The sequence below is a fragment of the Arachis ipaensis genome, chromosome B08 (genome assembly GCF_000816755.2).
Source record: "Arachis ipaensis cultivar K30076 chromosome B08, Araip1.1, whole genome shotgun sequence".
In the NCBI taxonomy this organism is placed as follows: domain Eukaryota; kingdom Viridiplantae; phylum Streptophyta; class Magnoliopsida; order Fabales; family Fabaceae; genus Arachis; species Arachis ipaensis.
In genome coordinates, this window is record NC_029792.2 from 68,905,347 (window position 1) to 68,977,435 (window position 72,089).

Sequence of the window (72,089 nt, forward strand, 5' to 3'; positions counted from 1 at the left end):
TACTGAATCTAAACTGCTGAGAAATGTAAATTGCTCGAAGAGTAAAAGGGATTTGGGTGCTGAGATTTGGAATTCAACAGGAAAATGTAAAATACAATCAATCAGAGAAGTAGAAGATGAAATGAATTGCAGAAGATCGAAACAGAAATGGAAAATTTCTTGAAGGAGCAAACCAAAAAAGAAACCTAGCTTAATTGTGAAATCCTAAAGAGAAATTGAAGATCGAAGAAAAGAAATGAGATTAGAAAGCAGATCTAGATCTGAATTGCTCTCTTGATCAAACAGAGAAGTAATTACAAAAGAAAGTGAAAGTGAAAATAGCAAATGAAACTCAAATCCAATTCTTCAATTCTCAGAATTATGTAGAAGAAAAACAAAGATGAATTTCAGATCAAGAATTGAAACAGAATTCCTTTAATTTCAATCCAAAATTTAAAAACAGAAAGTAGAGGTTGCAAAAGAAAGAACAACCAGAAAGAAAACTCAGATCTCAATCCCAATTCCCAAATTCAAAATGAAAGCTAAAATCAAAACTAAAATTTAGCCAAAAGGTAAAATGTAAAAGTGAGCAAAAAAGGTTCAAAGGTAAAAAATGAAAGAAGGTCCTCTACAAATCTAACTAACTCCTATTTATACACTTTTTAATTTTTATCTTCAGACTTTAGAGTGGGCTTTTTAAATTGGTGAAGAATTGGATCCAAGGTGGCATTTAATTGAAATTGGACCAAGGGCTACCTCCCAGTGGAGCGCTCAGTTTGGTCAAATAACGTAGCGGTCCCTTGCCTTGTTCCTGGGCTCATGCCAAGCTTCATTCATAGCGCTAAGTTAACTAATGTAACGTAGCGCCCCTTTATGCTTGAGTTGGTCTCCATGTTCGAACCCTGGCCATTTCATTTTGGCCAATTTCCTTGCGCTAGTAGCGCTCAGTGAGGTGCACATAACATAGCGCTACATTGTGCCTTGTGTGGTCTCCATGTTCGAACCTCGCTGGCTTCATTTGTGCCAATTCCTTTGTAGTAGCGGTAAGTTAAGAGCTTCAACGCAGCGCTATATGCTTTAGAGTGAGGCTTCCCCTTCGAACCTTGGGTGCCCCAATTTGAGCTAATTTCTTTGTGCCAAGTCTTGTAGCGTTTCTCTTGGTCTCCATTTCGAACCTTGCTGCTCCCTTTAGTGTGTGTCGTGCCTTGATTTCCTTTTGGTTAGGCCACGAAAATGTTAACAAAGTTAACGTAGCGCTCCTTGTTTGAGTGCCTCCTTGTCGCGCTCCGTTGTGTAACTTAACGCAGCACCCTTGCGTCTTAGCTTTGCTCTGGTTAACCTTCCTCTAGCGCTCACTTTTTGAGCGCTGTGCTCATTATTCGAGTGCTATGGCCTTGGTCCTTGATTGAGTTAAGGCTACGCTTTTATAGCCATGGGTCACACTTTTCAAAGCGTGGCCTATGGTCCAAAGCGTGCTCTAGGATTCTTTTTTCTTTTTTTTCATCATTTCTTCACCTACAAGTAATCAAAACAACCAATCAAAGCATCACCAAATTCACAAGATTTCTAAATCATTCAAAAACCAACTAATTTTAGCTTAAACCTCATGATTTTGTGGCAAATAATTGATGATTGATTAAATTGACATAACCATGCAAACCCACTCCAAATCACTTATAATGCAAGAAAGTGCATAAAACCTAATGAAAGAAGTGAAAAAATCTTGAAAAGCTAGCATAAGATGACTTGTCATTAATATATACAAGAGTTCACCCTTGTTAGAGGACTCTTGCCCATTCGAACCTTTCATTGTATTTTTCTATCAACATGAGTCACTAACCTCCTAAGGTTAAGGTTAGGAGCTTTGTTGAGTTTCATGGATCAATAATATTACTATTTTCATTCAATATGTCTGATTATGTGAGCTTTGCCCATTCAATATTTGCATTGTGGATTCCAATAGAGCATCTGAGCAACTTTGGATATGTGACATATAATCCCGTTGACTATGGGTGCATAAAGTCTCTGTGGTGTTAAGGCTAGAGTCAGAGAAGCAGAACTTTCTGATCCGGAAGATCTACCTTGTCTGTGGCACCTTGAGTAGGATCGTGAAGGGGAGTGGACTGCTTAGAGATTCATCTTTTGCTACAGTGAGAAACCTAGAGATAGCTTGATGAGAGGACATGAGTTAATCACTTACAGCTGCCATTGAAAGAATCAGAAGGTTATTGAAGAAGACAATAAGAAAAGTTAATCCGAAAAGACAAAGCATCTCCGAAGCCTCAACCATTCTATCACCATTGAATTCTCGTCTCATTAGTAACCTTTTATTTAATTATTTCGTTTTATGTTTTTTTCCATGAAAACTTATAATTTTCTATCCGCCTAACTAAGATATGCAAGGTGTCCACTACTTGCTCAAACCAACAATCCTCATGGGATCGACCCTGACTCACCTCAGGTATTACTTGGATGACCCGGTATACTTGTCGGTATATTTGTGCAAATTCTGTGGAGCCAGTTTTGTGCACTAGTAACCCAATATTGAGCCTAGTTAACCCTTTTGTTCTTTATAATAGTACATCACTATCTCTAAGCGGAAGACAATAAGCACCCTTAATTCGAATCTTTGGTTAACTTAGACGAGTGAGAGTGTGCATAATTTATGTATATGAAAATTGGAATTGGGAACATTGGTTGGGTGAAGTGGTATTTCATTAGTTTTGTTGAGAATTTCTAGAATATTTGGGTACCTATTCATGCATTCATTACTTAAACCATATGCATTAATGTCTTTTGAATATAGAAAAAAAAAAGAAAAAGAAAAAGGGGACAAAATAAAAAAGAAGAGAGAAAAATAAAGTAATAAAAGGGTGGCAATGCATATGTGTGTACTTAAAAGTAAGATGCATGATTATGTTGAAAAGGATAAATAATGGGTAGTTAGGCTTTGCATTATAGTTATACGGATTGTCTTAGGTTAGGTGGGAAGTTTAAGGTAATCAAAGATTCAGATTCTAGTCCACTTAACCAAATATAATCCCACCTTGGCCCTAACCCCGTTACAACCCTTGGAAAGACCTCTTGATATGTGGTGCGTGAAACTGAACTCCGCAAGTTTTGCACAGATAGTCCGGCAAGTGCACCGGGTCATCCAAGTAATACCTCAGGTGAGTGAGGGTCGAATCTCACGGAGATTATCGGATTAAGCAAGCAATAGCTATCTTGTAGATCTTAGTTAGGCGACTAGCAAAGATAGTTGATGCCAGGGCATCTTAGGCTAGTTTCACTATCCTTTTTCATTATTTTTAATAGGTTTTATGCACTTTCTTGAGCTATAAGTAAGCAAATTGGGTAGAAATTCATGTATGCCTATATTCATTCAACCATGAGTAATTTGATGCAATTTTATGATGATTTATGCTATGATTACTTGTATGCTAAGAATGATAAGAATTCTCATGACTTTAGCAAGGCTTTGACGCATTCATTGGTTGATGATAGGTGAAGGAAATCATAGAGGAAGGTTGAAGAAGGAGCACGGAAAGGATCAAGAGGAAGCAACGTTGGTGGCCAAGTTGGACCACCAATGTTGCCTCAAACGTTGGAAGAGAAACAGAGCACTTCTCTGTAAATAATGCTGATGCTCACGTTTGTGGTAGTATTGGATATCCAACGTTACCCCCAACGTGGTGATAAAAAAATTCAATTCTGGAGCTAAGTGAACTTTGAGTGACGCGTATGCATCTATGATGCGTACGCGTGAAAAAGCAAATTTTGATATCCGCACGGAAGCGTGCGTCACGTGCACACGTGGAATGGCAAAAATTGACCATCCATGCGTACGCGTGTGTCACGTGTACGCGTCAAAATCGAACGTTGGAGGTCCAACGTTGCCTCAAACGCTGCCTCCAACGTCCGCGATGCCAAGCCTAGAAATTGGAGTTGAGAATTTTGAATCGACTCATACGCGTCAGTGATGCATACGCGCAGAAGCGTAAGCGTAAGTACGCGTAAGCGTGAAGTACGCGTACGCGTGAAAACGCCAACGTTGGAGGGAACGTTGGAGGACTAATGCTGAAGCCAACGTCCCCTACTTTGTTTTAAAACTTCAAAATGAAAGTCTTGTATCCACGCGCACGCGTGAAGCACGCGTACGTGACGTGGCGGAAATTGGCAGATTAAGAAATTAATGTAAGAGACACGTTGCAAGTACAGTTCTTAACCAACCAAAAATCCGTTTATCAATTTATAAGGTGTTCATACCCTGGGTCGAGCTATCTGACCCGGGATGTTTAGCGACAAGGCGACCGACCTCTTCAGGTCAGGACCCCCACCTCTTCTTTAAAAGAGTTCGGCCAATTCGACATGAAGAGCCCAAACAGGCCCAAATGAAGGGACACAGTCCAATCTAAAGGCAGTTAAAGCCTAGAAAGATAAGGGCGGTTCCCCAGAAGATAAGATGACCTCACTTAAAGATAAAGATAAGATAACTAACTTATCTTATCTAAAAAGGTCACTCCACACTACTATAAATACACTGGAGTACCCAGGTATAACTCATACTCTGATTCTACTAAAAACCTATTTAATACCCTTGCTAACTTAAGCATTGGAGTCCCTTGCAGGTACCCCCACCCTCCGGTGACTAAGGATCAGCAGCAGAACCAGCCCAACAAGTCGGACATAACAGCTCCGGCCGCCATTCACCAGCCGGACACATCAACTCCGACCAGTACAGAAGATCTCATCCGAGATTGACCTACAGTTTCAGGTAACCCTCGGAACATTGGCGCCGTTGCCAGGGAACCTGGAAGTCATCCCATCACCATGGCGGACGACCAGGATAACGACCATGATTCGGATCTAGAGGATAGAACACCGCGCAACAACGCGAACACTACACCAAAGGATACTCCTCAAATTAACAACGAAAAGATTTCTCCAAACGCAGGAGCCATGGAGGTGCTTCAAGACCATTTAAAACAACTTGAAAAAGAAGCCCTACACCAATGAGAGGCTGAGAAAAACCTACAAAGGGAAATAAGACGATGCCGGGAATTGGAGGACAAACTTCTAAAACTCGAAGCCGATCTCAAGGCCAAAGCTAATCGATCCTCTCATGAGGATAGCTCCCACAAGGACCAAGATCCATTTACCAAGGAGATCATGAAGACCAAAATCCCAAAAGACTTTAAACTCCTGGATATGACTTTGTACGATGGCACTAAAGATCTCGGCCATCATCTCAGCAATTTTTGAAGTAGAATGTACCTCACCGATGCCACTGATGTAGTTCGCTGCAAAGCCTTTCCAACTACTTTAACAAAGACATCAATTAGATGGTTCGACAATCTACCTACTAGGTCCATCTCAAGCTTCGACAACTTAGCCAATTGGTTTCTGGCCAGATTCTCCATCCAAAAAGATAAGGCTAAACACGCCCCAAGTCTATTAGGAATCAAGCAAGGAGATTGGGAAAGTCTTCGCAACTACATGGAAAGATTTAACAAAACATGCCTGGACATACAAAGCCTACCAATAGAGGCTGCCATTATGGGCCTCATCAATGGCCTGCAAGAGGGACCTTTTAGTCAATCTATATCGAAAAAACACCCTACATCTCTAAACGAAGTGCAAGAACGAGCCGAGAAGTACATCAACATGGAGGAAAACTCTCAACTAGGAGAGACCTCAAAATCCAGATTCACCTATCCCTCCCGGGATAAGGATAAAGAGTACAAAAAGAAGGAAGATCGACATGGGAAAAAAAATCAAAAAATACCACAATTACACCCCTCTTCGGGTGTCCCTTGTGGATGTCTACAGAAAAGTCTGCCACACTGAAAAAATACCCCCAGCTTGACCACTCAAAGGCAAAAAAGGAGGAGGAAATCAGACCAAATATTGTGAATACCATCGAATCTGCGGGCATTCCACCAACGAATGTTTTGACTTAAAGAATGTCATAGAAAAACTAGTAATAGAAGGGAAATTAGATCGGTATCTGGCCATCCGGGATGATGAGCAAAGAAAAAGAAGAAGGGACGAAGATGTCGGACGAACCGAGCGATCACCTCGTACACCAGAAAGACACGTCCATATGATACACGGAGGATTTGCAAAAGGAGGAATCTCCAAATCATCTCGCAAAAGATATCTTAAAGAAGTATATCATGTTGAGGGGAAGGAGGAAACACCCGATATCCCCGCAATTACTTTCACCAAAGAAAACGCATCTGGTATCATCTCAGGACACGACGATCCCATGGTCATCACTATTATACTGGAAAACACAAATCTCCACCGTACACTGATAGACCAAGGGAGCTCCGCCGATATCTTATTCAAAACTGCCTTCGACAAGCTCGGCGAGGAAGAAAAAAGAACTCAGAGCATATCCGAATAGCCTATTCGGACTGGGAGACACCCCAGTTCAACCACTTGGATACGTTTCACTATACACAACCTTCGGAAAAGGAAGCCAGTCAAGAACACTCAAGATAGACTACGTCGTGGTCGACGTGAATTTGGCCTACAACGCCTTAATAGGTTGGACAACGTTGAATCAACTTTGCGCAATAGTCTCGACTCCACATCTATGCATGAAATTCCCAACTACAGAAGGGATAGCTACAATAAAAGCAAACCAGAAGACGACGCGCCGCTGCTACAATGAGAGTCTAAACCTCAGAGGCAGAGGAGAAGAGTTCCACCCAATCAAACTCGTAGAAGCTCAGAGGCGAGAAGAACTCCGCCCACAACCCGAAGGTGAAGTAGAGAAAGTCCAGATCAGAGACATCCCGGATAAAACAACCAATATTGGTATGATCCTAAAAGGAGACATAAAAGAATCACTCGTACAGTTCTTACGAGATAATGTCGACCTTTTTGCATGGAAGGCTGCAGACATGCCAGGCATAGACCCCAAATTGATGTGCCACAAGTTGGCGGTCTACCCAGGATCTTGGCTAGTACAACAGAGACGAAGAAAGCTCGGACCAGAACAATCCCAAGTTGTGGAAGAACAGGTACAAGCTCTACTGGAGGCAGGATTCATAAGAGAAGTCAAGTACCCACTATGGCTAGCTAACGTCGTCTTGGTGAAAAAATCAAATGGGAAGTGGCGAATGTGCACCGACTACACTGATCTCAACAAGGCCTGCCCAAAAGATCCTTATCCACTCCCAAGTATTGACGCTCTGGTAGATGCCTCCTCCGGATATAAATACCTCTCGTTTATGGATGCATATTCGAGATACAATCAAATCCCAATGTATCCATCTGACCAAGAAAAAACTTCATTCTTAACCCCAAAAGCAAACTACTGCTACATCGTCATGCCCTTTGGTCTTAAAAACACAGAAGCTACTTATCAGAGATTAGTGAATAAGGTCTTTACAGACTATATTGGAAAAATCATGGAAGTCTATGTGGACGACATGTTAATAAAAACACAAAGTGTAGAGACGCTATTGTCCGACCTGACCCAAGTATTCGACACTATAAGAAGGCATGGCATGCGACTCAATCCTGCAAAATCCACCTTCGCAGTAGAAGCTGGCAAATTCTTGGGTTTTATGCTCACACAAAGAGAAATCGAGGCAAATCCGGATAAATATCGGGCCATACTCAACATGAAGCTCCCGACTTGTGTCAAAGAGGTACAACAACTCAACGGAAGGTTGGCAGCCTTGTCCAGATTTCTAGCCGGATCGACAATAAGGTCTCTCCCCTTCTACGCCACCCTAAGGAAGGGAAAGAAGTTCGAATGGACAAAGAAGTGCAAACAAGCCTTCCAAGATTTCAAAAGATTCCTAGGACCACCTATCCCATCTCGGCCACAAGAAGGAGAACCACTCATATTGTACCTCGCGGTAGGAAGCCGGGCAGTAGCCTCAGCATTAGTTCGAGAGGACGACAGTGGGCAACAACCCGTATACTTCATCAATAAAGCATTACAAGGATCTGAGCTGAACTACCAAAAAATAGAAAAATTCGCCTACGCTCTCATCTTAACATCTCGATGACTTCGCGCATATTTCCAAGCCCACACCATTACGGTTCAGACCAACCAACCCATAAAAGGGATATTGCAGAAAATAGACCTAGCGGGCAGAATCTTGCAATGGGCAGTCGAGTTGTCCGAATTCGACCTTCAATACAAAGCACGGACAGTAATCAAATCACAATACCTGGCCGACTTCATTACAGAATTTACAGACACCCCGGATACCCCACAGAATGGAATCTCTACGTGGACGGCTCCTCAAATAAGACTGGAAGCGGCGCTGATGTGATAATTGAAAGCAACCAAGGAACTTAAATCGAACTTTCCCTCAAATTCGGGTTCTCTGCCTCAAACAACCAAGCTGAATATGAGGCACTACTAGCTGGTTTGAAGCTGGCTAAAGAGGTTGGAGCTAAAAAACTCATCATCTTTAGTGACTCACAGGTGGTCACTTCACAAATAACAGGGAGCTACCAAGCCAAAGATCCCACCATGAAAAAGTATTTGGATAAAACCAGGGAATGGCTCCGACAAATCGGGGAATATGAGATCCGCCACATACCCTGCGAACAAAATGCCCGAGCTGACGCACAATCAAAGCTAGCCAGCACCAAACCAGGGGGCAACAATAGAAGTCTCATCCAGGAAATGCTGCAGAACCCGTCAATCTCGGAAGAGGAAAAAGTCCTAGCTGTAACAGGTCAGGATCAAGGATAGATGACTCCCATAATTAACTATAGATGAAAAGAAGGCAAAGAGGTTAAAACGGGAGGCACAATACTACACTATCATAAATAATACCCTATACAAAAGAGGGATATCAATACCATTGTTAAAATGTGTACCGACTTCCAACACAAAAGAAGTCCTAGAAGAGATACACAGTGGCATCTGTGGCAATCACCTCGGAGCACAAGCACTTACCAAAAAAGTACTCCGGGCAGGGTTCTAATGGCCAACTCTACAAAAAGAAGCCACAGAGTTCGTAAAGATATGTCCCCCATGTCAGAAACATGCCAACTTTCACATCACCCCGCCAGAAGAACTCATCAGCGTGACCTCACCATGGCCATTCGCAAAATGGAGTCGACCTTCTCGGACCTTTCCCTCAGGGATCGGGACAAGTTAAATTCCTCATAGTAGGGGTAGATTATTTCACAAAATGGATCGAGGCAGAACCTCTAGCTAACGCCACTGCTCAAAGAAGTCAAAAATTCCTATTAGAAACATTGTCACAAGGTTCGGAGTTCTATACTCCATCACTACAGACAATGGCAGCCAATTCACAGATACAGGCTTCAGAAAGTTAGTGGCCGATTTGAACATAAAACACCAGTTCACTTCCGTAGAACATCCCCAAGCCAATGGACAAGCCGAAGCTGCCAACAAAGTCATATTGGCTGGGCCAAAACGGAGATTACAGGACGCAAAGGGAGCCTGGGTGGAAGAGCTCCCACAAGTCCTATGGGCATATCGAACAACGCCACATTCCACCATAAAGGAACCACCCTTCCGATTAACGTATGGAACGGAGACAATGATCCCAATGGAGATTGAAGAAGGGTCGCCTAGAGTGATCCACTATAATGAAGAAGCCAACTCCCAACTTCAAAGGGAAGACCTCGACCTACTTCCAAAAGTCCAAGAAAGAGCTCGGATAGGGAAGAGGCATTAAAACGTCGAATGGCTTCAAGATATAATCAAAGGGTAGTGCCGCGAGGTTTTTCTGAGAATGACCTCGTCCTAAACTGAAATGATATCGGAACAACTCGACCTGGAGAAGGAAAGCTGGCAGCAAACTGGAAAGGACCCTACCGAGTTATAGAAGTACTTGGAAAGGGCTACTACAGACTGTCCGAACTCGATGGGCAAGAGCTTCCTAGGTCATGGCACGCCTGCAACCTAAGAAGGTACTATAGTTAGGGATGATAAAGGATCTTAGGATAAGGCGCACTCTTTTTCCTGAAAAGGTTTTTTAATGAGGCGCCAAGCCAAGACCTATAAATTGCCTAACTTAAAGGGATAAAGCTTCAACATGTATATATTTGCATTTTCTTTTGAATAAAATCTGTTTAGATCTTCTACAAATTCACAAGCCGCATTAATCTGAAATATTCATCGTTCGATTATAAAGCTACAGATCGGCAGAAAGTGAAAATCAAATTCACTGCACGATCACGATAAAGACCAACAGAGATGAAAACCAAATTCATTAAAAGGTCGACCAAACATGGATTAAACCCAATTTCTACAAATCGGCAAAGATGAAAATAGAATAATGCAAGAAGTTATCGAAAGTGATCCATAGAAAGGACCTGACGAGGTCTTAATAAAATGGATTGCTAAAAAATAACTTAAAGACTAGCCGACGTAAAGAAGTCAGACCAGTCACAATAACTAAAGTTATAAGTAAATCCCTGGAAAGAGGTCTGACCAGCCCTATAAAAGAGGATTACTATAGCTTAGAAGGGCCCGACATGATGAAGTCGGCCCAAAACATAAAAGTTATTGAAGTAATCCCTGAAAGAGACCTGAACGAGGTCCAAGAAAGAGGATTACAAAAATAACTTAGAAGGGCCCGACATGATAAAGTCGGCCCAAAATATAAAGTTATAAAAGTAATCCCTAAAAGAGACTTGAACAAGGTCCAAGAAAGAGGATTACAAAAATAACTTATAAGGGCTCGACATGATAAAGTCGGCCCAAAATATAAAGTTATAAAAGTAATCCCTGAAAGAGACCTAAACGAGGTCCAAGAAAGAGGATTACAAAAATAACTTAGAAGGGCCCGACATGATAAAGTCGGCCCAAAATATAAAGTTATAAAAGTAATCCCTGAAAGAGACCTGAACAAGGTCCTAGAAAGAGGATTACAAAAATAGCTTAGAAGGACCCGACATGACGAAGTCGGCCTCCTAAAAATCCTAACGTTATAAAAAGTAATTCCTAGCAGAGACCTCACAAATGGTCCAAACAAAACAGGATTACTAGAAATAACTTTAGAAGCCGACATAACATCCACAACCTCAAAGGAATCAAAGCCACAAGTATGAAACGCAAAGGCAATCCAAAGAGGTCGAGCAACAAGGCTCCAACACTACCAAAAAACCTAAAAAAGGTACCAAGATAGATAAAAACTGACATGATATGAAAAGTATAAAGTTATAATAATAACAAACTCAAGAGGCTACCCAAATCAGCCCCAAGAACTTAGAAGCTATTTTGTTTTTCAAAATGAAGTTGCTAAACAAGCAACTAAAAGAATGTCAACAGTCAGCAAATATTACAAAAAGAAAGTTTAAGAGCCCACAGGCCGGGCTATCTACACAAAACATTTACATAATCAGGGAAGATGTGAAGGCTTCTCGGCAACGTCAACACGAGGTGAAAGAGGGCGAGTCTGAATGGGCAAAGCATCCACTGTCCCATCATCCCGGTTTAAGATTTGACAATCAGGTTCCGACACGGAATGACCAACCTCAGCTAAAGAAGTCGGCACCACAGAGGCTTTGGCAGTAGGCACAGAGGGAGGTTCGACATCATCGTCATTAGGGTCGTCAGGGACAATCTTGCCATCCTTTACAATATTGTCTAGGCTGAAGAGAGTAAGGTCGACCTCGGGTGCAAGAACTCGAACCTGCTCCTTCAGGTTCTCGTAAGCAGCATTTACGCTGCCTACAAGGTAACTCTGGAGCTCGGCATAATCAACCCGGGCAGACTCCAACTCCTCCCTGAGACGCATCACTTTCCTATAAGCCGTGACATAGCTATCCTTGTGCCTCAATGCTGTATCTTCAGCCAACCTCACAAAAGCCGCCAAGGCAACAGAACTAGCCTTTTTGCCCTCTAACTCCTTCTCTAGCTTGGTCACTTTCACTTGGAGCTCCTCCTTCATACCCTTCATACAATCGAACTCTTGCTTAGCCTCTTCCAAAAAGGCTTTGGTAGCATGAAGAGGGAGGTCTTGGGCAGTTCGGTACAGGGTAGCTCCCATATGTTCCATCTTGATGCTACTCTGAGTAATAAAGTCCAAATGGCGAAGGAGAGAGACATCGTCAGTAAGAATGGTACCGTAAGGACCAATCTGCTGATCGACAAACTCAACTGCGTCAAAGTCAAGGGCATCAAGGTTGAAAGGCTCAGTTGTCTTTTGTTTTTTGCTTGGAGGAGCACCAGAGGCAGCAGCAGAAGACTGTGGAGGATCTACTAAACAGACTCGAGGAGTAGGGATCATTCTCCTCGGTCCAGGAGAGCTCGGCACAAACAGTTTCGATGTTGTCTAAGAAGACCCTTCCCCTTCCGTCGTGGACGAGCTGTTCTAAGCTGCAGTAGCCTTTCTTGCCTTTCTGAAAGCCTTCATCGCGTCGTTATTCTTGGCCATCTCTGAAAAATGAAAACCAGCAGTTTTACAAACCAGGAAAAAAGAGAAAAGCAAAGTAAAAACAAGAAGCAATATATATATCAAGTAATACCCAATGCAGTTCGAACAAGGGAGGGGTCCCCCAAAGATTTTAGTATCTAGATGAGGAGGTTCCCCAAAAGGTCCTCCAAAACAGTTACAAAAGCCTGCTCAATTTCGTCGAGCATCTCCCACGTATATTGGGATACTACTACGTTCTGCTGCCAATACAAGGGGAATGATGGCTCATCATTCGCTTCCAAAAAAAAGGGCCGAGCTCCCTCAACAGCTCGGACCTTGAAAAAATAATTCTTGAAGTCCCTAAAGGACTCGTCATACATGGTAAAAACCTTATCTCCTTGTGCAGATCTTAAAGAAACCCACGATGCTTTCTTTTTTGAAGAAATCCCGGGTTTAGTTAAAACAAACAAATAAAGAAAAAGAGTTTGAGAAGGAGTAACATCCAACTCTTGGCAAAGAAGCTGAAAAATCTTAATAAAGCCCCAAGAATTCGGATGAAGCTAGGACGGAGCTACATTACACGACCACAACAAATCGATCTCAAAGGAAGTAAAGAGAAAAGTGATGTCCAACTGGCTGAAAAAATAGTCGTAAGCATAAAAGAAAGGGCGCTCCCCCTGAGTCAGGGCAGGGAAGCAAACCCTCTCCTCGGAGTCAGGTGCTACCAATTCATAATTCCTATCTTGATCTCTACTCTTAGAGAGGCGGTGATGTTTCCTAAGCTCCACACAGAATTCAGCATTTACCACAGAAATACACATTAGAACAAGGGAGTCCAACCAATCGGACATTCCCTCAGGGACCTTAGAGGACGTCTCTACAATATTTTTGCGAGAAGACATGGCCAACTAGTCCTACAAACAAGAAAAAAGATTGTACTAAAAAACATCTCGTACGAAATCAAAACAACTCGGCCAACATAATCCAGCGCAGTACAAGCAACAAAAGGAAACCCCAGAACCCACACCAAAAAGATCCAAGGGCATCCTTTGGAGGCAGTTAACAGGACAAGGATTCAGGAAAACCTACAATCCTACATCTTGATATGTCCTAACAAGAAAACAATAAATCCTTTTTTGAACTAAAGCGACACTTTGACATGAAAGCTACGAGCCACAAACCAAGAAAAACCATCAAAATAACCACCTTCCAGACGCACCATCCCAGTTTAATTAGCGAACGAAGCAACCAAACAACAAAACAGCCCAAGAAGAAGTCATCAGAAACACAACCTTTTTTTAGAGAAATAAAAAATAATAATATAAGTTATCTCTTACAAAGTTCATCATCAAAGAAAACTATCAACATCACATCAAAAGAGCAACCTTCCGAGAAAGCAAGTAGATCGCAAAAGAAGAAAATAAATAGCACAAACCCTAGGGTGCAGAAGGTTCATATCAAAAGCAAGAAATACCCCCACAACAATAAACAAGCAGATGCGTGGCAAAAGATCAAACTATCTAAAACCAAAAAAGGCACAATGCAAGCGACGAAGAAAGTAAGAAAGAACCAACCTGGGAAAAGGGAGAAAAACTCTGGAGAAAGCTGAAGGCAGGAGCGACAAGGAGTAGAGTCACCTCTCGAATAGAAAGCCTCACAAAAGTGGAAAATAGAAGATGGAATCCAGAATCACCCTTTCACAGCAAGGAAAGCACAAAGGGTCACCAAGAATACGGCACAGGGAAGAAATACGAAAAACTGCAAACTTCAGAAAATAGAAAGAGAGAAAGAAAGGGGAAGTTACGGAGAAAAGAAACCATTTTTTTTTAGTGTGAAATTCAAAATAAAGAGGCGAAGAGAAACAGGGCAATTAAAAACCAATTAATTGGGGCATTAAACCCTCCCATATTCTCAAGGCTAAGAGCGCTAATGCAAAAGCGCGCGCTTTTAAGAAGAAGCAAAAGAAAATGTTCCATATTCAAAAAGAAGAACGCTACGAAGATGAAGTCGACAAGGTGCTCGAGTTCGGCTTCACCAGAGAAGGATCGAAGTCCTAAAACTAAGACTCGACCTCAAAAAAGAAAGACCGAGCTGGAGAAGGGGCACTGTTCATACCCTGGGTCGAGCTATCCGACCCGGGATGTTTAGCAACAAGGCGACCGACCTCTTCAGGTCAGGACCCCTGACCTCTTCTTTAAAAGAGTTCGGCCAATTCGACATGAAGGGCCCAAACAGGCCCAAATGAAGGGACACAGCCCAATCTAAGGGCGGTTCCCCAGAAGATAAGATGACCTCACGAAAAGATAAAGATAAGATAACTAACTTATCTTATCTAAAAAGGTCACTCCACACTACTATAAATACACTGGAGCACCCAGGTATAACTCATACTCTGATTCTACTAAAAAAATGTTTAATACCCATGCTAACTTAAGCATCAGAGTCCCTTGCAGGTACCCCCACCTTCCGGTGACTAAGGATCAGCAGCAGAGCCAGCCCAACAAGTCGGACACAACCGCTCCGGCCGCCAGAAGATCTCATCTGAGATCGACCTACAGTTTCAGGTAACCCTAGGAACAGAAGGGTTGTCACAAAATTAGAATAAAATTACTGGGAGTATGAATACCAGGTCGTCTGCCAATGAGTTGTAGGAAAGAATGCAGCTTATTGGTCAGAGGTTTTCTAGGAAATTTTGAGTTTGAGAAACAGAAAAATAAATAAGAGAATTTATATAATTCAAATAAAGGCCTTGACCGGGAGTAGATTAATTGGAAGTTCTATCCTTGTTAGGTTTCTCTCAAGATCAATTGATAATTGAAGGTTGCTTCTACTTAGTTATCCTTTACCAAGCAAAGGAAAATCATGTAAGTTGGAAGTCTACTTCTACTCACAAGTTCTAATCCTCTCCCTTGGGAAGGATTAGCGTTAATGACTAGAGAGACAACCAACAATAAACCCAATTACAATTTAACTCTTGAGTAATCCAACTCAAGGTTCTCCTTTCAATCAACTCCCAATCAAGTTAGGGAATTACTCCATTATCATAAATGTAAACTTCACGAAATTAAAAAGGAAAATAAAGAAAGACATGATAATCAATAATCAAAAAGATCAATTAAAAATAAAAATGGTTCTTGTATTAATAAATTATAAAAATAATCCAATTGTAACTCTGAATAAATTAAGGATGTGAAAGAGTAGGTAAAAAGTAAGGAAACAAATTAGAATGATGAAGTCTTGGCAGAGGTAATAACTCTTCTCAATATCCTAATCCAAAAAGGAATAAAGCAAAATTCTAAGAACTATAAATGTGTAGAGAGAAAACCTAGAGGAGGAGTAAAATCAGATCTAAAAACTCAAAACTATCCTAATGCGTTCTCCTCTTGAGTCTCTGCATGTTCCCTGGCTCTAGTCTGTGTTTCTGGGCCGAAAAATGGGTCAAAATACGGCCCAAAATCGCCCCCAGCGAATTCTGTTAACTCTGCAGATCGCGCATGTCACGCGTACGTGTCGTCCACGCGTGCGCGTCGTTCAGCATTTTTCCTTGCCACGCGTACGCGTCGTCCACGCGTTCGCGTCACTCGTGCAGTTTCCAATCCACGCATTCGCATCAGGCACGCGAGCGCGTCACTTCGATTTCTCCATTTCACGCGGTCGCGTGAGCCATGCGTCCGCGTTGCTTCTCACTGGTCATATCCTTAATTTCTTGTGTTCCTTCCATTTTTGCAAGCTTCCTCTCTATTCTCTAAGCCATTTCTGCCCTATGAAACCTGAGACACTTAACACGCAGATCACGGCATCGAATGGTATAGAGGAGAATTAAAATACATAATTAAAAGATCTCTAAGAAGCAAGTTTTCAACCATAGAACAAATTTGGTAAGGAATTGTAAATACATGCAAATCATATAAATAAGTGGGTGAAGACTTGATAAAACCACACAATAAAACACAATATAAATCATAAAATAACGGTTTATCAACCTCCCCACACTTAAACATTAGCATGTCCTCATGCTTAGTTGAAGGAGATAAAGTAAATGAGTGGGAACACGTAAAACTCATGCAATGCAATGCAATGCAATGCAACATATATATATATATATATATATATGAATGCAACTATATGATTCTTGTCCACTTGGTTAAAAGTAAGTAAGTTCTTCAAGACAATTATAAATCAAATTCCACTAATTCAATTCTTATACAATAAGAACTGATTAAAATGCAAAAAGGTAGCTCATAAAAGCAGGGAACATAGAATTTAAGCATTGAACCCTCATTGGTAGTGTATATCACTCTAATCTCTCAAGTGTCTAGGGTTAATCACTCTACTCTTCTCTATTCATGCTTTCTAAATTTTGTTCTATACCTAACCAATCAACAACATTTAATATACCAATGTAAACATCATAAGGTCTTTTTAAGGTTGTAATAGGGCTAAGGTAAGGGTAAGGGTACATATATGGCTAAGTAAGCTTATAAATTGAATCTTTAATTAACCTAAGCTTTCACCTAACACATATATATATTCTATACAGCTTCAAATTTCATACCTAGCTACCCAAAATTTTCCTTTCACATTCCATACTCATGCATCAACCTTTATTTTAATTTTATCACATATGCATTGATCTTTGAACTTCAACTTAGCATTGGGGTAATTTTGTCCCCTTATTTATTTATTTAATATTTTTGGATTTTTTTTTGAACATGAAAATAAACATAGCTTCTCAATGCACATAGATTTTTAATTTTTTTAGTTTCACATGAGTAGGTACCCAAATTCCCATTATTTTATCATGACACATTCCCTTATTAACCCTTGTTCCCACAATCTTCCCATACTCAGTTAACACATAATTTCTATCTTAAGCTAACCAAAGATTCAATTGGGATATATAATTATTTTTCCGCTTAAGGCTAGTAATGTGGTAAAATATAGAACAAATGGAATTTTAAAAGGCTCAAAGTGGTTAACAAAGGTAATTTAAAGGGTAGGCTTATTTCGAATAAGTGAGCTAAATAAATAATGGCCTCAATCATATGCAAGCATATAAATATATTAAGCATTGGACATATAGGATGAAACAAAATATAGATTACAATCATAGAGAAGTAAACACACAAGAATAAAATATTTATGGTTAGATAATGTAACCATGTACTTAGGCTCAAAATCTCACAGGTTGTGTGTTCTTGGCTTTTTAAACTATGTTCCAAATACAACTTCAAGCAAATTTAACATAAAAGTTTTGATTAAAATTAGTGAAATTTTTCAAAAAATAGGGTCTTAGAAGAAGCTTATTATCTTTTCAACCAAGTAGAACATGCATACAATTAACCTATTACTATGCAATCTATCCTATTCTACAAAAGAAAAACTAACTAAATATGATATTTTATTAGTGTTAAGGAAGAGAAATTACCTCCAGAAGCCAGGTACTGACCGACCTCCCCACACTTAAGGCTTTGAACTATCCTCGGTACCATCTGTCAGGAACAGAGGGGTCTGGTAGCAGTATCTCCACCATCGGGACCGTCATGGTTCCCTGTGCTGGTAAATGAAGTGGAGTCCGAGGTGTCTGGGTCTTTGTAGTTTCCCATAAGTAGCTCCTTGAGGTATGTGAATCGGCGCCTGTTTCGACGCTCTCTTAACTTTACTTTGTGTTCCTGCCGATCCAACCTTTCAAGTATCTGATGGAGCAATTGGTTTGTTGTAGGAGCTTGTGGTGCTAATGGAGGAATATCTTCAGCCGGTTCCGTAGGCTGGCTTGTAGTGGCTGCTGGTGGTCTGATATATTTCCCGTTAGGAACGTACTGATCATCCCATAGAAGCATGGCTTTGGTGTCCCCAGCCCTGTAGGAGACTCCGGCTGCTGAGACGAGATCTCAAACCAAGGCGGAAAAAGGTAGGTTGCCCGCAATTTGTATGTGTCCTATTGCATTCCGAATGTGTCTTGGTAAGTTTAGGTGCTGGTCTGTAAGGATACACCAGAGTAAAACAGCCATGTCTGTAGTGAAGGAGGACTCGTGAGTGCTCGGAAATACATAATGGGACATGATCTGTGCCCATACTCGAGCATCCAAGGTAAGTGCTAAAGCCGATATCCCTTTGGGTCGAGATCGATGGTATCCGTAGATCCATCTGTTGCCAGGTTGTGCGATAACTCTGAGAATGGCGTCCCAGTCAAATTGGTATGTCTGGCACTTGAGTGAGGCTTCTTGGAATGCGTCCAATCCTTCTGGAGTAGGGGAAAGATCTAAAGCTTGCTGAATGGCCTCTTCAGTTATGGAGACTTGTTTCTGACGGACATAGACAGAGTGCATGGTTGGCATTTAAAAGTTGGAGTAGAATTCTACGACCCATGAAAGATTAACCTGCCGTGACTGTCTCCGTAGAAATCCCCATTGTCTTCGTTCAATTTGCGGCTCAACAAAGGTAGCAATGTTGGTCGGGAGAATAAGAAGATACTCATTGTTGTAATTCCTCTCTGCCAGGATAGGGAACATCTGCTCACAGTAGCGGTTAGGAAACTGCGCAATGTCCTTTGCTGGGAAGGCCTTATCTTTTCTCATCGACCTTGATGATCCTCTTTATTCTTTTTGTTGAGGGCTTTACTGCTGTTGAAGATGGCTCTGCCACTAATGATCTTTTTTTTCCTCTCCTTGCTGGTGGTTTGGGAGTAGCTTTCTCCTTTTCTTTCTTGGTGGCCATCCTGAAAAAGAAAAAAGAAAGGAACTTTTGTAAAATTAAGGGTTAGAGCAAGAAAGAGAACAGGATATGTGATAATCAATGCACGGTAAATAATGATGACGTTAACACATGGTCATGACTACATGTGAAAGCTCATTCATGGTAATATAGCAAGTGCATGTGATGGCAATTGAATGCAAGATGTTTATTGGCATGCCGGCAAAGGCATGAGTAGCATAGATCAAGCATACAATGTCCAAGTTAGATTACCACATCATTCAAACTAACAATCTATTTGTATTAACAATAATATTTTAATCAATAAATTATAAAAAGAATTTTGTTAAAAACTGGCATTAAGGTAGTAGGATAACATAAAAGTATTGCATGATGCCATACGGGCTTTTTCACAAATACATAGCATGCATGGTAAATATGTTCTTGAAAATATAAAATAGAACATGCAAGTACCCCTTTAAAAATGTAATATTAATTGTCAAACAGATCCATGATAATCCACAAGCAAAATATAGAAACTAAAGACCGAAATAAATTTTTAACACCAATTAAAAGGAGTAAAAAGAAAGAAAGAAAAAGAAAAAGAAACTATAGATAAAGAAAGTAAAAAGAAAAAGAAGAAGAAAACATAATAAAAATAAGAATAATAATGTAAAAGTAAAGAGGGAGAGAAGAAAATAAAAACCTTGATAATGGTGGTGAAAAAGAAAGTAGGAGAAAGTAAGAAAGAAGTAAGGAGGAAGAAGGAAGAAGAAAGAAATAAGAAAGGATAAGAAAAATAAGGATTTGGAGAAGAAAAGATAAGATATTTTAGCTGATCTGGATATTCTGTGTGCCGCATGTGATGCGGACGTGTGGATCACGCTTTCGCGCGGTTGGCGCGATTGCTAAATGACACGGACGCATGGGGCACGCGGTCGCGAGAGTTGATTGGTGCGATTGGCGCGAGGGCAGCCTCACGTTCGCGTAACTCTCTGTTCGAAACTCTTTTTGCCAAATTTTAGGGTGCCACAGTCGCGTGGTTGACGCGATCGCGTGAATGGCTATACTTTGAAAAATGACGCGGACATGTGGGGCACGCGTTCGCATGAGTGGGCTTGTGCTTCCAGCATGGGTCCAGCCCCATTCCAGCCCAACTTACTGCCTTACATCCATTTACGTTGATTTCGCAGACGCGTGGGGAGGCTAGTTCGTAAATGACGTGAATGCGTGGTTGACGCTGTCGCGTGGGCATATTTGTGCCTAAGGCACGCCTCCAGCCACGCTTTCGCATGACTCTCTGTTCAATTATCTTTTCTTTCTTATGCACCTGTGACGCGGACGCGTCAGTGACGCTGTCGCGTTGCGTGCATTTTTTTTAAATGCAGAATGCTCATGCAAACTATAAGCAGCTATATGCAGGGATGATGAGAAGAGTTATAATGAAAAAATTAAAGTAGAAATAAAACTAAGAATGAGATGGAACGATCATACCATGGTGGGTTGTCTCCCACCTATCACTTTGCTTTAACGTCCTTAAGTTGGACGCTCCACTAGCTCAGTCTTCTGCTGTTGGTGGATCCTCCAAGAGGAAGATCTCTAGCTCCTTGTTTTTCTTCATCTTCTCACCATGATATAGCTTTAAGTGATGTCCATTGACTTTGATGAATTCAGAGCTTGAAGGATGACTCAGGTGGAAAACTCTGTATGGCTCAGCCTTTTCTACTCTATATGGACCTTCCTATATTGATCTCAACTTGCCTGGCATGAGCCTCAGTCTAGAGTTGTAAAGGAGGACTAAGTCCCCAGGTTGGAACTCTCTCCTCTTGATGTGCTTATCATGCACAACCTTCATCTTCTCCTTGTACAGCTTGGAGTTCTCATAAGCTTCTAGGCGAAGGCTTTCTAATTCCTTTCAGCTCCGGCTTTCTCAAATCCCATGTTGCATTCTTTCACTGCCCAAAAGGCTTTGTGCTCTACCTCAACTGGGAGGTGACAGGCCTTTCCGTAAACTAAGCGGAAGGGACTCATCCCAATGGGTGTCTTGTATGCTATTTTGTATGCCCAGAGTGCATCTTGTAGTCTGGTGCTCCAGTCTCTTCTATGAGGTTTGATGATGAGCGGATAATTTATACGCTTTTTGGCATTGTTTTTACATAGTTTTCAGTATGATTTAGTCAGTTTTTAGTATATTTTTATTAGTTTTTAATTAAAAATCACATTTTTGGACTTTACTATGATTCTGTGTATTTTTCTATGATTTCAGGTATTTTCTGGCTGAAATTGAGGGACTTGAGCAAAAATCAGATTCAGAGGTTGAAGAAGGACTGCAGATGCTGTTGGATTCTGACCTCCCTTCACTCAAAGTGGATTTTCTGGAGCTACAGAACTCCAAATGGCGTACTCTCAATTGCGTTGGAAAGTAGACATCTAGGGCTTTCCAGCAATATATAATAGTCCATACTTTGTCTGAGTTTAGACGACGAAAACTGGCGTTCAATGCCAGTTCCATGTTGCATTCTGGAGTTAAACGCCAGAAACAGGTTGCAAAGTGGAGTTAAACGCCAGAAACAGGTTACAAACTGGCGTTCAACTCCAAAAGAAGCCTCTACACATGTAAATCTCAATGCTCAGCCCAAGCACACACCAAGTGGGCCCCGAAAGTGGATTTCTGCATCATTTACTCATTTCTGTAAACCCTAGTAACTAGTTTAGCGTAAATAGGACTTTTTATTATTGTATTCAGAGACTTGGTTACTCCAGTTCCCATCTGGGGCCGAGACCAATGAACTCTATTATCACTTATGTATTTTCAACGGTAGAGTTTCTACACACCATAGATTTAGGTGTGAAGCTCCGCTGTTCCTCATGAATTAATGCAAAGTACTATTGTTTTTCTATTCAATTCAAGCTTATTCCTATTCTAAGATGTTCATTCGCACCCAAGAACATGATGAATGTGATGATTATGTGACGCTCATCATCATTCTCACTTATGAATGCGTGCCTGACAAACACTTCCGTTCTACATGCAAACAAGCTAGAATGAGTATCTCTTAGATATCTAATACAGAGGACCGAGTCCGAGATATTAGAGTCTTCGTGGTATAAGTTAGAACCCAGGGATGGCCATTCCTGAGATCCGGAAAGTCTAAACCTTGTTTGTGGTATTCCGAGTAGGATCTGGGAAGGGATGGCTGTGATGAGCTTCAAACTCGCGAGTGCTGGGCATAGTGATAGACGCAAAAGGATAGTAAATCCTATTCTAGTATGATCGAGAACCGACAGATGATTAGCCATGCAGTGACAGCGCATTGGACCATTTTGACAGAGAGGATGGGATGTAGCCATTGATAACGGTGATGCCCTACATAAAGCTTGCCATGGAAAGGAGTAAGAATGGTTGGATGAATAGAGCAGGAAAGCAGAGGTTCAGGAGGAACGAAAGCATCTCTATATGCTTATCTGAAATTCTCACGAATGAATTACATAAGTATCTCTATCCTTCTTTTACATTTTAATTATGTTTTAATTATCAAAACTCAATAACTATCTGAATCCGCCTGACTGAGATTTTCAAGGTGATCATAGCTTGCTTCAGGCCGACAATCTCCGTGGGATCGACCCTTACTCACGTAAGGTTTATTACTTGGATGACCCAGTGCACTTGCTGGTTAGTTGTGCGAAGTTGTGACAAAGGGTGATTCACGTTTGAGAGCGCCAAGTTGTTGGCGCCATTGTTGATGATCACAATTTCATGCACCATTTGACTATCTTCTGCAATATACGCTTTATTTCTCTGTTAGACACCTTGGCTTGCCCATTAGTTTGGGGATGGTAGGCTGTTGCAACTTTATGAATTATCCCATACTTTTTCAGTAATCCTGTTAGTCTCCTGTTACAAAAGTGGGTGCCTTGATCGCTCACGATTGCTCATGGTGATCCAAAGCGACAGATAATATGGTTTCTAACAAAGGAAACAACAGTGTTAGAATCATCAGTACGGATAGAAATTGCTTCCACCCATTTAGAGACGTAATCTACAGCTAACAGTATATAAAAATAACCATTAGAATTTGGAAATGGACCCATGAAGTCAATGCCCCAAACATCAAAAATTTCACAGAAAAGCATAATCTGTTGAGGCATCTCATCCTTCTTGGATATATTACCAAATCTTTGCCAAGGGGAACAAGATTTACAGAATTCAGCAGTGTCTTTAAAAAGAGTAGGCCACCAGAATCCATATTCTAGAATTTTTCTAGCTGTTCTTTGAAAGCCAAAATGTCCTCCACTCTCAGATGAGTGGCAGGCCTCTAAAATGGACTGGAATTCTGACTGAGGCACATACCGTCTAATTACCTGGTCAGCACCACATCTCCATAAATATGGATCATCCCATATATAATATTTGGACTCGCTTTTCAGCTTGTTTCTTTGATGCTTAGTAAAATTTGGAGGAAAAGTGTGGCTAACTAGATAATTAGCTACAGGTGCATACCAAGGGACTACTTCAGATACTTCTTGTAGGTTATCAAATGGGAAATTATCATCTATAGGAGTAAATTCATCCTTAATGTGCTCAAGGCGACTCAAGTCGTCTGCCACTAGATTCTGGTTACCACTCCTACCCTTAATTTCCAAATCAAATTCTTGTAGTAGCAGTATCCAACGTATAATCCTTGGTTTAGACTCCTTTTTAGCTAATAAATATTTTAGAGCTGCATGGTCTGAGTACACTACTACTTTGGTACCAAGTAAATAGGCTCGGAATTTATCCAGAGCAAAAACAATAGCAAGAAGCTCTTTTTTAGTAGTAGTGTAATTAGACTGAGCAGCGTCTAAAGTCTTAGACGCATAAGCAATTACAAAAGGATCCTTACCTTCGTACTGAGCCAGCGCCGCTCCTACTGCATGATTGGAAGCATCACACGTAATTTCAAATGGCTGGCTCCAGTCTGGTCCTCTCACAATTGGAGCTTGAGTCAAGGCGGTCTTCAGCTTATCAAATGCTTGCATGCAGCTTTCACTGAACTCGAACTCAATATCTTTCTGCAGCAATCTGGATAAAGGCAATGCTACCTTACTGAAGTCCTTAATAAATCTCCTGTAAAAACCTGCATGGCCAAGGAACGAACGGACTTCCCTCACGGAGGAGGGGTAAGGTAAACTGGAAATAACGTCCACCTTTAATGGATCTACAGAAATGACAGTATTAGACACAACATGCCCTAGTACAATCCCTTGTTTTACCATAAAGTGACATTTTTCATAATTCAATACAAGGTTCATACTAACACATCTATCTAACACTCTAGATAAACTATCCAAGCAAAGATTAAATGAATCACCATATACGCTAAAATCATCCATAAAAACCTCCATACAGTTCTCAATAAGGTCAAAGAAAAGACTCATCATGCACCTTTGGAAAGAAGCTGGTGCATTGCATAAGCCAAAGGGCATTCTCTTATAAGCATAAGTTCCAAAAGGACATGTGAAAGTAGTCTTTTCCTAATCTTCAGGAGCTATATGAATTTAAAATAGCCTGTATAACCATCTAAAAAGCAATAATGGGATTTACCTGATAGGCGATCAAGCATCTGATCAATGAATGGCAAGGGGTAATGATCCTTGCGAGTGGCTTGGTTGAGACACCTATAGTCAATGTAAACTCTCCATGAATTCTGCACTCTAGTTGTCAGAAGCTCTCCATGCTCATTTCTTATTATTGTGACTCTGGACTTCTTGGGCACTACTTGTACTGGACTGACCCATTCGCTATATGAGATGGGGTAAATGATATCTGCTTCAAGTAGCCTGGTCACTTCTTTCTTGACAACTTCTAAGATGGTGGGATTCAATCTTCTTTGAGGTTGATGGACAGGCTTTGCTCCCTCTTCTAAGAATATTCTGTGCTCAGAAACTTGACGATTGATGCCTACTATATCTGCTAGGCTCTATCTAATTACTTTCTTATGTTTTCTCAGCACACTGAGTAGCTGTTCTTCTTGTTGAGAAGTGAGTTCCCTTACAATGATAACTGGAAACTTCTGCTTGTCCTCAAGTTAAGTATACTTGAGGTGTGGAGGGAGGGGCTTTAATTTTAATTTCTGCTCAGGTTCATCAATGATGTCACACTGGGAGATAGAATGATCTTTCAGATGGTGCTTCATAGCTTCATTTAAGCTGAACTTCACTATTCTGCCATCTATCTCAAAGGAGTAAGTTCTTGAGAATGCATCCAGCTTGAACTTTGAAGTCCTCAGGAATGGTCTTCCAAGCAGGATCGATGATGGCCTTCCTGAGTCATTAGGGGGCATTTCCAGAATGTAGAAGTCAATGGAAAATGTGAGTCCCTTAATGCTCATTAATACATCTTCAGCAATCCAACCACTGTAATAATGCTTTTATCAGCTAACACAAAATGAGCTACCGACCTTTTTAAGGGAGGGAGCCTCAAGGTATCATATATAGACAAAGGCATTATACTAACACACGCTTCTAAATCACACATGCAGTGAGAAAATATCACACCTCCAATGGTACAGTTAACCATACACGGACCTGGATCACTACATTTTTCAGGTATACCTCCCATTAAAGCAGATATAGAACTACCTAAAGGAATAGTTTCTAATTTATTAATTTTATATTTATGTATACATAAATCCTTTAGAAACTTCGCATATTTAGGTACCTGTTGAATAACATCAAAAAGGGAAACAGTTACCTCAACCTTTTTGAATATTTCTACCATTTTGGGATCAAGTTCCATCTACTTTCTGAGCTTCCTTGCAATTTGTGGAAATGGAATAGGAAGGGCATTTTCTACAACGTCTGCATCCTTTGGTGCTTCTTTCTGTGGTTGAGCTTCTTCTTCTTCAATTATGTCTTGTACGTCCTCTTTCTCTTCAGCATCTTCTACCTCCATCACCTCTTCAGCTGGGGCGTGTTCGGGTGGGTTTTGCTCCTCCTAATTCCTCTCTTGCAATGTGGTTCTGGACCTTAGGGTGATGGCATTGATGCCACCCTTTGGATTGGGTAAGGGTTGAGAAGGAATTCTACTGGAGCTTGCATGTTGAGTGTTAGAAGTATTGGATGATCCCATCTGAGAGATGAGAGCTTGTATAGCGGGTAAGCCATGAAACTTGGGCAACAAGTTGATTAGTGCAGTCTTTAGTTCAAAGTCTTCAGCCACAGTTGGGTGATGCACTTGATACGGCTGCAATGTAAAATCTGGTGCTCCAGCTTCCTAGAGAGTAACCCTCCTTGGTGCTACCATGTCACCTGCACGTGAATCAACTGAGTCAGTATTAAATGAGCTTATTTCGCTCTCAGATGGCGGTTCAAATTCACCCTCAGATGAGATTGGTGAATCGATAATAATCACTTCACCACCCTCAGAGGCAAACCGACGTCGAGTCCGTCTAATATGTGAAAGAGTTCTTTCAATTTCAGGATCAAATGGGACTAAACTCGGATCAGGCAATGAACGTATCATTCAACGAGAGAAACATGCAGCTCATGGTAATAAAACAAAATAAAATAAAATGCAAATAAATAAATTCCAACCAATAAGTTAGCACACTATTGCAACTCCCCCGCAACGGCGCCAAAAATTGACGTGGCGGAAATTGGTAGATTAAGAAATTAATGTTAGAGATACGTTGCAAGTACAGTTCTTAACCAACCAAAAATCCATTTATCAATTTAGAAGGGTTGTCACAAAATTAGAATAAAATTACTGGGAGTATGAATCCCACGTCGTCTCCCAACGAGTTGCAGGAAAGAATGCAGCTTATTGGTCAGAGGTTTTCCAGGAAATTTTGAGTTTGAGAAACAGAAAAATAAATAAGAGAATTTATATAATTCAAATAAAGGCCTTGACCGGGAGTAGATTAATTAGAAGTTCTATCCTTGTTGGATTTCTATCAAGATCAATTGATAATTGAAGGTTGCTTCTACTTAGTTATCCTTTACCAAGCAAAGGAAAGTCAAGTAAGTTGGAAGTCTACTTCTATTCACAAGTTCTAATCCTCTCCCTTAGGAAAGATTAGCGTTAATGACTAGAGAGACAACCAACAATAAACCCAATTACAATTTAACTCTTCTTTAGATCAAATGCCAGGTCAGTGGTCATCCAATCTGAACGGGGGTGACACTCCTGCGGTCCTTTCCCTTGGTGATCCTACTCAAAACGTCACAGACAAGGTCGGATCTTCTAGATCAGAGAATGTTGCTTCATGATTCTAGCTTATACCACAAAGGCCCTAATCGCCCCGTACTTCAGCTAAACTGATGTTTCCAAGTCCCCAACAAAGTCATGGATTAGCCGTCTAAGATATGTATAATGAAGCTTGTGGTTCAATACTATCCCGTCAAGGACTTGCAAGAACCGATGTAGAATACGGATGACGGTCATGTTACACTCCCAATTCATTAGGATGAAGAACGAAGATACATCTTAGAATGGAATCAAGCATAGACTGAAATAGAAAAGTGATATTATTAATCCATAAGAATCAGCAGAGCTCCTAACCTTAACCTAGGAGGTTCAGTTGCTCATACTATACAGAAAGTAGTAATGTAAATTTGAATGGGCAAAGATCTCTAACAAGGGTGATATTTGTTCTATATATAATAACCTAGTAACTAAGAAGTACAAAATTATGATAGAATAGACTAGAGGCGCGAAATCCATCCTTGGGCCAACTTTGGTTGAGTACTTGGGCTGAGCTTGGTGTCCACTTTGAGGAATGGGAAGTGAAATATGCTGCCTTCTGCACTTGGTGGGTGTTAAATTCCCATTAGGGGGTGGTTGGCGTTCAACGCCAACTCTGGGTCTCCTTTGGGGCAATGAATGCCACAGCTAGGGCATAGCTCCTTGGCGTTCAACGCCCAAAATGGGCAGGCTCCTTCGAAGAAAAATATAGACCATTGTATATTGCTAGAAAGCTTTGGACGTTAGCTTTCAGACGCCATTTCGAACGCGTTATTCAGACCTATGTAGCTCTAGAAATGCTCGTTTGAATGCACAAAGGTCAGATTCTAACAGCATCTGCTACACTTTCCTTGCCTCTGAATTGGACTTTGCCAAAACTCCTCAATTTCAGCCAGAAAATGCCTGAAATCATCATAAAACACACAAACTCAAAGTAGAATCCAAAAATGTAAATTTTGCATTAAAACCAAGGAAAATATAAGAAAACTTAAACAAAACATAACAAAAACTATATGAAAATGATGCCAAAAAGCATATAAAATATCCACTCATCAGAACACAAAACTTAAACTGTTGCTTCTCTCCAAGCAACCAAAAAAAAAGTAGAATTAAAAAGAAGAGAAGGATACAATAAATCTCAGAGTTTTCAATGAAGCTCAGTTTCAATTAGATGAGCGGGACTAGTGGTTATTCACTTCTGAATAGTTTTGGCATCTCACTTTCCTTTGAAGCTCATAAGTGCTGGCATCTTTAGGAACTTAGAATCTAGATGGTATTATTGACTCTCTTAGTTTAGCTCTTTTTAATTCTTGAACACAACTTCTTTTGAGTCTTGGTCATGACCCTAAGCGCTTTGTTTTCCAGTATTACCATTATGAGAAGAAATTTTGTATGGTCTAGAATTTTACCATTAAATTCTCGTTGCAAGTATAGTTCTAAACCAACAAACAATTCTCAATCAAAAATTAGTTTGTCACAAGTGCAAACCCCAATAAAAATAACCGAAGTATTTAAATCTCGGGTCGTCTCTCAAGGAATTGCAGGGAAGTGTTCATGTTATTGGTTATGGGACAAGTATTTTTGGGGTTTTGAATAAGAGACGAGAAAAGTAAATTGCAAGAAAGTAAATGGAAACTCAAATAATAAAAAAGTCTTAGCAAGGGTTGATGGTTAAGGATCTTTATCCTTGTTACTAAGCACAACATGATAATTGCAAGGATTAATCCCATTAAGTCATCCTCTAACAACTGAAGGAAAGTCAAATGAGCTACATTAATCCTAATCCATAAGTCCTAGCCACTCACTAATTGACTTAGTGAAAGCTAGTGTCAATGGATACCAATTATCAATCATTTGGACATTAGCAACTCAATTTCACCTAAGTTACCATCCCAAGCCAAGAACACAAAAATCTACTCTAACATCCTTCCAAGCATTTTGTCAAACACTTGGAAGGCACAAAAGGAAAGCAAGATAAAATTGCAAGAAATATAAATCTACAACTACCAATTGCAAGGAAATTAACAACAACAACTCAAATCAACAATAAAAGAAACCAAACATAAATTGTATTAAAGGAGAATAGAAGAAACAAGAGTGCATTAACAACAAAGTAAACAAATACAAGGAGGGAAATTCTAAACTAAGAACGTAAAAGTAAAGGAACAAGAAATTAGAAAGGAAAAGTGAATCAAAGCATGAATTAAACCTAGATTTGAGAAATCCTAATCTACATCTAACCTAATTCTAGAGAGAAGAGAGAGCTTCTCTCTCTAGAAACTAACTAAAGCATGATGAAAACTAAACTATGTGCTCTCCCCCTTAACCCCTCTTGAATTCTGCATGTAATAGCCTCAGAAATGAGTTGGATTTGGGCCTGGGAAGCTCAGAAATTGCCCCCAGCATTTTCACTTTAATGAGGTCACGTGCGACCTGCGACGCATACGCATGGGTCATGCGTACGCGTCAATTGGCATTTTTACTTCCCAGGCATATGCGTCACGTCACATGTACATGTCTCTATGCGACTTCTTCTCCACGCGTGTGCGTGCGTGTCGATGTATGCACTCCAAATCCTTGTTTTTCCATGAATTCTCCATTTTGCATGCTTTTCTCTTAACTCCTTTGATCCATTCCTAGCCTTTTCAACCTGAATTCACTAACAAATGCATCAAGACATCTAGTGGAATCAAAAGTGAATTAAAATTAGCAAATTAAACGCCTAAAAATCTTTTTTTCACTCTTAAGCACAAATTAGGAGAGGGTCATGAAACCATGCCATTTCATTGGATAAATGTGAGAAAAAGTGATAAAATCCCCTAAATTAAGCACAAGATAAACCACAAATTGGGGTTTATCAAATCTCCACACACTTAAACCAAGCATGTCCTCATGTTAAACCAAGAAAGAGACAAAGGGTATCAATATTTATTCAATGTAAACTACCTAAATGCAACCTATCTAAATGCAAACTATCCAAATGAATGCAACTACTTGGTCAAAATAAATCAATCCCCAAGAATACATATATGAGTACAATGGCTAAAGCAAAAGCAATCAAATCAACCCACAATTGAATTGAGTTATTAAAAATAGTTCACAAACTTGCAAGAAAAGATGACCATGGGTGAAAACATATAATTGAGCGATCGAACCCTCACCGGATGTGTATCCGTTCTAGTCACTCAAGTATATAGGGTTGATTCACTCAATTCTCCCCAAATCATGATTTCTAAGATTTATTTTTCATCTAACAATCAACAATTATTTCATGCATGCGTACAAATATCATGAGCACTTCCCATAGGTTGTAATGGGGCTAGGGTCATGGTAAGGATGCATATGGTCAAGTGGACTTGAAATTTGAATCTTTGATTAACTTAAACTTCCCACCTAACTTATATAACAACCTATACAATTTAAATGCTAACCTAACTACCCATAATCCTCACTTCTTCACATAGTCATGCATTCTCATTTTGATCACAACTCATATGCATTGATTATTACTGGACTTCACTTTGGGGCATTTTGTCCCCTTTTTATTTCTTTTCTTTTTCTTTCTTTTCTATTTTTTTTCTTTTGGTATATATTTTTTTTCTTTATTTTGTATATATATTTTTTTTCTTTTTCACAATAAAGTATATACAAAAGTATCAATGCATATGGTTTTACATTTAATTAACACATGAGTATGTACACAATTCCCATGATTTTCAATGAAGATACAACACACACCTTTTTCTCAACCATTGTCCCAAGTTTCCCCACACTTGAATGATACATACACTCACTAGCCTAAGCTAATCAATGATCCAAATTAAGGACATTTATTATTTTTCACTTTAAGGCTTGTAATGTGCTAAAATTAAGAACAAGTGAGTTTATCATAGGCTCAAAGTTGGCTAACAATGGAGCATAAGAGGTAAGGCTATTTGTGTAAGTGAGCTAATTGAAACAATGACCTCAATTATATAAATGTATATATACATGGAATAATGGCCATAAAGAATCAAATAAATCAAAGATTACAATCATAGAAGGAGAATAATGCACACAAGAACGAAAATAAGTGATTGATGAGTGAAAAATTGATGGTATAGAATTTCACAAATGAAATCTCGTTGCAAGTATAGTTTCTAAACCAACAATAATCCCTTCATACAAAAATTTGTTTGTCACAAGTACAAACCCCTAATATTAATAACCAAAGTATTCAAACCTCGGGTCGTTCTCCCTAGGAATTGCAATAAAGTGTTCTTGTTATTGGTTATGAAGTATGTTTGGGGATTTTGAGATAATAGATGATGCACGGAAAACTTGTCTCATAACAAATTTCCCTTCGGCAAGTGTACCGAATTGTCGTCAAGTAATAACTCACAAAAGAGTGAGGTCGAATCCCACAGAGATTAACGGATTAAGCAATCAATGGTTAATTGATTATCCTAGTTAGACGGTTCAGATTTGAATGATGAGCAGCAGGAAGTGTAAATAACATGAATGTAAAAGAAAAACTATAAAGTGTAGAAAAGTAAAATAGCAAGAAAAGTAAATGTAAGAACTAAAAATAAAATGAACATTGGGATCAAGAGATATTGCAATCCTCCAGATCAAGTTCATTCTCATCTCTTCCTCAATCAATGCATTCATTGATCTCCTTGGCAATCTTAAGTGATCGAATTACAATTCCTTGTAATTCGATCTCTCAAATCTTGATCAATAGCCAATTCCTTGGTCAATTGCTCATGAGAAGAGATGAAGTATGGTCACTGATTATACCACATGCATTTCCCAAATCAAGTGTTGGAAGGATTACAGTCACATATCCATCCACACCCAATTTGGTCCAGCATGAGAAAGCATTTCTTGCATGATCTCTTCATTCCTCTTTCAAGGTTCAGAAGAGATCCAAGTATGAATAGTTTCTTTTCCAAGATAACTACCCAATTGGATGAAGATCGAAAGCCCTCTAGTAAAATCAAGAGGAAAGAAAGAAGAAGAAGAATAAGAACTACACTTAATCCATTGAATCACAATAGAGCTCTCTAATCCAATGTAAAGAGTTAGTTGATCATTGCTCTACAAAAATAGAAAAGAAAGAAAGTGCAGAAAAGTAAAGATGAAGATTCAAACTGAAATTGAAAATTTAACATTCATAAATGAAAATTACAACTAAAAGAAAGAGAAGGAAAAGTGTGTGATGGGAGGGAGTCCGAAGACCCCTCTTCAATTTCCCCATTCCAGAATTGTCCCCCCTTTCCAAGCTTCTTTTCAATGTAAAGACTAAGGCCTTTATATAGGCTCTCCTAAATTACAAAATTAAATTAAAAGAAAATTACAATTAAATGAAAATTTCTATTCTAGATGCTTCTTGTGGTCTTGATTGGTTGACAATTGTGGGCTTGCTTGCTTGAGCTTTGAAGTGGGCTTGAGAGAGAGTGAGTCAAGTTGAGGTCCAGGTGCTAAAGTTAGTGCTAAAGTTAGCCACACTAACGCTACAAGTGTGGCGTTAGTGCTAAAGTTATTGTGGCTAAAGTTGCACTTGCTACCCAGTTGGTGTTTTTGGGGCTTAAAAGATGTCTCTTGTTTGTTCTCTAATTTCATGCCCACTATAGAGTATTACATATCGTTGGAAAGCTCTGAATGTCAGCTTTCTAACGCAACTGGAATCACCTTAATTGGACCTCTGTAGCTCAAGTTATGCTCTTTTGAAGTGGACATGGTCGCTGGCATAGTTGCCAGCGTTAATGAAAAACTTGAGTGCCAATAACGCTAGCGATCAGGGCTTCATTATTGCCAGTTTCTAAAGCTTAAACTTAGTGTCCACCCCATACTATTATATATTGTTGGAAAGCCCTAGATGTCTACTTTTCAATGACTTTGGAAGCGCATCATTTGGAGCTCTACAACTCGAGTTACACTTCTTGGAAGGTGAAGAGGTCAGCTGGCCTTACTACATGTTGATACCATGTTCATCTTTGCACTTTCGGGGCAGGTTTTCTCCCTCAAATTTAGTGTCAACCATATAGTGCTATATATGCTTGGAAAGCTCTGGAATCCTACTTTCCAATGCCACTGGAATCACCTCATTTGGAGTTTTGTGGCTCAAGTTATGCGTGTTTGAAGAAGGCATGGTCAGGCTGCCAGGTGGGACTTTTGCCCATGTTAACCACCACGTTAACTAAGTTAACGTGGGAGTTAACGTAGCTCATAGTGGCTTGTGTGGGCTCATCCCAACGTTAGTGACAATGTTGGGTGTCACTAACGTTGGCGATCACCTCCCTTCTTCACGTTAGCTTCCACGTTAACTAGGTTAACGTGGGCGTTAACGTGGCTTATTGGGGCTTGTGTGGGTTCCTTCCAACGTTAGTGACAATGTTTGGTGTCACTAATGTTGTCGACCACCTTGTTTCGTCACGTTAGCTTCCACGTTAACTAGGTTAACGTGGGAGTTAACGTGGCTTATTGTGACTTGGCCAACGTTAGTGATAAAGTTGAATGTCACTAACGTTGGCTTCCCCTTTACTTCTTAACGTTAGAGGCCACGTTAACTAAGTTAACGTGGCAACTAACGTGGCCACTTATGAGCTTGGTCCAACGTTAGTGATAATGTTAAGTGTCACTAACGTTGGCTCCATTTCCTTTCTTCAAAGTTAATGCCACTAACTTTTCTCACTAACGTTGGGGCTTTCCTTCCTTCCACGTTAGTGCCCACGTTAGTGTAACTAACGTAGCCACTAACGTGCCTTCTTCTCTTCTTCTTTTGGCCTGAAATCAATCAAACAAAGTGCATCAAAGTCTTGCTCTTAATCATGGGATCGTGCATCATCCAATTTATCATATAATTCATGCAAAATTCTCATGAAATCATGTAAAGTGCACAATGTATGCTTGAATCAAGATGTAAGTGAATATCTACCCAAAACTAGCTTATTTTCCAAGAAAATGCATGAAACTACCTTAAAAACAGTAAAGAAAAGGTCAGTGAAACTAGCCAAAATGCCCTGGCATCAATAGACAAGAAATGTAAATAGAAAAGGAAATAAACTAACAACTAGAAAAGCTCTTGGAAAAGTATGAGAATTAGAAGTCCTATCCTAGTTATCCACTTATCCTTATTAATTGTGATGAGAATTGTCCATTGCTCCTACTTAGTTAACCTCTAACTATGAGGGAAAGTCAAGTGGATGAATTAACTCGATTCCACAAGTCCTAGCCAAATCATAATGTAAGACTAGCTTTAGTGGCATTCAAGTCAATTAGCAACTTCTAATTAACAATTAACAAAAGAATTAGATAACTCAAGAGTCACTAATTACTCTACCAAAGCCAAGAGGAGAAAAATCTATTCTACAATCCAACCAAGCATTTTATCAAGCACTTGGAAGGCATAAAAGGAAAGCATAGTAAAATTGTAAGGAAAGTAAATCTATACTACTCAATTGTGAAGAATCAACAACAATAAAGCAAATCAATAATGAAGGAAATCAAAACATGATTTGCATTAAAGAAAAAATAGACGAACAAAAGTGCATCAACATAAAAGTAGAGAATTACAAGAATTAAATGCAAAACTAGAGAGAGGAGAAGTAGAGGAACAAGACTTGATAAAGGAAAAGTAAATCAAAGTATGAAATTAACCTAGATCTAAGAAATCCTAATCTAGATCTAACCTAATCCTAATTCTAGAGAGAAGAGAGAGCTTCTCTCTCTAGAAACTAACTTTCCCTCTAAAACTCAAACTAAAACTAATTGGTAACTCCTTGCCCCATTCCCTCTTCAATCCTTGGGTTAAATAGCATCAGAAATGAGTTAGATTGGGCCCAAAATGCTTCAGAAATCGCTGTCCATGAGTTGCCTTTAGTGAGTCACGTGCAGCTGCCCACGTGTATGGGTACATCACGCGTACGCATCCCTAAATGCCAGGCAACTATGGCAAATTTTATATCATTTTGAAGCCCCGGATGTTAGCTTTCCAACACAACTAGAACCATCTCATTTGGATCTCTGTAGCTCATGTTATGATTGATTAAGTACGAAGAGGTCAGGATTGACAACTTTACGATTCCTTCATTTCTTCATGAGTTCTCCATTTCTACATGATTTTTCTTCATTCCCTCAATCCAATCGTTGCCTCCTAAACCTAAAATCACTTAACAAACATATCAAGGCATCTAATGGAATCAAGGTAAATTAAATTTAGCTATTTTAAGACCTAAAAAGCATGTTTTCACTCTTAAGCACAATTAAAGGAGAATTTACAAAACCATGCTATTTTAGTGAATAAATAGGAGAAAATTTGACAAAACCCTCTAAATTCAACATAAGATAAACCCTAAAAATGGGGTTTATCAGTGATTATATGATGTAACCACGCAATTAGGCTCAAAACTCACATGCTTGTGTTCTTAGCTCAAAAACATGTCCCACAATGTATAATTCAAGCAAGTTCCATGAAAAAAATTTTTTTACTCAAATTAATTGGGGTGCCCTATAGATAGATTTCTTGATAAATTTTATTATTTTGACTAAACTTATTATATATATATATATATGTGTGTGTAAAAATAAGAAAATGCAACTAAAAATCCTAGAAGACCTAAAAATAAAATGCAAAAGTGTTGGGATTAGAAATTTTTCATCCAAAAACGCTGAGCGATCGGACGACCTCCCCACGCTTAAAATTTTGCAACCGTCCTCAGTGCATTCAAAGATGAGCAAGGGGGTACGGCGACGATACGGATTGCCACCTTCAACTGGTGGATCAACCGGTGCTGCGTGTTCTTTGTCCCGCTTCCATTTTTTGCTTATAATGACTCATCCTGAAGATAGAAGACAGGATAGTAAGAAAAGTAAATGTAAAAGCAAGGAAGCCTATATTGTTGGAATGAGGTAATAATCACTAGAATGAAGTGAGTGACCCAATGTGCGACATGGATAAAAGTAAATGTGCATTCTAAGTTGTGCGCGGTTTAGAACAGACACACACACTAGCATAAAAACTATGTCACAGGTACACAAAAAGAAACATGCACTTCACTCATTCTAGTGTGCTTGAGATGCTCTAAACTCGTAGGTTAAGACAACCAAATAAGCAATAAAGAAGCATGAAAGTATTCAAGCAAAAGATCAAGCAATTGTGAATTGGATAATGAATGGACATTGATTGATGTGCAAGAGAACTTAATGGACCAAGTAATACATGAGACTTACACATCAATCAATGACACACTTTGAATTTGGGCTCACCTCACCTAGTGAACCTAAGATGGGAAACATGACTGCTATACAATGTAGTAAGAGAGAACTAGAGATGAAAAATCAATCACATAGCGAGCATGGTCCATATAACTTGAGAATTTCAAAAGGATGTCCCTAGGTGAGCTTCCAATCCAATTTTACAAAAGAAACATTATGCCAAAATGACTAGTTTCAAATATGTGTAAAGCACATAAGTAAACAATTAATGGTCAATCATGTTATTAAGGCATAAGCATAACATATGGATGCATATAATCAAGCAACACAATGCATTAAGATAAATGCACAACATCCATCAAGAAATTACCTAATCAAAGAAAAGAGTTCAAATCACATGGTGGCCAAATCATGCAATTCAAAAAGATTTAAGAAGCTTGAGGGCAATTCTCATGTACTTGGTATCTGAAAAGGTTAAGCATGAAAAATTCAAAACCAAGTAACAAAGTATAACCTCAATAAAGAAATCCAACAATGAAAATTAACAACAATGATGTTAAAATAACATCTTATTAGTAATCAGCAGCAATAAACAGTAGACAAGATTAATAATTCAACACTTATAATGAAAAAAAATAGAAAATTAAACAAAAATTAAACTAACTAAATAGCTAACTAACTAAACTAACTAATAGTTGATGGTGTACGGTAGTGTTGGATGATGGTTGAAGAAAGGAGGGAAAAGAAGAGAAGAGAGAAGAAGGAAAGAAATAGAGAGAAGATGAGAAAAGAAGAGTGGTGAAACAGGGAAATCCACGTGTATGTGTGGTATGACGCATGCGCGTGGTGAGGTGAAATGGGAGCGACGTGTACGCGTGGGTCACGCGTACGCGTGATGGGTTATTAGAGGGGTGACGTGTACACGTGAGGTGACGCGTGCGCGTGGGTAGGCTTGTGCGAAACACACTATTCCAGCCTAAAACTCACACAACTCTCTGCAATTTGTATGGGAGGTGAAAATTTTGGATCCACGAGTACGCGTGAGTGACGCGTGCGCGTGGATTGGCGAAAAACTTGGGGTTACGCGTACGCGTGGGTGACGGTACGCATGGGTGACGCGTACGCGTGGTATTGTGCTCTGTTTTTCAAAATTTTTCCAAGTTCTTGCACCAAACCAAGAACTTCAAACCTCCAAATAGCTACTAAAACACCATAAAACCTTATTTAACATCCTAGACTACTAGCTAAACTCAACAAACCAATCAAAACATGAAATTAAACTAATTTTATTAAACTAATTTTACCAATATTTACAACAGAGAAAAGTGAAAAGATTTTATCATGGTGGGGTATCTCCCATGACGCGCGGAAAATTTCGGAATTAAGAGTTTATATTTAGAACAGCATTGCAAGTACAGTACTTAACCAACGAAAATTCTGTTTATCAATTTAAAAGGGTTATCACAAATTAAGAATAAAAATATTGGGAGTAGAAATCCCAGGTCGTCTCCCAACGAGTTGACAAAAGAGTGCTATTTTATTAGTCAGAAATTTTCTGAGAAATTTTAATGTTGGAGAACGGGGAATTCAAATAATAATTAATTAAAATAATGAAAATTAACGAGAGAATTTATATAATTAAAATAAAAGCCTTGACCGGGAGAAGATTAATCGGAAGTTCTATCCCTGTTGGATTTTCTCAAGTGTGATAGTAAGAGGTTGTTGTTTTTACTTAGTTAACCCTTAACGAATAAAGGAAAGTCAAGTAATTGAGCTAACTCTTATTCACAAGTCCTAATCCTCTCCTTATGGAAGGATTAGCGTTAGTGACTAGAGAATTGGCCAACAATTTCCAATTAAAATCAACACTTGAGTATTCCAACTCAAGGGTCCCCTTTTAATCAACTCCCAAGTCAAGTTGGGAGTCTACTCCATTGATATAAATGCCATTTTAATAAACGATCAAAGAGAAAGAAAAGAAGACATAGAAATTCAAATAAAGTAATTAATTAAAGGTAAAAATAATTTTTTGCATTAATAAATTCCAAAACCATAAACATACTTATCTGAACAGGGTTAATGAGTAATTGAAAAAGTAATGGAATAAGGAAACGAACTAGAATAATGGAAACTTCAACGGAGGTAGTAACTCTTCTCAATATCCAAATCAAAAGCATAAAATTCTAAAACTATGAATATGAAGAATACCTAGAGGAAGTGGTATATCTCTCCTGATTCAAAACTAAACTAAAAACTATGCGAATGAGAATGTGTGTTGAGTCTCTGCTTGTCCCCTGGCTCCAGTCTATGATTTTGGGCCGAAAACTGGTCCAAACTCAGCCCAAAATTGCCCCCAGCATCTTCTGTGTTTTCTGCACGTGGCGCATGTCACGCGTACGTGTCAGTCATGCGTACGCGTCGATGGTCATCTTCGCGTGTCACGCGTACATGTCAGGTATGCGCACGCGTCGCCGTGCAATCTCGCTTCTCACGCATACGCGTCATGTGCGCGCACGCATTGCCATGAAAATCTCCAAATGACGCGCACGCGTGCTTGAATCTCCAATAAGCTCCATCGTTCAAAATTAATAGCTCCAAGCATTGTGGGAGTTCTTCATAAACCATGAGCTCCCAAAATTGATTATCCTTGTGCGATCCGGGGTCCCACACTTTGTTTTGACACTCGTCTTCAAGTTGATCATCATTATTCCATTTGGATGCCATAATCTTGGAATTCTCACTCAAGCGACCAAACATCATCCTAGACCCAAGCAATCTAATTCTACACCAACCCTTGCTATTATGCCTTGAACATGCAACCATCATGAACTTTGATTTACAATGCCAACCACTAGCCATTTCCCTTTTGCTCTTAAAGCCACAAAGAGCTCTAAGTTGCCCATCTATCTCAAACAAACCATATTCAAGTGAAATCATAAAGCTTAGGGATAAGATATTTACCCACTTGAATGAAATAATGGATGGTGATGGCTTGGGGAGAGGTATTTCCAATGTCCTTACAAGCTTCACTCCCTTGTATTCTTCTTTGATTACCCCCACCTCTAAGCAAGCTTCTTCAATTTCAACCTCTTCCTATTGGTAGCTTTATTCCAATTCAATCTCTTCTTCATTGCTTACCAAGGGCATGGGAGGTCGTGCATCTTCTTCTTTAATCTCTATTTCAAGTCCAATGGGATATGATTCAATTGTAGATAAGGATTCATCAATGATCACATCCATCTCTTGATAAACCTCTTCAAAGTCTCCAACCATGATATGCTTTGGAGGTTGTACACCCTCTTCAACATCAAATTTAAGCTTTACTGAGGGAGGTTCCATGATTCTACATTCCCATGGACTTTCAACATCTCCTAAATCTTCAACTATTTCTTCCACTTCTTCAACAATCATAGCTTCCTTCAATGTCTCCAATACAAAATCACACTCCTTATTCTCCACCAGAGTTTCTAATCTCTCCTTCATGCTACACTCTTCTATTGATTCTCCATAATTGGCAATGGAAGTGCCTTGAGTGCATGAGTATCGGGAGGCTAAAGTGTTTACTACCTTGATTAAGGTGGCCGTGGATTCTAGTACCTCCCTTTTCATCTCTTCTTGCCTTTGAAGGAATAAAGTGAGAGAATCAACCATTGGGACTTAGGGTGGATAGGAGGGTTCATTATTTGAGAGGAAGGGTTCATAATAGAAAGGTGGTTCTTCTTGGTGGAAATATGGAGGTGGTGTGTATGAAATTTGTGGTCATTGGGAGTAATTATATTGGAACGTGGGTGGTTCTATAGGTTTCCTCTCATAATGTTCACAAGGATGTGGTAAAGGTGATTGGTTATATGATGGATGAGGGTCATAGGAAGGTATTTGGTGAAAAAGGGCTTGTGAGTATGGTTGAGGGCTATGTTGAAGAGGGGATTCATAGGCATATAGGGGTGGTTGTTGACAACCAAAATGAGGATCACCACATCCATTAGATTGATATGTATTAGGAGTGGAATTATACCTATAAGAGACCGGAGGAGGTTGTTGCCAAGAAGGTCGTCCATAAGCTTGAGGCTCCTCCCACCTTTGATTGTTCCATCCTTGATGCTTGTTCTCATTGTAATCTCCACTTCCCACAACATAGTTGTAACCGAACTCATAGGCAAAAAGGTGAGAATTCATAGTGAAAATAGGAAATCAAAATCAAAAGCTAATAAAAAATAATGAAACAAAGTCCTAAGACTAGCAAAAACTAACAAGTAATCCAAAAATCAATCTATTCACAATATTAACATATGTATAATAACAAATAACAAGGCACACAATTGCAATTCCCCGGCAACGGCGCCATTTGGTGAGAAGAAATTTTGTATGGTCTAGAATTTTACCAATAAATTCTCATTGCAAGTATAGTGCTAAACCAACAAATAATCCTCAATTAAAAATTAGTTTGTCACAAGTGCAAACCCCAATAAAAATAACCGAAGTATTTGAACCTTGGTTCGTCTCTCAAGGAATTGCAGGGAAGTGTTCATGTTATTGGTTATGGGACAAGTATTTTTGGGGTTTTGAATAAGAGACGAGAAAAGTAAATTGCAAGAAAGTAAATAGAAACTCAAATAATAAAAAGATCTTGGCAAGGGTTGATGGTTAAGGATCTTTATCCTTGTTACTAACCACAACATGATAATTGCAAGGATTAATCCCATTAAGTCATCCTCTAACAAGTGAAGAAAAGTCAAAGGAGCTACATTAATCCCAATCCATAAGTCTTAGCCACTCACTAATTGACTTAGTGAAAACTAGTGTCAATGGACACCAATTATCAATCACTTGGACATTAGCAACTCAATTTTAGCTAAGTTACCATCCCAAGCCAAGAACATGAAAATCTACTCTAACATCCTTCCAAGCATTTTGTCAAACACTCGGAAGGCACAAAAGGAAAGCAAGATAAAATTGCAAGATATATAAATCTACAACTACCAATTGCAAGGAAATTAACAACAACAGCTCAAATCAACAACAAAAGAAACCAAACATAAATTGTATTAAAGGAGAATAGAAGAAACAACAGTGCATCAACAACAAAGTAAACAAATACAAGGAGTGAAATACTAAACTAGGAAAGTAAAGGTAAAGGAATAAGAAATTAGAAAGGAAAAGTAAATCAAAGCATGAATTAAACCTAGATCTAAGAAATCCTAATCTACATCTAACCTAATTTTAGAGTGAAGAGAGAGCTTCTCTCTCTAGAAACTAACTAAAGCATGATGAAAACTAAACTATGTGCTTCCCCCCTTGACCCCTCTTGAATTCTGCCTGTAATAACCTCAGAAATGAGTTGGATTTGGGCCTGGGAAGCTCAAAAATTGCCCCTAGCATTTTCACTTTAATGAGGTCACGTGCGAGCTGCGACGCTTACGCATGGGTCACGCGTATGCGTCAATTGGCATTTTTACTTCCCACGCGTACACGTCGCCATGTGACTTCATCTCCACGCGTGCGCGTCTGTGACGCGTGCGCATCGATGTATGCACTCCAAGTCCTTGTTTTTCCATGAATTCTCCATTTTGCATGCTTTTCTCTTCACTCCTTTGATCCATTCCTATCCTTTTCAACCTGAATTCACTAACAAACGCATCAAGGCCTCTAGTGGAATCAAAGGTGAATTAAAATTAGCAAATTAAATGCCTAAAAAGAATGTTTTCACTCTTAAGCACAAATTAGGAGAGAGTCATGAAACCATGCCATTTCATTGAATAAATGTGATAAAAGGTGATAAAATCCCCTAAATTAAGCACAAGATTGGGGTTTATTATACCACCGGATACATAAACACCACAGACACTTAACTGGGTGAACCTTTCAGATTGTGATTCAGCTTTGATAGAATCCCTAGCCAGTGGTGTCTAGAGTTCTTAAGCATACTCTTTTGTTTTGGATCACGACTTTAACTGCTCAGTCTCAAGCTTTTCACTTGACACCTTCACACCACAAGCATTTAGTTAGGGAGGAGCTCATTTGAACTGTTAGGCCAAGATTTTGTTTCTTTTAGGCCCTCCTAACCATTGATGCTCAAAGCCTTGGATCCTTGCTCTTGCCTTTTGGTTTAAAGAGCTATTGGCTTTTTCCTTTTCTTTTGCTTTTTTTTTCCGCTTCTTTCTTTTTCTTTTTCTTTCGTTTAGCTGTTTTTTCTTACTTCAAGAATCAATTTTTTTGGATTTTTTTTATTACCAATAATACTTCTCCTTTTTTATCATTCTTTCATGAGCCGACGTTCTTAACTCCAACATCAAATATGCACTTTTTATTCATACATTCAGAAAGTAAAAGCAATGCCACCAAATCAAATAATTGAACTATCTTATGATATAACTCGAAATTCAAGTATCTCCCTATTCTTTTTCAAATAAAATTTTCTTTCAAGCAAGGTGAGAGATATATGGAATATTTCATAGCTTTAAGACATAAATAAAGATGATCATGCACTAAAAATAGATAATAAAATAAAATACATGGAAAACAGAAAAATAACATAGGTAAGGGGATTAAGAGAACGTGGCTGATTCACCCGAAAATCGTCTCTCAACAATTTTCTACCGGCAAGTGTACCGGATTATCGTCAAGTAAAAACTCACTGTAGAGTGAGGTCGAATCCCACAGGGATTGGTTGGTTGATCAATGTTAATTGGAGAATTGTTCTAGTTGAGCGAAATCAGAATTGATTTGGAATTGCAGAAAGTAAAATTGGCGGGAAACTTAAGTTGCAAGAAATTAAAGAGACAGAAATTAAATTGCAGAATATAAATGGCAGAATCTTAAATTGCAAGAAATTAAATGGGAATGGAGATTAAGCATGAAATTAAAGAAGCAAAAAGTAAAAGAATGGGTAGATCAGAGATGGGGAAGCTCATTGGGGTCAGGAGATGTGAGAATTCTCCGGATCAAATTCATTTTCATCTCTTTCTCAATCAATGCATTCATTGATCTCCTTGGAAATCTTAAGTGATTAGATCCCAATTCCTTGGCAATCTAATCTCTCTAAGCATAAACAATTGCCCAATTCCTTGATTTAAGTGCTCATGGGAAGAGATGAAGTTTGGTCACTGATTATACCACACAAATTCATAGATCAGAGTATTGGTAGGATTACATGTCACTATATCCATCCAAACCCCAATCTAATCCATTGTGAGAAAGTAATTCTAGCATGATCTCCTCATTCCTCTTCCAAGGTTCGAGGAGATCCAATTATGAATAGCTTCTTTTCCAAGATAACTATCCAATTGGATGAAGAACAAAAGCTTTCTAGTAAAATCAAGAGAAAAGAAAGAAGAAGAAGAATGAAAACTAGTATTGATCCATTGAATTTACACAGAGCTCCCTAACCCAATGAAACGGGTTCAGTTGTTCATAGCTCTCAAAATGGAAAATGAAATTGAAAAATACATTCAGGAAATTCAAATCAACCGAAAAGTGAAAATTGCCGTAAAAAGTAAAAGTGGGCAAAAGGTCCTCCTAACTTAAATTCTAAGCTATTTATACACTTTCTTCCATTCATCTTCAATATCTGAATTGGCCTTTTGGCCTTGATGGAATTGGGTTGAAATGGCTCCAATTGGTTTCCCTTGCTGTTGAGAAGAGATCTGTTTGAATTATAAGTTCTGGTGCTTCAAGTTGGAGTCAACGTTTGAGGGCCAACGTTGACTCAAACGCCTTTCAAAAAAAAATCAGATGAATCTGCTGTCATTGGCGTTTGACTCAACGTTGGAGGGCCAACGTTCTGCTTTCCACGCGTACGTGTGCACCATGCGTGCGCGTGAAGTCTGTGATTATGCTTCTTCACGCGTGCGCATACACCAGGCTTACGCGTGCAGGCTGTGATTTTGCTTAGTCACGCGTGCACGTATACCACGCTTTTTTACATGCTTACGCGTGCTGATAAACTAATGACATGTCATCATGTCATATTTTTCTATACTTTTTCATACAAGAAATTGATGATTAGTGCTTGAATATTGAATGCTTTTGTGCTTAAATGGTATATTTCTTTGATCTTTTGATTTGATGAACTTTGTAGGAAATAAGTAGAAAAAGAAGCAAAGAAGCACAAATTAAGCTCAATTAGGCTCAATAGGAGCAAAGAGGATTTGCAACCCTGACCTCTTCACACTCCAACAAGAATAACTCGAGCTACAAAGCTCCAAATGAGGTGATTCAAGTGGCATTGGAAACTAGTAATCTAGAGCTTTCCAAGCATATATGGCACTGCATAATGGACACTAAATCTGAGGGAGAAAATGTACCCCGAAAGTGCAAAGATAAACATAGTATCAACCTGCAGTAAGGCCAACTGACCTCTTCACTCTCCAAGGAGGATAACTTGAGCTGTAGAGCTTCAAATGATGCGCTTTCAAATACACTGGAAAGTAGACATCCAGAGCTTTCCAACGATATATAATAGTATGGGGTGAATATTACGTTTGGGCCTCAGAAGCCGGTGCTAACGTTGCACTCCAAAACAGCGTTCAATAAGTGAACGCCACGTTCACTAAGTGAATGTTTTCGGCCTCTAAAACAGCATGACCATGCCTTCTTCAAATGACCATAACTTGAGCTATAGATGTCCAATTGATGCGCTTCTAGTTGCGTTGGAAAGCTGATATTCAGAGCTTTCCAACGATATATAGCAATCTATATTTGGCATGAAATTGAAGTACAAGTGATAGGCATTTTTAAGGCCCAAAAACCACACTCAGCAACGCTTTTGGGCTAGCGTTCACTTTGGAAGTGAACATGGAGTTCACTTTTCCTAACTTTTTCGTGATTCTCAAGCCTTAGGAAGGAAGCTCATGCCAAATGCACCAAAGGAGCAAAGGGTAGCGCTCAGAAAAGTGAACTTGGCGTTCACAAGGTCACCTTTTGCGTGACTTTCACCCTGGAGGCAAGCATAAGGAAGCACTCAACCAAGAGGGAGCGCTCAAATAGTGAACGTTCCATTCACTAAGAGAATGCCAGGGAGCAAAAAGTTGGCACGTGAGGAAGCATGCAAGCAAAGTGAACATGGAGTTCACAAAGTGAACTGAACGCTCCACTGTGAGCACCAATTGCATCCTAATCCACTTGAACCAAGCCAAACAATCCGGATCCACCCTCTCATTCAAATCCAAACCAACAAAAGCCCATTGGACATGACTCAAAGGCACAAGAAATAATTGGAATAGGAATTTCATTTGAATTGTAATTTGTTTTCAATTTCAATTTCATTTTCATTTTGTAAAGCCTATATAAAGGCATCTGTTTCATTTTCAAAAAGAAAGGCTGGCTCTAATAGAGAGCAGTAGGAGTAGGAGTAGAATAGAGAGCTCTCTTTTAAATTTTTCTTTTTGAATTTGAGAATTGAAAATCAGATATGGGTTTTCTTTTCTTTTCTGTTCATCTTCTTTCCTCTGCAATTTCTTTTCTGTTTTGATCGAGAGAGTAATTGAGCTCTTGGCTTTCTTTCTGTTTTTGCTATTTCATTGAAATTGTTAATTTCTCTTTAGGATTTCAAAATTGATCTAAGTATTCTTACTGTTTTGATTTTTCTGCACTTTTACATTTTTATTTTGGTACTTAATTGATCTGTTTCTGAATTTCCTCATCTGAGAGCTCTTTAGTTTACTGCACTTCACATTTTTCAGTTCTGTTTTAATTCCCAGCACCCAAATCCTTTTATTCTTCATGCAATTTAAGTTCCCTTGCAATTTATATTCAGCAATTTAAATTCCTTGCACTTTAAGCTTCAGTCATTTACATTTATTGCAATTTAAGTTTTAGCTCTTTTACTTTCTTGCACTTTAAGATTCAGCCAATTTACTTCTTCTGCACTTTTAATTCACTGCAATTTATCTTCTGCTAGTTCTATTTCACTCAATTCAACACTGTTAGCTTGACTAGACTAATCACCTCACTAAAGTTTCTTGATCCATCAATCCCTGTGGGATCGACCTCACTCTTATGAGATATTACTACTTGATGCGACCCGGTACACTTGCCGATGAGTGTGTGTGTGAAATCTAATTTTCAGCCATCATAAACCCCAATTTTGTGGTTTATCTTGTGCTTATTTTAGGGGATTTTACCACCTTTTTCCACATTTATTCAATGAAATATCATGGTTTTATAATTCTCCCTTAAATTGTGCTTAAGTGTAAAAACATGCTTTTTAGGCCCTTAAATTGGTGATTTTAATTCACTTTAATTCCATTCGATGCCTTGATGCGTTTGTTGAGTGATTTTAGATTCATAAGGCAAGTATTGGATGGAAAAAATAAAGAGAAAAGCATGCAAAAGGGAGAATTCATGAAGAAATGAACTTTTAGAGAATTGAGGGCCACGCGCACGCATCATGGACGCATACGTGTGCATTGGAGATTTTGCAAGCGACGCGCATGCGCCCTGCATGCTTACGCGTTGATAGGAGTTTTTGCCATCGACGCACACGTGTCACCCACGCGTACGCCTGACGCTCAGCACGTGACCCACTTAAAGTGAAATCGTTGGGGGGCAATTTCTAAGCTGCCTAGGCTCAAATCCAACTCGTTTCTGAGGGTATTTCATGCAAAATTCAAGCTTGAGCAAAGGGGGAGCACTTTGTTAGTCCTGATGAGCCTTTAGTTAGTTTTCTAGAGAGAGAAGCTCCCTCTTCTCTCTAGAATTAGGTTAGGATTAGGTTAATTTCTCTTAGATCTAGGCCTGATTTCTTGATTTCATCTTGTTTCCTTTACAATTTCTTGTTTCTACTACTTCATTTTCTAAGTTCTCTTGTTAATTTTATTTTTATGCCTCTTTTATGTTCATACACTCAAGTTGGATTTGGATTTGGATTCCTTTTAATGCAATTGATGTTTGATGTTCTCTTATTGATGATTTGAGTTGTTGATTTACTTTCCTTGCAATTGGTAGTTGATAGATTTATATTCCTTGAACTTATTTCCATGCTTTCTATTTATGCCTTCCAAGTGTTTGACAAAATGCTTGGTTGGATGTTAGAGTAGATCTTGAGCATTCTTAGCTTGGAAAGGGTAATTATGTAATCTTGAGTCATGAATACCTAACTCATGTTGGTGATTTAGAGTTGTTAGTTAATATGATTTCCATTGACTCTAATCTCTTGCTAATTCCATTAGTAAGTTGATTAGGAATTTTGGATTGAGATTAACTAGGATAAATTCTTGTTAATTATTGTTATTAGTGACTAGGATAGAAAGCCTATATTCTCAATCTTTGCCATGAATGTCTCTCTTTATTAGTTGCTTTCTTTAAATTGCCTGCTTGATTTACTCTTCTTGTCATTTAAATTCTTGTCATTTAATTTTATTGCCCCTTTATCAAACCAAACCCCCTTTCTTCCTTCATAGCCAATAATCATTCACTTCATTGCAATTCCTTGTGAGACGACCCGGAGTCTAAATACTTCGATTAATTTTCATTGGGGTTTGTACTTGTGACAACACCATATTTTTTCATGTGAGGATTCTTTGTTGGTTTAGAACTATACTTGCAACAAGATTTCATTTGTGAAATTCTAGACCGTGCAAGGAATCCGAACATCAAAATGGCGTCGTTGCCGGGGAGTTGCAATGGTGCTATGTTATTGGCTATTGTATATATTGTGAATAGCTTGATTTTTGGTTTGTTTGTCAGTTTTTGCTAGTTTTAGGATTTGGTTTCTTTGTTTCTTGTTAGCTTTTGTTTTTATTTTCTCTTATCACCATGAATTCTCATCACTTTGGCTATGAGTTTGGTTCAAACTATGTTGTAGGAGATGGAAGCTTTAATGATAGCATGCGTCAAGGATTTGGAGATTAAAGTTTGACAAGAGTGCTTGGCGATATGACTACTCTCCTCATGGAGATGCGCAAGGACCAAAAGGCATTTTATGCCATCCAAGTCGTTCAAGCGCCACCCCAACATGATTACTCTTCGGATTCTTATGGGTACAATCCAAATCCTAATGCATACCAATCTAATGTATGTGATGACCCTTATTGTGATTGTCAACCACAACCACCACATACATATGAACCCCCTCCTCAATATAGCCCTCCACCATACTCACAAGCCTCATACCACCATTAACCTCCACATGATCCTAACTCATACACACCATACCAACCACCATATGAACCATATATAGAGCCACCACCATTCCAACACCAATACTCCCAAGAACCACAAATTCCATATACACCACCTCAAGACTTTCACCAATATGAACCACCTTCCAACTACAATGCCTTTCTCTCAAACAATGAACCCTCTCTTCCACCACCACCTTCATCGGAAGACCTAATGCGAGAGCAACAAGAACTTCTAGCTAGGTGTATGCATCATGAAGAAGCGTTCAAGAAGCTAGAAGCCAAGATGGCTATCATAACGAAAGCCGTTAGCAACATGGTCTCATCCCGCCTAAGCCTATGTGATCAAGGCACTCCCATTGTTGAATGTGGAGAAGCAACCAAAGATTTTTGCAAAGAGGTGATTTTGGAGCTCCAAGGTGAAGAAGAGGAGTTAAAGCAAGAAATGCAACAAGAGGAGGAGGTAGAGATTATTGAACAAGAGGAAGTAGTGGTTGGGTATTTAGGATATGTTGAGTACATAAAGGAATCTCAAGTAGAGGAACCTTCTCCCATGAAGTGTGAAATTGGTGTTAAGGAGGAGAGTGCACAACCTCTAAGGCACAATGTGATTGGAGAAGTGGAAGAAGTGGTACAAGCAATAAGCGCTCCTATCTATGATGATTTCGCATCAACATATGATCCTTTTGAGCTTGATGAGTCCTTTCCCACTATGCTTGGAATTGATGAGGAGGTAGACCTCACTAAACCACCCATTTATGATTTGAGTGATGGGGAATAGCTTGAAGAACTCGGTAAAGAAGCATGGGAACTTGAGGGAGTTTGGCAAGAAGTAAAGCTTGAAGAACCTTGCCAAGTGATGGACACCTCTAGAAGAGGATGGATGGGAGTGGAACGCACCTTATCAAAACCGTTGGGAACTCCTCCACCTAGGTTGTCATCTAATCCTTCATTTGAGTGGGTAAAACTTCTAACTCTTAGCTTTATTATCCAACTTAAATTTGGTTTGCTTGAAACGGATGGCCAACTTAGGGCGCTTTGTGGAATTAAGCGTAAGAGGAGGATATTTAGTGGTTGGCGTTGTAAGTCTAGGCTCATTATGGTGGGAAGCTTAAAATTGAGGAGCATGGATTGGTGTACAACTCAATTGGATGGGTCTAGGAGGGTAGTTTGGTGCCTTCATGAGAATTCATCTCTCTTGCCACCTGGAGGAAATCACCATGATCAACTCAAGGACGGGTGTGAAAACAAAGTGTGGGATCCCGGATCGCACAAGGAAGATCAACTGTGGGAGCCCATGGTTTGTGGAGAACTTCATCAAAGCTTGGAGTTATTAACTTTGAATGATGAAGCACAATGGAAGTCCAAGCATTGGTGGATGTTCAAGGATGGATTCAAGCACAAGTCACCTTGATGAGGAGCTCCCCGTAAGTCCAACTTAAGGACAATAAACAAAAGTGCTAGGTGGGAGACAATCCACCATGGTAAACTCTTTCCTTTTTCTCTTTTGTAAATATTGGTAAAATTAGTTTAATTTTATGTTTCGTTTGGTTTGTTGAGTTTATTTGGGAGTCTAGTAGGTTAAATAAGGTTTTATAATGTTTTAGTAGTTGTTTGGAGGTTTGGAATGCTTGGTTTGGTGCAAAAACATTGAAAAATTTTGAAAAACAGAGCACCAAACAATGCGTATGCGTGATTCAAGTATTTCTAACCATCCATGCGCACGCGTCATGAACACGTACACGTGGATTGCATATTTTCACCCCCAAGCCATTTTTCCAAGGGTTGCGCAAACAGCGCGCGCGCACTGTGCCTTTTGCGCAAAGCTGGTCACGCGTACGTGCACCTCACGCATACGCGTCGCTCTCGAAATAACCCATCGACGCGCACGCGTGCCTCGCGCGTACACTTCGCGCCCATTTCACCATAGTGATGCGCACGCGTGGCCTGCCCTGTATCAACCATCTTCTTTTCTTCTTTTCTTTCCATTTCTTTCCTTCTTCTCTCTTCTCTTCCTTTCTTTCCACCCTTCAAACATCATCCAACACTACCAAACACCATATAACACCATTTCTTTTAGTAGCTTGTTAGTTTAATTTTTGTCTAATTTTTATTTTCCATTATAAGTGTTGGATTACTAATCTTGTTTACTATTTTACTGCTGCTTATTACTAATAGGATGTTAGTCTAACATCATTGTTGTTAATTATCTTTGTTGGATTTCTTTGTTGAGGTTATATTTGGTTACTTGGTTTGGAACTTTTCATGCTTAATATTTTTGAATACCAAGTACATGTTACATTGCCTTCATGCATCTTAACTCTTTGAATTGTACATTTTGGCCACCATGCATTCATCATCCATTGTTAGGCAATTGTACATTATCAATGCATTTTTTTAAGGATGCTTGTTCTGATTGAGCATCACCTATTTCATGCCTTGAGATTTGTGGAATTGTGTAATTGGATCGAAAGCTTACATAGTGACATATTTTTTAGCTTTCCATGCTTTGTGGACCATGCTTGCTATGTGATTGATTTTAACTCTTACATCTCTTTTTCTAAGTTTCATAGCATCCATGTCTTCCACCTCTATGTCAATTAGGTGTTACAACAACTTCAATATGTGTCATTGTTTGATGTGTGAGCTCTCCGTACCATTTTGTTCACCAAGTTACTTATACATCAATCAATGTCCATTAATTATCCAATTTCACAATTGCTTGACTTTTGGCTTGAATGCTTTCATGCTTCTTTATTACTTGTTTGGTTGTCTTAGCCTACAAGTTTAAAGCATCCCAAGCACACTAGATTGAGTGAAGTGTATGCTTTCTTTTGTATAATTGTGACATAGCTTTTAAAGCTAGTATGTGTGTTCTAAACCGCATGCAACTTAGAATGCACACACCTATTTTTCATTAATGTCACACTAATTCACTCACTCCATTCTAGTGAGTTACCTCGTTCCAACAATTTACACTTCCTTGCTTTTTATTTTCTTATCTTACGGTGTTATTTTCTATTTTTCATGACTGATGCACCATAAGCAAAAATGGAAGCGGGAAGAAGAACACGCAGCACCGGTTGACCTACCAGCTGAAGGTAGTGATGACAAGTCATCTTATGCTAGCTTTTCAAGAATTTTTCACTTGTTTCATTAGGTTTTATGCACTTTCTTGCATTAGAAGTAAGTAATTTGGAGTGGATTTGCATGATTTTGTTAAATCAATCAACCATCCTTTATTTGACACTAAATCATGAGGTTTAAGCTAAATTTAATTGGTTTTTGAATGATTTATAAACCTTATGAATTTGGTGGTACTTTGATTAGTTGTTTTGATTACTTGTAGGTGAAGAAATGGTTGAAAAAGGAATTTTTTGGCATGCTTTTGAAGTAAAAGCACGCTTGGGACCTTAGGCCATGCTTTGGAAAGCGTGACCTAAGGAAACGCGTGGTGCATCAACCAAGCACCCAAGGAACAAGGCATGAAGCGCCACTTTGCCAAGGAAATAAAAATTGGCCAAAATGTTGAAGCAAGGGCTCGAACTAGGAGCCTCAAGCCAAAGAGAAAAGGCGCTACACCAAAGCACAAGGCGCTCAGTTAAAACCTCTTCACTGAGCGCTACCTTGTGAGAAGAAAAGTGGCGCTGAATTGCTCCCAGCAAGGCTCAAAGAGGGGACCTCCTCACAAGCAAAGGGCGCTCAGTTAAAACTTCCTCACTGAGCGCTAGTTCAACAACAAGGCTGCCCAAGGAAGTGTGTCACGCAACATAGGAGGGCCAAGGACACAAGCATGGGCGCTCAGTTACCTTAAAGTAACTGAACGCTACCTTGGAGCTAGCACCATGACCAATTTCACAAATTTGGAGCGCTCAGTTAACTTAGTTAACTGAACGCTCCCCTGGAGGTGCACCATGGGTTCAACTTTTATTCAATTGCCATTTTGGATCCAATTCTTCACCAAATGAGAAGCCCACTCCAAATTCTAAAATCAAAAATAGAAAGTGTATAAATAGGATTTAGTTTGATTTAGAGAGGACCTTTTTTACACACCCTTACTCTCACTTTTGAATTTGGATTGATTTTGAGCTTTGAATTGGGAATTGGGATTGAGAGCTGAGTTCTCTCCTCCTTGTTCTCACTTTAGCATTTTCTACTTTCTGTCTTTGAATTGTGGATAGAGATTGAAGGATTTCTGTTTCAATCCTTGATCTACAATTCATCTTTGTTTTCTTCTGCATAATTCTAAGGAATTGTGAATTGAAATTAGCTTTCTGATTTCATTTTCATTGCTTCTGCTACATTTGCTATCTTCTCTTGGAATTTGAATTAAGATTGAAGAGCATCATTGATTCTAAGTTTGAGAATCACCTTTCACCTCTCTTTTCAATTGTTCCAAGGAGTGGATCTGAGTTTCCTTTACTGTTTTACATTTTCTTTTCTTTTGCAAAATCGTTCTCTACTAGATCAAGGAAGGAATTGAGATCTAGACTTGTTTTCTAGTCTCATTGAGTCTCTGAGCTCTTGAATTTCTTTCATAGATCTTGCAATTGAGTTGAATCTACTTTCTGCTTTGTTCTTCAAGCAATTTTCCATTTCTGTTTAGATCTGCTGCACTTAATTCATCTTCTTTACTTTCTGTTGTTAAATTCTAAATCCCAGCATCCCATACCCCTTTATTATTCAAGCAATTTACATTTCTTGCAATTTAAGTTTCAGCCATTTACATTTCTTGCACTTTAAGTTTCAGTCATTTACTTTTCTTGCAATTTAAGATTCAGCTCTTTTACTGCTTCTGCTCTTTAATTTACTATCAATTCTCCCTCTCCCTTTTAATTTCATGCAATTTACATTTTGTTGGTTACAATTCACTCAAATCATCAATTGTTTGCTTAACTAAATCAACCACCTAATTGAAATTGCTCAATCTTTCAATCCCTGTGGGATCGACCTCACTCATATGAGTAATTACTACTTGATGCGACCCGGTACACTTGCCGGTGAGTATTAGGTGTTGGAATTTCGGTTCCAACCCATCAAGTTTTTGGCGCCGTTGCCGGGGGTTGATTAGATTGACAATTATTAAGTAAAGTGGTGGTCTAGATTAAGCACTTTTTCTTTATTTTTTGTTTATTTCCTTTGTTTTTAACTAGCACACTAACTATTTGAGACTTTGTCTCTACTAACTCTCACTGCACTCAAGCTACAGGGTGCTCTTGTGTTTCTTGTTGTTTTGGTTTTATGACAGAGGCAAGGAGGAAGGCCCTTACTTTCTGTGAAGCTGACGAAAGAACCCTCTAAAGGATAAGAAGAGAAGCGAGAGGGAAAGGAATTGTTGGAGAGGAGGAACTTTTTGAAGAAAAATTTCATGAAATGGAGGAACACTCAACAAATCCAACAAATCCACCAGTAGGAATGGCCAACAACAATGGTCAACCACAGAGGAGAGTATTGGCTTCATACACATTTGCTAATCCAAGGCATTATGGGAGTAGCATCCTTACGCCAAATGTCAATGCAAATAACTTTGAATTGAAGCCCCAACTCATCACCTTGGTACAGAACAATTATTCATATGGAAGAAGCCCTTTGGAGGATCCAAACCAACACTTATCCACCTTCCTTAGGATTTGTGACACAGTGACGTCTAATAGTGTGCATCCAGAAACATAAAAATTGCTGTTGTTCCCATTCTCATTAAGGGACAAAGTTGCCCAATAGCTTGAAACCTTTCCACAAGGAAGCATCACTAGCTGGGAGGATCTAGTGAATAAATTTTTGGCCAAGTTCTACCCCCTCAAAGGATCATCAGGCTTAAGACTGAGGTGCAAACTTTCACACAAATGGATGCTGAATCTCTCTATGAGGCATGGGAGAATTACAAGGCCCTAATTAGAAAATGTCCCCCTGAGATGTTTAATGAATGGGACGTCCTTCAAAACTTCTATGAAGGTTTGACTATGAAGGCTCAGGAAGCACTAGATCATTCAGCAGGTGGCTTCTTACAATTGATCAAAACCTCATTGATATGGTGGCAAACAATTAATACTTCTTTGGCCATCAAAGACAACGCCAACCATCACAAAGGAAAGGAGTGCTAGAGTTAGAAGGAGTAGACACAATCCTAGCTCAACACAAGATAATGCAGCAGCAAATCCAACAATTTGAGCAAATGGCTAAAAGGATTGATAGCCTCTAAGTTGCAGCAGTGAATACAAGCCAACCATCAACCACATGGGGGCAAAATGAAGAAAATCAAGAAGATCAGCAGCAAGAACAGATTCAATATGTGAACAACCAAGGCTCAGGCCAAAATGAGGTTTATGGTAACACCTACAATCCATCCTGGAAGAACCATCCAAACATAAGATGGGGAGATAACCACACTCAAAACCAGCAACCATGGCAAAGAAATTCAAACCAAAACAACTCAAGAAATAAACAGAACCACAACCAGCAAAACACTAACCCCAATCCATATAGAAAACCCCAAAACAACCACCTAAATTCCAGCTACTATCCACCTAATAACCAAACCACTAACCAAAACACCTACCATCAACCTTCAACATCTCACAACCAACCACAAGCATCACAAGACACTCAAAGAATCTCCAACTTTGAGATGTTGATAGAAAAGATGCTGAAGAACCAAGAGATAACAAGTAAGAATCAGGAAGCCTCAATAAGAAACATAGAGAGGCAGATGGGGCAACTATCCAAGCAAGTTGTAATTGAAAGGCCAACAAGCTCACTCCCAAGTGATACCATCCCAAATCCTAAAGAGGAATGCAAAGCCATCCAACTGAGGAGTGGAAAGACCTTGGTGAGTAACAAAGAATATAACAAGAGGCCTATGGACAATGACAAAGCTAGCAGCAAGCATGGTGAAGCTAGCAACAAGGAAGAGATGACAAAAAGCAAACAAGCTCAAGAGAAGCCTAAAGAAAAATATGACCAACCACAAGATCCAAGGAAAGGGAAGCAAGTAATGGAGGAAGCATCTCAAGGGCAAAAGCAGGTAGTGAAGGCTTTCACAACCCCCTTGCCATGTCCTCAGAGGTTCAACAAGGAAACTAAGGATCAACACTTCCCCAAATTCCTTGACATCTTCAAGAAGTTGGAGATCAATATCCCCCTGGCTGAAGCATTAGAGAAGATGCCTCTATATGCAAAATTCTTGAAGGAGCTCATTAACAAAAAGAGAAGCTGGCATGAGAAGGAAACCATTATGCTCACACAAGAGTGCAGTGCTATAATTCAAAGAGGTCTCCCACCAAAGCTCAAAGATCCTGGGAGCTTTTTCTTACCTTGCACCATCGGCAATATGACCATAAAAAGGGCACTGTGTGACTTAGGGGCTAGCATTAACTTAATCCCCTATTCTATGATGAGGAAGCTATGCATAGAGGAGGTAAAGCCCACACAGATGTCACTAGAGCTCGTGGAAAAATCATTGGTGTTTCCCAAAAGAGTAATTGAAAACCTTTTGGTCAAGGTGGATAAGTTCATATTTCCTGCAGACTTTGTGATTTTAGATCTAAGAAAAGAAGGAAATGAATCCATTATCTTAGGAAGACCATTCTTGGCCACAGTAAGAGCCATCATAGATGTTGAACAAGGAGAGCTGACTCTAAGGGTACATGATGAAAGCATTACTCTGAATATCTTTCCAGAAGCACAGCATAATGATGAAAAGGAAAAATGCATGGAGGTTGATAAAGAAGACTTGCAGTGGAAGGAAGAAACCAACAAGACACTCATTAATCTTCCTCCAAGGCAAGTGACAAGCAGCAAGGCAGGTCAAGAGGATAATGAAACTGCACTGAATGATGAGAAGAAGCAAGAAGGAAGTGAGGTGTTACCACAGAGAAGACAGATTCCAAAACACAGCTCACTGTCAAGGGAGAAAAATCATCAAGAAAAGGGAAGAAAATCAAGAAAAAGGGTCCATGAGGGTGGAAGAATAAAAAGATCCCAAGTGAAGGATTTTCAAAGGGAGACAAAGTGCTGTTAATTTACCAACAGCTGGGGGCAAATCAACAAATTGATGATTATTACATTATCAATAGAGTACTCTCACTAGAGCATGCAGAGATTGAACATCAAAGCACTGGAAGGAAGCTTACTGTGAAGGGAGACAAGCTGAGACATCACAGTCATCAACCACCCTAATAAGGGTCCAATGTCAAGCTAGTGACAATAAAAGAGCGCTACATGGGAGGCAACCCATGATTTAATATTCTTGTTTAGATTTTAATTTCAATAATCAATGGTCCTTTTAGCATGAATTTGAATTCTCATGAGCATACATGATAATTGCATGCATTGTATTGAAGTATATGCTAGATTTCTAAGTTTGGTGTGCCTGAAGGCACTCTAAAATAGTTTTTCAAGCCCTCTTAGACTATATGCTTATTCATTTTGATGGAGTATATAGCCAAACATTAAGTTTGGTGTCTGCATATACATTTAATTTTATAGAAACCATTTTTGCTCAGAGGATCAAAATTATGAATAGATGAGCCATATATTGTTTCATTTTAGGAGTTTATGGTAGAGAATAAAATGTTCCTTATAAATCTACCAATTATGATGGATATTATTTGCATTCTACATAGATCCCTTAGCAGAGAACAAGTTTGGTGTTCACTAAATCTTTGTTCAAAATCTAAGGAACATAATTGGTCAATTATACATAAGGAACATGCAAAATCTTGTTTTATTTTCTCTTTGCTACTTACCACTACACCACCGTGCCACATTTTACTTCCAATGCTCACCAATTCTTTAATTTAATTGTGTAGGACAAAGAAGATTGAAAGGAAGACAAGATAGAATGCATGCACGGCTATGACAAAGAAAAAGAGACTCACATGTGCCTAGGGAATGGTGCATTCTTAGAGACAAAAATCTGCAGCATCAAAGTCTTGGAGGCCGAACCACATGCAGCCAATGGAGGGGTAATCCACGTCTTCACTCAACTTTTCATGTAGGCCGTTCACACCAAGATCCCCTCACAAAATTTTGCTCAATCTCCACCCTTCCTTCACCTAGCCGAACTCTTTCCTCACTTGTGGTGTTGTTTGAAGACTTGATAACTTGTCTATAAATAGCTTGTGACAATCCATAAGCCTACACATTCATACAAGCTTCCCTCACTTATAAGCCTTTGTTCACCCTTCACCTATCCACAAACACGTTCAAACACCCATCTCTTACCCAATAGCAGCATGAATTTTTATTTACTCCCACTCCTTCCATAGCTGAATCATAGCCCACACACAGCCACCTTCTCCTTCTTCTCTATTCTTACTTAGCTCATGGCCTCTTCAAGCTCTAGAAGAAGGAAAGGCAAGGAGCCAGTGGTGGCCGAACCCCCAAGCTATGACACAAAGAAATTTAAATCTCAGTTTCATGAAGCAAGGTTTCATAGGCTCATGAAAACAAAATATGTCATTCCTGAGATGGGCTTCAGACTGAAGGATGGGGAGTATCCCATCATGATGCAAATTACTAGGGAAAGGAGGTGGAAACTTCTGTGTTATCATCTCAATGACATTAGTGCAGTAATGATAAGGGAATTTTATGCAAATGCTGTGAAAAAAAGCAAGGACAGCCCCCCTTATAAAAGTTATGTCAAAGGTGTTGAGGTGAATTTCAGTCCATCATCAGTTACAAGGGTCCTACAGTTGAGAACCATAACCTATGAGGAGCTTAGCTATGAGGAAAGATTGCAGGGTGAGAATGACCCTGATGAAATATTGCAGGGGTTATGTATTGAAGGCAGAAATTGGAAGAGGGACTCAGATGGAACTTCAAGCCACTTGAAAAGATTAGATCTCAGACCCGAAGCTAAGGGGTGGTATGAGATGGTGAGGAGATCAATACTCCCTACTGCAAACACCTCCGAAGTCATAATCAAGCGAGCCCTCTTGCTTTACTGCATCCTACATGGAGGAGATATCAACCTCTCACAACTCATAGCAGACAGTATTCAGGAGATTACTGAAGACATAAACAAATCAGGTAGGCTTGGTCACCCAAGCACTATTCTGAGGCTGTGTAAAAGGGCTGGGGTGACATTTGAAGATGAAAAAATGGATAAGGTAAAAGGAAGCAGGGGGATCACTAGGCGACTAATGGAAGGTGCTACTGAAGATGATGATCAAGAGAAAGAAAGACCCCAAAGAAGAAGAAGACCACAAGTGGAGGAAGAGCAAGCTCCTAGTGCCATAGACATGAGCCAATTGCAAATAGCTCTTGAAGAAATATCTCAACAAAATATGAGAGCACAAGAGCAGTATTTAAGGCAGCAAGAGCTATATTTGCAACAACAGGAGCAGTATATGAAGGATAGAGAGGGAAGAGAGAACTGGCAGCGCCAAATGGAGGAGCGACAAGAGAGCTGGCAGCAACAAATGATGGCTCAACAACAAGAATTCCAAACAAAGGCTCTTGAGGGGCAAAGGGAACAATCAACAAATTTTCAAGAGTCATATGACAGATTGTTCCTGAGTCAAGCCAAGTATAGGGAGTACACTCACAATTTATATTAGTGGAAGAACATATACCATACCATTAGAGAGAACAGGCACGTAGATAGAATAGAGTATGATGAAGACACTCAAGCAAAGTTGGACTATTTGACCTATAGCATGCCAGCATTGGATCCACAGATCAAGCCATTTGAGTAATGCTAAGAGTTAGTGAACCATTAGAGAGCAAGAACCCAGAAGAATTCAGCACGTATGCAGCATAGATTAGAGGAGGCTGGACTCTCAAGTCTGACAGACTCTATCTGGCATAGGAGGTGCCCTGGTGAAGAGCCTCAGGATTACACCAAGAAGAGGAAGAAAAAGGGAAAATCAAGCAAGACCAAGGGACATGACAATTAGAAGGTGGTGGCGTTTCTTTCATGTTTTCTTTTTTAAAATTCAATAAGGAAGATGCATATCTGAGATATGAGATGCCTCCAAATGCCTTTTGTTTTGTAATTTTATATTCTGGGTAGTTTTCTTACAAGTGAATTGCATTGTGTTTGTCATCCATCATTAGCTTGAATTTTGTTTTGTTCCTTTCTGCAATAAATAAAAGAGATATGTTTGATTTAGAAAAGTGAATGACTAATGTTGCAGAAATTAGAATGAAATTCAGTGGTGGTACTTGTTTGATTTAATGGTTAGCTCAAATAACAAAAGCTACATAATAACATGTTCCTTGAAGTATGAATTAGTTTGCTGCTATAAAGTCCTTTATTAATGAAATTCCCTTGATGATGAAGCAAAAATAAGAAAGAAAAAGAAAAAGAAAAGCCAAGAATTGGCAAAGAAACAAACAATAAGGCTAGACACCAATAGCTTGGACCCTAGGACATATGCCTGTGGTGTTTTTGTATTGGGATATGCTTGGACAAGTAGGTTCTAAGGAGTATTTTGAAACTTGGCCACTTAGATCAACTGATTTGGGATTGCCAACTGAAAGTCCACCATCAAGAGCAACCTAGTTACAAAACATTTAGTAATCCAAAGAGATGCTGGGCATCAATGTTCCTATGAAGAAATTGTGAGCCATGTGTCTTTGGTGAAGAAATGTTGAGCAAAATTAGCCAAAAAGGATGCTGCAACATTTGCCACCAAGCTTTCATTAATAAATAAGCTTTCTAAGCAAAAGAAAGAAAGAAAAAGCTAGCAAGGGATCAAGTAAAAGTAAGGCATTATAGCAGTAACTCTAATGAACTTTTAAGGGAACATTTCTTATTTGTCAGCAAGTAATAAATGAGTTACCATTGTCTGCATAAAATCCCATGAAGCAAGTTCAATTATCAGTTAAATAAAGACATGCATACTTCTCTGTTTCATTTCATTTTCTCTTATGTTTGGTGCTTGCTTGGGGACAAGAAATGTTTAAGTTTGGTGTTGTAATGACAAGTCATCTTATGCTAGCTTTTCAAGCATTTTTCACTTGTTTCATTAGGTTTTATGCACTTTCTTGCATTAGAAGTAAGTAATTTAGAGTGGATTTGCATGGTTTTGTTAAATCAATCAACCATCCTTTATTTGACACTAAATCATGAGGTTTAAGCTAAATTTAATTGGTTTTTGAATGATTTATAAACCTTATGAATTTAGTGGTACTTTGATTAGTTGTTTTGATTACTTGTAGGTGAAGAAATAGTTGAAAAAGGAATTTTTGGCACGCTTTTGAAGTAAAAGCATGCTTGGGACCTTCGGCCACGCTTTGGAAAGCGTGACCTAAGGAAACAAAAGCGTGGTGCATCAACCAAGCACCAAAGGAACAAGGCATGAAGCGCTACTTTGCCAAGGAAATAAAAATTAGCCAAAATGTTGAAGCAAGGGCTCGAACCAGGAGCCTCAAGCCAAAGAGAAAAGGCGCTACACCAAAACAAAGGCGCTCAGTTAAAACCTCTTCACTGAGCGCTACCTTGTGAGAAGAAAAGTGGTGCTGAATTGCTCCCAGCAAGGCTCGAAGAGGGGACCTCCTCACAAGCAAAGGGCGCTCAGTTAAAACTTCCTCACTGAGCACTAGTTCAACAACAAGGCTGCCCAAGGAAGTGTGTCACGCAACATGGGAGGGCCAAGGACACAAGCATGGGCACTCAGTTACCTTAAAGTAACTGAATGCTACCCTGGAGCCAGCACCATGACCAATTTCACAAATTTGGAGCGCTCAGTTAACTTAGTTAACTGAACGCTCCCCTGGAGGTGCACCATGGGTTCAACTTTTATTCAATTGCCATTTTGGATCAAATTCTTCACCAAATGAGAAGCCCACTCCAAATTCTAAAATCAAAAATAGAAAGTGTATAAATAGGATTTAGTTTGATTTAGAGAGGACCTTTTTTACACACCCTTACTCTCACTTTTGAATTTGGATTGATTTTGAGCTTTGAATTGGGAATTGGGATTGAGAGTTGAGTTCTCTCCTCCCTGTTCTCACTTTTGAATTTTCTGCTTTCTGTCTTTGAATTCTGGATAGAGATTGAAGGATTTCTGTTTCAATCCTTGATCTATAATTTATCTTTGTTCTCTTCTGCATAATTCTAAGGAATTGTGAATTGAATTTAGCTTTCTGATTTCATTTTCATTGCTTCGGCTACATTTGCTATCTTCTCTTGGAATTTGAATTGAGATTGAAGAGCTTCATTGATTCTAAGTTTGAGAATCACCTTTCACCTCTCTTCTCAATTGTTCCAAGGTGTGGATCTGAATTTCCTTTACTGTTTTACATTTTCTTTTCATTTGCAAAATCGTTCTCTGCTGGATCAAGGAAGGAATTAAGATCTAGACTTGTTTTCTAGTCTCATTGAGCCTTTGAGCTCTTGAATTTCTTTCCCAGATCTTGCAATTGAGTTGAATCTACTTTCTGCTTTGTTCTTCAAGCAATTTTCCATTTCTGTTTAGATCTGCTGCACTTAATTCATCTTCTTTACTTTCTGTTGTTAAATTCTAAATCCCAGCATCCCATACCCCTTTATTATTCAAGCAATTTACATTTCTTGCAATTTAAGTTTCAGCCATTTATATTTCTTGCACTTTAAGTTTCAGTCATTTACTTTTCCTGCAATTTAAGATTCAGCTCTTTTACTTCTTCTTCTCTTTAATTTACTGTCAATTCTCCCTCTTCCTTTTAATTTCATGTAATTTACATTCTGTTGGTTACAATTCACTTAAATCATCAACTGTTTGCTTAACTAAATCAACCACCTAACTAAACTTGCTAAATCCTTCAATCTCTGTGCGATGGACCTCACTCGTGTGAGTAATTACTACTTGATGCGACCCGATACACTTGCCGGTGAGTTTTAGGTGTTGAAATTTTGGTTCCAACCCATCAGGTAGCAACTCGGGAAGTCGCCGTACCCCCTTGCTCATCTTTGAGTGCACCAAGGGCAGTGCAAACTTTTAAGTGTGGGGAGGTCGTCCAACCATTCGACAAGTTTCTAATCCCAACACTTTTGCATCTCACTCTTAGGTCTTGTAGGATTTTTAGTTGCATTTTCTTATTTTGCATGTGTATATAATAAACTTAGTCAAATAATGAAAGTTTCCAATGATTTTATCTATAGGGCACCCCAATTGATTGAAAAAAAATTTTAGAACTTGCTTGAACTACACATTGTGGATCATGTTTTGAGCTAGGAACACAAGCATGTGAGACTTGAGCCTAATTGTGTGGTTACATCATATAACCACTTATTTTCATTCTTGTGTGCATTATTCTCTTCCTATGATTGTAATCTTTAATTTGTTTGATTCTTTATGTCCATTATCTTGTGTATACATGCACTTATATGATTGAGGCCATTGTTTCAAATAGCTCACTTACCCAAATAGCTTACCTTTTATCTTCCATTGTTAGCCAATTTTGAGCCTATGCTTAACCCATTTGTTCTTAATTTTAGCACATTAAAAGCCTTAAGTGAAAAACAATAAATGTCCCTTGTTTGGATCTTTGATTAGCTTAGGCTAGTGAGAGTGCTTATCATTTGATTAAACCATATGCATTGATGTTCTTGTATATATTTTAGTTTAAAAAAAATAAGAAAAATAAAAAGAAATATATATATATAAGAAAAAAATAGAAAAAGAAAGGAAAAAGAAAAGCAATAAAAATGGGACAAAAATGCCCCAAAGTGAAGTTCAATAATAATCAATGCATATGTGTAGTGATCAAAAGAGAATGCATGAGTGTGTGAAAAAGTTAAGAATGGGTAGTTAGGTTTGTTTAGAATTGTATAGGTTATCATAGGTTAGGTGGGAAGTTTAAGTTAATCAAAGATTCAAATTTCAAGCTCACTTGACCATATGCATTTTATCTTGACCCTAGCCCCATTACCACCTTTGGGAAAGTCCTCATGATATTTGTATGCATGCATGCGATAATTGTTGATTGTTAGATGAAAAATAAATCTTGGAAAGCATGATTAGGGGAGAATTGAGTGAATCAACTCCATACACTTGAGTGACTGTAGCGGATACACATCCGGTGAGGGTTCGATTGCTCAATTACATGTTTTCACCCATGATCATCTTTTCTTGCAAGTTTGTAAAATCTTTCAATCATTCAATTCAATTGTGGGTTGATTTGATTGTTAATGCTTTACCCCTTGTACTTATATGTATTCTTGGAAATTGATTGTTTTGACTAAGTAGATGCATTCATGTAGAGAGATTGCATTTAGATAGATTGCATATAGATAGGTTGTATATAGTTAGTTTGCATTGAATAAATGTTGATACCCTTTGCTTCTTTCTTGATTTTAGCATGAGGACATGCTTAATTTAAGTGTGGGAAGGTTTGATAAACCCCAATTTTGTGGTTTATCTTGTGCTTATTTTAGGGGATTTTATCACCTTTTCCCACATTTATTCAATGAAAGAGCATGATTTTGTAATTCTCCCTTAAATTGTGCTTAAGTGTAAAAACATGCTTTTTAGGCCCTTAAATTAGTGATTTTAAGGGCAAGTATCAGATGGAAGAAATGAAGAGAAAAGCATGCAAAAGGAAGAATTCATGAAGAAATGAGCTTTTGGAGAATTGAGGGCCACGCGCATGCGTCATGGACGCATACGCGTGCATTGGAGATTTTGCAAGCGATGCACACGCGCCCTGTACGCTTACGCGTGGATAGGAGTTTTTGCCATCATCGCGCACACATCACCCACGCGTACGCGTGACGCTCGGCACGTGACCCACTTAAAGTGAAATCGCTCGGGCCGATTTCTAAGCTGCCCAGGCCCAAATCCAACTCGTTTCTGAGGGTATTTCATGCAGAATTCAAGCTTGAGCAAAGGGGGAGCACTTAGTTAGTCATGATGAGCCTTTAGTTAGTTTTCTATAGAGAGAAGCTCCCTCTTCTCTCTAGAATTAGGTTAGGATTAGGTTAATTTCTCTTAGATCTAGGCCTGATTTCTTGATTTCATCTTGTTTCCTTTACAATTTCTTGTTTCTACTACTTCATTTTCTAAGTTCTCTTGTTAATTTTACTTTTATGCCTCTTTTATGTTCATACACTCAAGTTGGATTTGGATTTGGATTCCTTTTAATGCAATTGATGTTTGATGTTCTCTTATTGATGATTTAAGTTGTTGATTTACTTTCCTTGCAATTGGTAGTTGACAGATTTATATTCCTTGCACTTATTTCCATGCTTTCTATTTATGCCTTCCAAGTGTTTGACAAAATGCTTGGTTGGATGTTAGAGTAGATCTTGAGCATTCTTAGCTTGGAAAGGGTAATTAGGTAATCTTGAGTTATGAATACCCAACTCATGTTGGTGATTTAGAGTTGTTAGTTAATATGATTTCCATTGATTCTAATCTCTTGCTAATTCCATTAGTAAGTTGATTAGGAATTTTGGATTGAGATTAACTAGTCTTGTTTGACTTTCTCTTATGGAAGATAACTTACACCTTCTTCCAACATTGGAGATAACAAAGTAGGATAAATTCTTATTAATTATTGTTATTAGTGACTAGGATAGAAAGCCTATATTCTCAATCTTTGCCACGAATGTCTCTCTTTATTAGTTGCTTTCTTTAAATTGCCTGCTTGATTTACTCTTCTTGTCATTTAAATTCTTGTCATTTATTTTATTGCCCCTTTATCAAACCAAACCCCCTTTCTTCCTTCACAGCCAATAATCATTCACTTCATTGCAATTCCTTGTGAGACGACCCGGAGTCTATATACTTCGGTTAATTTTCATTGGGGTTTGTACTTGTGATAATACCATATTTTTGCATGTGAGGATTCTTTGTTGGTTTAGAACTATACTTGCAACGAGAATTTATTTGTGAAATTCTAGACCGTGCAAGGAATCCGAACATCACGTGCATTGCCATTTTTCCTATCCACGCGTGCGTGTGCTGTACGCGTACGCGTGGATGCAAAAATCCCATTTTCCAGATTTAAAAATATGTAGAAGAGCGTTGGCCTCAGCGTTGGACTGGCAACGTTCCCTCCAACGTTGGCCAATCCACTAGTATGCATGCTTCATGCTTACGCGTGAATTGCCCTTTTTCTATCGACACGTACGTGTTACTGACGCGAATGCGTTGATTCAAGTTTTTCAGTTCCAAATTATGGGCTTGGCATCGCGGACGTTGGAGGCAGCGTTTGAGGCAACGTTGGACCTCCAACGTTCTCTTGTGACGCGTACGCGTGACCCACGCGTACACGTGGATGGTCAATTTTGCCATTCCACGCATGCGCATGACTCACACTTGCACGCGGATATAGAAATTTTCCTTTTCCACGTGTACGCGTCGCTCAAAAAATGATTAGCTCCAGAATTGAACATTTTATCACAACGTTGGTACCTCAAACGTGAGCACCAGCACATTATGTAGAGAATTGTTCTGCTCCCTTCCAACGTTTGAGGTAACGTTGGTGGTCCAACTTGGCCACCAACGTTGCTTCTTCTTCATCTCTTCTATGCTCCTTCTTCAACTTCCTTCCATGCCTTCCTTCACATGTCATCAACCAATATATACATCAAATCCTTGCTAAAGTCATGAGAATTCTCATCATTCTTAGCACACAAGTAATTATAGTATAATTCTCATGAAATTGTATCAAATTAACCATAGTTAGATGAATCTAGGTATGCATGAATTTCTACCCAAATAGCTTACCTATAACTCAAGAAAGTGCATAAAACCTATTAAAAACAAAGACAAAGGCTAGTGAAACTAGCCTAAGATGCCCTGGCATCACAACACCAAACTTAAATCTTGCTTGTCCCTAAGCAGTCACTGAATTATTAAGAAGAAAGACTGAAACAGAGAGTGATGTTCATATCAGCAAGTCATTATTATTAGTTCATGGGGTTTTATGCAGAAAATGTTGCAGCTCACTTCTTATTGATCCTTAGGACTAGAATGTCTTTTCTAAGCCTCAACTAACATACTACTATGACCTCTTATTATTTACTCATCCTTGGTAATTGCTTTTCTTTGTTTTTCTTTTCCTGTGAGCTTATTTCTCACTTGTAGCTTAGTGTCATGTGTTGTAGCAGCTTCTTATCTTATTTTCACTCAACACATATTCACTATAGACACTTGGCTCACAATTCTTCTTAAGACATTGATGCCCAGCACCTCTTTGGGTTACTAAATGCCTTGTAACTAAGTTGCTCTTGACAATGGATTTTTGGTTGATAATCTCGAGTTAGTTAACCCAAGTTACCAAGTGTTAAAGCACTCCATGGAACCTAATCATCCAAGCAGATCATAGTACAAAGACACCACAGGCATATGTCCTAAGGTCCAAGCTATTGGTGTCTAGCCTTATTCTTTGCTTTCTTTTGTTTTTGTTGCCACTTTTGGCTTTTCTTTTTCTTTCTTTCTATTTGTTTTTCTTTCATCCAAGGACTTTTATTAGCTAAGATTCATAGACAGCATGCTAGTTTACAATAAAAAGGGAGATAGTCTATCCTTTTATTCATTATAAGTGAGCTACTACACAATCAGATATATATACCACCACTTACTGTTATTTCACTTCTTTGCTAAAAAGGAACTATTCCCCTTCTGTTCAAACATTTCTTTTATTTAAATTGAAATGGCTCAGGGGACAAAACAAGCATTCAAACTAGTGAAAGTGAAAACACACACCCCTAGGCTAGCATACTTATTGCAAAATTAAACACAATGGAATGCATGATGACTTAAACTACAAATTGACTATTAACTAAAATAGACATGTTCTTTCTTTATTGAATAGAATAACCAAGGAGCAAGTCCACCTTTCATTTTTTATCCTGTTTGTCTTTCTTCTTCTTCTCGCTTGCTTGCTTACTAGTTTCTCCCTTGCCTTTTCCCTTTAGCTTTGTCCAGAATACATCTTTCTTCATTGTCTCTTCCACTCTGTTTTCAAGGCGTATTGCTTTGTCTACTTCTATGTCACTCCTTTCCTTGAAGTATTGATCATAGATTGGAAATGCTGGATCCATGCTATGTAGATGTTCCGCGATGTAGTTGAGCTTGATTTGACCATTTATGTTATAATCAAATTGAACTCCATATCTTGCATCCTGAAGAGCCGTGAACTCCTTGAAAGCTCTCATATTATCAACTTGAAGTTGGACCAGCTGGTTGAAAGATCCTTGAAATTGTGAAGCTTGTTCTCTTTGCATAACTAGAGATCTTGACTCAAAATCTCTCTGCTGGCTCATCATTCTTAGCTGAAGCTCCTCTTGTCTCTCCTGAGCTCTTATGTATTGTGAATGAAATTCTTCTTGTTTCTCTAGAACTTTCAGATACTGTTCGGATAGCCTTTTCAATTGCTTCTTGCATCTTGACCATGTCCATGTTGGTTTGTGGTTGGAATTGTTGCTCTTCTTCTTGTTCTCTTTCTTGTTCTTCTTCCTCTCGTGGTTCTTCTCTCCTTCGCCTCCTTTGTGGTCTTCGACTTTGTTGTGCCTCTGTGACATTCATCATCCTTTCGAAGGTCATAGGCAAGCATAGATGCAGCCATATTGGGTTTGCATCCTCCATTGGCACTCTGGCCTTCATGCATAACCTCATAATTGTGCTTGGGTAATGGAGCCAAGCTTCTACAGAATTCTTTTCTGCAACCTTTTGAATATCATTTGCAATGATCTCGTGAACTTTTATCTCTCCTCCCACCATTATACAGTGTAGCATGACAGCTCTTTTCTTGTTAACTTCCGAGGTGTTCACTGTGCCCATAATTGATCTCTTTATAAGCTCATACCAACCTTTTGCTTCAGGGATGAGATCTCCCCTTTTCAACTACTTGTGCCCTCCTTGATTGTCCCTCTACTAGTCAGTGTTCACCACATAAATATCACTAGAGAATTCATCATAATCTAGGTTTCCAGTCACTCTTTCTTGGTACCCTGGCTTATCAAAATGTGCCTCCCGTAGCCCTAAGACCTTCATAATGGTCTTCGGACTAAAGTCTACTTCCACACTGAAGAAATGAAGATTGATGGTTTAGAGGTTATAGTAAACTCTCGTTGCAAGTATAGTTACTAAACCAAGCAATCAACCTTTCTTACAAAAGTTTTGATTGTCACAAGTAACAAACCCCTTTAAAATTGATAATCGAGTATTTAAACCTCAGATCGTCTTCTCAAGGAATTATAGGGAACTATGTTCTTATTATTGGTTATGAGTCTTGTAAATTGGGGGTTTTGGAGTTTGGGCAATGGGCACAGGTATAAATATAATTTAAAGCAATAAAAATAAATAAGAGATTTTATGTAATTAAATTAAAAGCCTTGACCCGGAGAAGATTAATCGGAAGTTCTATCCTTGTTGGATTTTTTTTCTCAAGATCAATTGATAATTGAAGGTTGCTTCTACTTAGTTATCCTTTACCAAGTAAAGTAAAAGAAAGTCAAGTAAGTTGGAAGTCTACCTCTATTCACAAGTTCTAATCCTCTTCCTTGGGAAACATTAGCGTTAGTAACTAGAGAGCCAGCCAACAATAAACCCAATTACAATTTAACTCTTAAGTAATTCAACTCAAGGGTCTCCAAATAATAATCAACTCCAAAATCAAGTTAGGATCCAACTTAGAACATCAATTAATAACAAACAATAGAAGAAGTGATAAATCTGAAATACCTCAAATTGCATTAATTAAGAAAATCATATGTAACGTGGAAGAGTTCATAAATTAAATTGGGAAAAAAAAAAGGAAAATTGAACCTGATAAAAAGAAACAATCCAGAAGGCAAGAGAAATCCTAATCCTAATCCTAAGAGAGAGGAGAGAACCTCTCTCTCTAAAAACTACATCTAAATCCTAAGATTGTGAATTATGAGAGCATGCTCATGAATGAATGGGTTTCCCCACTTTATAGTCTCTAATCTGTGTTTTCTGGGCCGCAAACTGAGTCGAAAATAGCCCAGAAATCGCTGGAGAAGAAATCTGCCACGCTGATTTTTGTCATTGCGACGCGTCCACATGGAGCATGCATTTGCGTCGCCTAGCATCAGGAAAACTATGGCATATTATATATCAAATCAAATCCCCGGACGTTAGCTTTCCAATGCAACTGAAACCGCGTCATTTGGACCTCTGTAGCTAAAGTTATAGCCGTTTGAGTGCGAAGAGGTCAGGCGGGACAGTTTAGCAATTTCTCCAACTTCTTGTATTCCTTCCACTTTTGCATGCTTCCTTTCCATCCTCTGAGCCATTCCTGCCCTGTAATCTCTGAAATTACTTAACACACATATTAAGGCATCTAATGGTAATAGAGTATGCAATGCAACCTATCTATGTGAATGTAACTACATGCAAAATGTTTCTACCTACTTGGTTAAAAATAAATAAGTTCTCCAAGACAAACATAAATCAGATTTCACTAATTCAATTTATACAATAAAGGACAAGTAAACTTATAAGAAGATAGCTCATGAAAGCAGGGAACATAGAATCAAGCATTGAACCCTCACTGGTAGTGTATATCACTCAAGTCTCTCAAGTGTATAGGGTAATTCACTCTACTCTTCTCTAATCATGCCTTCTAAACTTTATTCTTCATCTAACCAATCAACAAATATTTAATGTACCAATGCAAACATCATGAGGTCTTTTTCAAGGTTGTAATGGGGCTAAGGTAAGGGTAAATGTATATATATGGCTAAGTGAGCTATATAAAGTGAATCCTTGATTAGTCTAAGATCTCACCTAAGATATACATACTTTATACAATTTTTAAAATACTTTACCTAGCTACCCAAATTTTTTCCACTTTTGTTTTACATGCTCATGTATCAAACTTATTTTTGAATTTTGTCCCATGTGCATTGATTCTTTTTTATTAACTTAACATTGGGGTAATTTTGTCCCCTTATTTATTTACTTATTTATTGAATGTATTTTTTTTTCAATGCACATGGTAATTTAATTATTTTGATTTCACATGAGCATGCTTCCCAAATTTTCAAATAACTTATTCAATTTAATTCCCTTTTTTTTATTTTACCATCCCATTTTCCCATAAAATTCCCCATACTTAAATTATACACAATGTCTATCTTAAGCTAACCAAGGATTCAACTTGGGATTTTTAATTTATTTTTCTGCTTAAGGCTAGTAATGTGGTTATAAAACAGAACAAATGGGGATTAAAAGGCTCAAAGTGGCTGACAAGGGTGATTTAAAGGGTAGGCTTATTTGGGATAAGTGAGCTAAAATCAAACAATGGCCTCAATCATATGCAAGCATGTAAAACATTAAACATTGGACATATAGAATGGAACAAAGCAAAGATTGCAATTATAGAGAAGAAAACACACAAGAATAAAAATTTATGGTTAAATAATGTAACCATGTAAATAAGCTCAAAATCTCACAGGTTGTGTGTTCTTTGGCTCAAAAACCATGTTCCAAATACAACTTCTGATAAGTTTAACAAAAAAATTTTTTTCAATTTAAATTAGTGAAATACTATAAAAATTTCTTGAAAAAGAAAATATTACTTCAACCAAGTACTAACTAAATGCATAAAATCAAACAAACATGCAATTAAATATGCAAATGCAGCAATGAATTAACGGAGAAAATAAAACATTGGTGTTGAGAAGAAGGTAACTAACCCATGGAGATCGGTATCAACCTCCCCACACTTAAAGATTGCACCGTCCTCGGTGCATGCTGAGATGTGCAGGTGGACGGGTTGTTTCAACTGATGCTTTTCTTCAAGGATTGTGCAGATGGACTTGTTTGTCTCCCCTTTTAGAAGTTTCTCCCTTTTTCCGTCTTCGGTGGCCAGCCTGAAAGAAGAGAAAAAGAAGAATAGTAACCCAGAAATAAAGATAAGAAAATAAATGAAGTATGGGTGGGTTAATGCCAAATGATAAGGGTCTCATTTACATGGAAGCTTTAACATGTACGTGAGAAAATAATAGAAGCACATGGCATACCAGTGGTGCAAAAATTGCAACAAAGGGGAGGAGTGTGGGTAATGAAAATATCAATATAAGTTCATGTCAATGCAAATGAAGTGCAAGTATCATAAAAGATTGGCATTGGCAGATAATTAATATCATCCCATAGTGTAAAACAAGTCACTTAGCACCAAAATAATTCAAGAAAAGATGCAACAGTTAAATAAGAACATTTAACACCAATGGTAAAATAAGAAATTTAGAAAAGAAAAATAAAAATATGCACGAAATTAAAATGCAATGAATGAAATATGCAAATAAGTTAAGTAAAATAGAGTGAAGGTGAAAAAGAATGAGAAGTGAAAGAAATAAAGTAAGAAAGAAAGAAGAAAAGATAGAAGAAATTACGATTAGAGAAGAAAAGATAAGATATTTGGCTGATCTGGATAAGCTGTGCGGCGCAAGCGACGCGGACGCGTAAGTGACGCGGTCGCGTGGTGCGCGATAAGGTCAGGTGACACGGACGCGTGGGTCACGCGATCGCGTGGCTTGATTTGTGCGATTGGCGCGAGTGCAGCCTCGCGTTCGCGCAACTCTCTGTTTGAAATACTTTT

The 72,089-nt window shown here is 38.8% G+C and overlaps 1 protein-coding gene and 1 long non-coding RNA gene across 2 annotated transcripts; one reads left to right on the forward strand and one right to left on the reverse strand.

The window, feature by feature from the left end:
* On the reverse strand, nucleotides 15,301–38,761 carry LOC110265545. Its single transcript, XR_002351696.1, has 3 exons — nucleotides 38,721–38,761; nucleotides 29,173–29,180; nucleotides 15,301–15,712 (listed from the first exon to the last, which is right to left on the reverse strand). It is a non-coding gene; the product is annotated as an uncharacterized LOC110265545 (long non-coding RNA).
* LOC107611105 lies at nucleotides 55,225–56,601 on the forward strand. Its single transcript, XM_016313067.1, has 2 exons — nucleotides 55,225–55,605; nucleotides 56,083–56,601. Exons 1-2 carry the CDS (start codon nucleotides 55,225–55,227, stop codon nucleotides 56,599–56,601), a joined length of 900 nt encoding a protein of 299 aa, XP_016168553.1.

What these genes read in the sequence shown, in the direction of transcription:
- LOC107611105 (XM_016313067.1), top strand. Translation starts at nt 55,225, where the DNA reads ATGCTGAAGAACCAAGAGATAACAAGTAAGAATCAGGAAGCCTCAATA. An exon ending in CATCTCAAGGGCAAAAGCAG is followed by an intron (nt 55,606 to 56,082) that starts GTAGTGAAGGCT and finishes CTTTTGGTCAAG; the next exon opens with GTGGATAAGTTCATATTTCC.